Source organism: Patagioenas fasciata, chromosome Z (assembly GCF_037038585.1).
Source record: "Patagioenas fasciata isolate bPatFas1 chromosome Z, bPatFas1.hap1, whole genome shotgun sequence".
Taxonomy (NCBI): Eukaryota; Metazoa; Chordata; class Aves; order Columbiformes; family Columbidae; genus Patagioenas; species Patagioenas fasciata.
In genome coordinates, this window is record NC_092560.1 from 36,458,293 (window position 1) to 36,530,381 (window position 72,089).

Sequence of the window (72,089 nt, forward strand, 5' to 3'; positions counted from 1 at the left end):
ACTTTCTAGTATTAACTTTCTAGTTTTATATGGCTCTGTAACACTGAGATTAAGCCAGTGGTTTTAAATAAATCAAAAATTATTTGACCAAAGGAAACAAGCTTTGTTTTTAATGTTTTGTAAAGTTACTTAACAATTAATTTTTTTACTTCAGCAAAACCTTTACTCTGAATTGAAGTAGTAAGCTCCATCAGTATATGGGAATTTTCTTCTGCCAGGGAAAAAAATAAGCTGAAAACACCATGTTCTCAGCTGTATATAACCCAAGAATATCAATCTGGTGCAGAAGCCTGTAAATGAAAGTATTTCCACAATAGTGTTAGTACTGTCTTGGGTGTCCAATACCCAACTACACATAGATTTAATTGAAAAACATCTCAGTGTCACAACTGATGCTCAGTGGGTGGTCAACACATCAAAAAGATTCAGAATGCTCTGCAAAAGGTCAGTAAGACCCTACTACTTTATCTCCTCATGAATCACTAATGAACAGTAGTCTGAATAAACTAAAACTTTGCTACCTGCAACAAAGCTGACCAAAACCAGATTTTTGAACCGTTGAATGTGCCTGTGAATGGTGACCAAATTTTTCAAGGGTTAGTTTTGCTAAAATACTTTATCAAAATATTTTATCTAAATCTGCCCTACCCTGCACTGCTTTGCATCTGGGACTTGCCTTGTGATGCTTCTCATGAAGTAGGATCCTAATGCATACTCCTTTCACTTGTAGACATGGTACAATTAAGCTTTAATATTTATTTTGGGTTTATGTCTATTTCTTTGTATCTGAGTAGTTACGTATTTAATAAGCATTCTCAAACTTGTAATTATGCTTATTCGCTCCTCTTCATGTAAGCATGCAGTCCTTCAGTAGCTGTTCTTCTGCCTTCTGCAGTGGAAAAAACAGTGATGTACTTTAGTGCCATGAATTCTCTATTCCTCTTGAAGTGATGCTGTGTCCATTCAACCTGCTTGCGAATCTAGAAAATAAGAGTGTGGTGCAGGCTTTTTCTGATGGTCTGGTCAGTCCTGCACAATTCTTCTCATCCTTCTCTTCGCAGCCACACTCTGGCAGGAGGCACAAAAGCTTTCCTAAGCTGAGCTTGTTGAAGAGAGGCATACATGAAAAGAATGGAGAAATTTTATATGTAAGCCACAGCATAGCAAAAGGTGCATTTTTGAAGGATAGTAAAAGATGAAATTTATAAGTTATGGGATGAGTCAAAACCATGAGGCTGAGAGCCCTAAGAGCTATGTTTAAGCATTGAGACCCATCTCATGTTTCCCCCTTCTGGCCTCCATAGTGATTTTTTCATTGTGTGTACTTCACTAGGTCTGTTTGAATAAATTTTCTACTCTGAAAGCCGATTCAAGTGTACTTTCTCTTGTAGCAAAAGTCTGCTGCTTCATACATTTTCTTCTCCTTGTCTCTGAACTCCCAAGCAAATAAACAAAGAAAGAAAAAAAAACAACATATACCTATACCTATACCTATACCTATACCTATACCTATACCTATACCTATACCTATACCTATACCTATACATATACATATACATATACCTATACATATCAAATAAAAACCAATACAAGAAAGCAGAAAAACAAAACCAAACAAAACAAAAAACTGAAACCCAACAACAATCTGTAGTTTCAGAATTTCAGTTAGGTTGTATCTCAGATACTAGACACTTATCAAACTGTGATATAGCTGGTTTTGTCTGACCTAAGGTTTGTACAATTTAATCCTTCCTTTATTATTTACCACGTACTCAGCTAAAAACACAGGAGGAGTCAAACCCTTGTGTAGTCCTCTGAGTAGTGAGGTGATCTTTTCAATCCCGTTAGAATGGTCCTAAACCAGTTCATTTATAAATCTTCCCATGAAAGGTCACACTAAAAAATACAGGAATTCCTAGCATAGCCCATATGTCAGCTGCTTTCTGTAGCACAAGCTTGCTATACTAATTGACTAACCCTCTACAAAATTATTTTCCTTCCACTTTTCCTTTTTAAGGTGAGAGCTGTGTTTTCTCCAGTGAAAGCCATGCAGCCTGAGTTCGATGCTTTGGAAGATGGTTCTTATCTCTGGTCATTGCTTATTGGCTGACTTTTCATACACAGAATGAACCACCACTGCTGTACTCCCTTTCAAACACTCTTAGGCAGCTTCCTAGATAATGTAGTTCAAACAGCAGTCCTTATGTGGCCTGCCAACACAATTACAGCCGCACACGAAAAGCAAGCAGGAAGCATCTTGGCTAGTGTAAACTGACTTTCACAGCTGCTTTCAGCAGCTGAAAATCTATTCCAGGACACTGAAAAAATCCTGTTGTGCCTTTTAATAAACAGAAGGATCTTTTTCTTTTTTTTTTTTTTTTTTTTTTTCCCAATGAGTACTTAGGTATTCAGCTACACCCATGAACGAAATCCAAATAAATGACATAGTTTTGAGGCAATAAGCAGCTATGAAATGCATGATAGGCAGGGAGAATCAATGAGACATAAGCATAGAAAGACATATTTGCATGCCTGCTTTCTGGTTTTACATGAGTCATTTTGGAAAAACAAACAAACCAAAACAGAACCCAATGATTTCATTACTAATATAATAATATTAAATAATAATTAAAATTTTAAAAAACCTCAACACAATAGGGCTCAGAGTTTTCAGGTTCTACATGAGCTCCATGGACTCTTTCTGTGCATATACATACCTTCATAAAGAGAATGTGTGGGTTTTGTCTTTTTATTTTTTTCTGATTTGCCTGTAGGAAAGGTGTTCTGTCTTCTGATTTTCTACCTACTTCTCATTATCTAACTTGCCATTTACAATGCTTTCGACAACTAGTAAACCAACCTGGAGATAACAAAGAACAGGTAGCAAAAATAATATTTGTATTATCTTTGGATAATTTTTAGATAAGCTAGAGTAAAAAAAAAAAAAAAAGAACACAAGGCAAGGAATGTAAATAATATATCAAGTTTTTAAAAAGAAAATACTAAATACACATCTGCAGAAAAATCCATCCAACAGTTATTTAAAGGAAATTCTATTTGCAGCATACTGAAAAAGTTAGCATTTTTAAGGAGATAAAGTTAAAAGAAAGCAAGATAATTTCAAGCTACATGTGTTTTTTACTAAATATACATGAAACAAAGCTAGGTCATAGAATGTGCAGGAATATGCTAAATGGAAGTGTCAGTCTGAAGGACTAAATTTCTGCTCTATTTTCATCTCATGTAATTGGTGTGCTTTGCTTATCTTTTATCAGCTAGTTGGTTACTCTGGTGGAATTTTTTCTTCTTGTCATTCCTTTGTTACAGAAAATATCTAGCATATTTCTCTAGAATGGATAGCATTTGAAAGGCAAACCAGCTGAGCAATGACAGCTTTTCTTTTGTGCACAAAGGGGTAGCTGAAGTCTAGAATCTTTCTTCAAATTCTTTTTAGTGGGAATGTTGTTGGCCACCCCCTTGCAGTAAAGCAATAATGATAGCTGGTTCTGCGTTTCTACTACAATTGCAAGATTTTTCTTGTATCAAGCTTTATTTTAATTCTTTTTGTCGTGTCTTCATCATCATTATTAATGTTGTATCTCAAAAAAGTCAAATATTTTAGTAAGGAGAAAAACAGGTACAAGGACCAATTCTTTACAATAGAGACCACTGTACCCAAAATTTTCAGTCCTTAAAGAGAAAATCATGGGTTTCTATGTGGATGGATGCATTGCCTCCTCAAATATACCCAGGTGTTAGTCTCCACGAAGGGTTTCTCTGTAATTGGTGCTAAAAACTGAGTTGAGCTAGAAGAATATATGAGGATTTCTAAAGAAGTTGAAGCTAAATTACTGCTGTGAACTGAGTTTGTAACTCTGCTCAAACACTAGCCATCTCCATTTAAAGTGATGTTAAGAGGCATCCATTTTCCTTGTGATTTATCCTTTTCTGGAGGACCTCTAGCAGACTTCGCTGGATCATGTGACAATGTTTCAAAAGACAGTGCAACCCTAAAGAACCTTTACTGGTTTTACAGGTGTTTGCAAATGTTATTATGACGGCTGGTACTGATATTCACATAGATTAATTAGAGATGCACATGGAGAATACAGACATTTTTTTCTCCTTTACAGGACTAGCATGGGCTCAATATTGCACAGAAATGCTACAGGGTTGAGAAGACCTGACTAAAAGTTCTCTCTGCCCCTTTTCCCCTTGCAAGCAACACAGCAGGACTTTTGCACAGCATTTTAAAGCACTGGGAAAAATGAAATTTTTATAATAATAACCCTCCCCAGTTGTTGCTTGACAACTGAGGTAATACAATACAGTGCCTCAGCCATGGAGCAGGTGTGCTGCGGTCATACACTGGTGTTTGTTAATAGCCTTCCCTAAATGTTTTCTATATGAGAAAATTGTCATCTGTAAATGGTGTATTGAAAACTTTCACTTTATCACAATGAGTTACAAAGTAGATTACAACACTATTCAAAGTCCTCATGACCATCTTCAATATCTTTCTCTCTCAGAATTCACTGGCATCTGAAATGATATCAATGATATCACTCTCTTTTCTTGCCAAGGGGAGCAGTGCATTCCCATTTTGGTTGTTTTAACTCATTTGGATGCTCTTTTTTTGAGAGAAACTTAGAGAAACACATCACAAAGCTTGTTAATAAGGTTAACAGCTTAGGAGACAAGTTAAGATCAGAAAGTCTAATGGTGATTTCTAGATGAAAAAAATCTGTGATTCTAAAAAGCCCTTAATTGTAAAATCTTTGGAGGTACACTCAACCGTTCCATGTTCCAAACTTTTAGAAGTAAACTTTCAAATTACTATCATTTGTTTTTCCTATTCCTGTCGTTACCAGCAACCAGAAGAAAAGCTTAAAGAGAGAAAATGCTTTGGTGGAATAGCAGGCAATATTTTCTCCATAGCCCAGCTTGGTTGTAAAACACGATTCCAATAAAATCTGTGAAATGACCTATTTAGGAATTTGACTGCAGCATAGAAGTTAATTATGCATTTTAATTTGAATTGGCAATTTGGTCATATGAGTGAAATAATGTATCTTTTTCCCTTCTAATTCCTGTATATATAAAGTTCTGTCATTTGGAAGTCTAATTCTGCTGTGCTTTTCAAAATTTGAAGACCTTTGAGCCAGTGTTCACACTTCAGTGGGGTGAAGCACAGCATCAGCACTCACTGAACAAGAGTAATAATTGCAGTGAATCAGTTTAGGTTTTCTCCAAACATGTGATAGATCAAAGTACTTTACTGTATTTTTTTAACTGATGAGTAACTTTTGTTGGTTTAGTGTACACAGAAAAGTGCTTTCCAGTAATTTATTGAATTACCTTATTCTGCTTTGTAGCAATACTGTCTGAAAGAGTACAGTGGGAAAAAAAAAGAATGGTGTGTTTGCAAAACAAGATAACATATTTAAGATGCATGTCCTAAAAATATAGTGTTATTATGCTTGAAAAACTGATGAAACCACACATTAAATTTAGACTACTTACAGATGGACACTAGTTTTTTTTTCTGTGCATATTATGGACTTATTTAACATACTTTAACTTGAGGGACACAGGACTGCTCTTGAATTCAAAGTGAATTGCTCTCTCCACATTCCTCTGAATATCCTTTATACTGCTAATCCTGGTGTAAATTCTTATTTACATAACCAATATGATTTGAATATGTCTACATACCACTCACAGAGGAGAAAAAATAAATGAATTTAATACTATCAAAAATCTATGATATTTGGGGGGGGGGCTGTTTTGTTTTTGCCTTCTATAAGAATTTGGATGTCTGACTTGATGTTTATAAATCACTGTTAAGAAGTGATCAGGTTTGTTCCTATGGGACAAATAGCCAAAACCAAACCATAGAGTCACAGAGGTTTTCTGATGGGTTCTGTAAGTAGCCTTTAGTTCATGATAAATGTACGATGCATTTAAAATTTCAAATTTGAAAGACTAATTTTTGGTGAAATTGTAGATTTGATAAAAACAATAACTTCCATTTTGAAATGATTACATTGCTTTTAACACTGTTTTTCCTTTGGCATATCTATACATTAATACTCCCGCTAAATGAAGGGGCCTTAGTCTATGACACTTTGTGGTTCTCTCAGTTCCAGCTGACTTTGAGAAACACTGAAGCACTTTCCACTTGCTAAAAAGAATGCATACAGGAATACCCAGGAAACAAATCACAGTTAAAATAAATTTAATGTATAGAAGCCAAGAAATACAGAAGAATCAAACATGTATAGAAAATTCTGAGGGGGAGCATGGGAAATAGGGCATGAAATACTTCAGTTTTCTTATGCTTCTGCAAAAGATAAACCAGTAAGCAAACTTGTTCTTATGTCTGCAGAGATGTATTACAGCTGGAGCACCCATCATCAGAATGTTTGCATGCTGAACAGTTTTGTCTCTGTGCATGTGAAGCATCATTATGCAATGGAAGTGTTGAGGATGTGGGATATTAATTCAGTCATCCAGGGAGAAAAAAAGACATTAGAAATTCTAATAACTTACTAATTATTTTAATTTTGATTTTGAAAAAGAATAATAGAGACTCATAAACACTATGAAGACAAGGCTGAACTAAGCCTTGATCCTGCACAGGAAAAAAACACCACAAATATATAATAGAGACTGGAAGGAAGCAGAAATAGTCAGATATTTGTATTATGGTACTTGCCTAGGATATGGGCTACAGATCGTCTAGGGGCTTTGGATTGTAGTTTGAACTCAGCCCTTCACGTATAGAACATGCTTTAGTCACCAGGCATGCCATGCTAGAGATACCCTTCATCCAGTTGTAAATTTGAGCAACTGTATAAAGGGAGTGCAACAGGAATACAGAATTTGTATTCCCTCAAAAAAGAACTGGCATGAGCATTCTAGTTTGCTGTCAGTGACCACAGAGAACCCAAAATTCTAGTTTCTGCTCCTAATGAAGCTCCTGTTACTTTCCATAACTCTGGAAGAAAGATTATTTAGGACTCCCTGACCCAGCTTTCTGCCAAGGAAGAGTTTTTGTCACTGAGAACAAAGCCAGGTTGTCTCCTGCTTACATTCTCCCCCACTCCAGTTACACTTTATGTTTTTGTATTTCCCAGCAGTCCAGGAGGATTAAGACATGTTGCTAGAAAATAAGAGCATCTACTCAAGTACCCTCAGACTGGCAAGGATCCCAGTAATCTTCCCTACTTCTTGATGAGATGGTTTGAGCAGGTCAGATACAATCAATCTAGCTTGTATTTTCTTTGCAAGAAGATGTCTGAGGAGCAGAGCAAGAATAGGATGAACATACCACAGTATTTCGCACTAGTATTATAAAGGTTGAGATGGTCAGGGGAAGGCATAGATTCTGATTTGGGCTGAATTTATTTTACAGGATGTTCCAAAAAAGATGGACCAAATGTGTTACAATTATTAAAAAACATTAACGAACAATTTAATAAGTTATCAAGTTTTAGTAACCTTTTTATAAATGTGCTATGTTCCCTCCACCTGCTGTACGGGCAACATCAAAACTATAGTTGATAGTTCATGTTGCAGAGGTACAGTGATTTCAAATCAGGTCCATCTCTTTGAAACACCTTGTGTATGTTAGGTAAGACTTGAACTGGCTGAGGATCTGAGGACCAGGTTGCCTTCCACAGAAAAACAGATCTCAGTCAGCTCCCTGGTCACAGTGAAACATGTGGCACAGTCCACATGCTGAACTCTTACAGAAATTTCCTCTCCAAAATGGAGCTACTATTTTACTTTAAATGCTCACAAGGACAGGCAGTCTTACACATCAGGTGGCTGAAAGGTCCTTTTTAAGCTTAGGAAGTATAAAGACATTACACTAACCTAGTGACTCCATCTGCCTGTCCCAAAGAAAGACTGAAGACCTCTTAGAAAGAGGCAGATATGGTGACATAATAGATTCAGATTTTAGAGGAGTGGGATTTCAGCTCTTCTTACATCCACAACATTTCCTGGTGAATAACTGCAATAGCTGCATGTGCTGTGCTGTTCACCCTGAGCAGATCTGGTCACTTTTTGCCAACTGTGTTACATCCAGGGCCGAGATGCTGAGTAAATCTCAGTACAGAAGAGAATTGATTCTGGGCAGACATCCTTAACCAGTGTTTAAATAGCCAGAATGATAAGTAACATTTCTGACATCTCTACTTACCAGGCAGCCTACGACCACTTACCAGTATTGGTCACTTCCACCAGCTATACCACATATTTGCAACACTTGACAGTCCTGAAAATGGGAAGTAGTTGAACAGTTTGGCAACATATATACCTCAGAGATCAATTTACTTGGCAGGGTGAGAGTACTATGTCTTTATTATTTTACAGATAACCCCTTAGATAAAGAAACTACTCCAAAACCAACACCCCTCCACACACACCCCATCTTACATCCCCATCTGAACAAGGCACCAGGCAGGGACAGAGAAGCAGTCATTGGTGAGGTTTAAAGTAGCTGCTTTGGTCTTCTCGGAAGAAATCAATTGCAGGCTCATTTTTCACATGTAGTGATTTTTATCCTACTAATTTTTTCTCTAATATATGGCAATTTAACACCACTTAGAATGTTTTATATGTCATATCATTAATTCATTTTATTCTTTGTAGAAGCAAAACTAAAAAAATATATTCCTTCTGTATTCCCACTCAGAAAAATTACAATTAATTTTAAACACAGTACTAATTAGTGTACCATTACACATGGCCTCGTATTTTTCTAGGTTTTAGTGATGTACATTGTAGAAAATCTGTCTTTGTTGAATTACAGAATTTCTAATTGATTTAACTAAGTATATGCCAGATCACAGCTGTTCCTTCCTTCTTCAGTTACGTCAGTTAGGTGAAGAGTTGGAAAGTGGTGCCCTGTCTTCAAAACACTGAAGTTTGGGAAAGGGACCTAACTCAGGGCATATATTCCACAAATCAGACATCTTCATAACTGTACTGAAATGTAACTTTAACCATTCATCATGATAAAATAAACTTCACCATAGTAGTTTTCTGAGCTCTTTTGAATCTCTGCTGGGTCCACAATACATACTGAACTTTGAATATACTTGAAGAATTCAGATTTTGATCAAATGAACACCATGGAAGCTTTGGAAATGTACCTTTTTTTGTTTGGAGTGCGTCAAGCTCAGGCTCTAAACTCTGGGACGCTGCACCAGTGGGAGTTCGAACATCAGATATAACTCTTAGCAACTCATTAGCTTTGGGATGGCATTAGCACGTAGACTGGGGCCTGCTGGCACAAAATAGGTTTTAACAGTTTAGTAACACCTTGATGAGAGTTTTAAGGATGTCAGAGGCATTTGAAAAATAGCATGGAGGGGAAAGCAGGAACATTTGGCACTTAGTGACTGTAGCTCAGATGCTCTGCTGTGTTGAGATGCTGTCTAACATACCAAAGAAAGACATAACAGAAAAGTGAATTAAAGCTCTTCACTTTCAGGACATTGTGATTCCTTCCTGATCACTGGAACAGATTAGTGTGGTTTCTGGGTTGCTGCCATGGAACTAGCCAGAGACGAAGAACTATGATGTATAGCGCTCATCTCCATCCCCATAAATTTGAACTGTGGTCTCTGATGAGCTATGCCAGTTCTGTATTCACTAAGAGCTCCTTTAGGTGATGGACAGCCATTTTCAAATATAATCCTATTTCTTGCCACAGACCAACTGTAGCAAAGATGACAGCAACTGAGAAACTGGCTCCAAGTGTTTAAACATGAGTTAGAAATAGTTGTCCTTGCCATGGTCAAGGAAAAGACTGCGTTGGGAGACACTCAGTACCTGATCTACCTAGGCTACAGATGCTGCTACTGCTACAAGAATACTGTGGTACTCTACATAGCATCATAGAAGGAAGTGGCTTGAAAGAGATTGCAGAGTATATTGAGGGGAAATGAGCCAGTAGCCTGGAGGCCATTTACCTCTCTGGAGCTCTGGTGCTTACACCAGGGTATTAGTTATCTGACTGAACAACAGAAACATGAAAATGGTGATCTCCCTCACAAAAAATGTACATATACTTTTGTGAGAAAGCTTATCTCTATGTTCAGGACCAAAGTACATCACCATCAGTCTTGAATTCCACATTCTAAAGCATTTGACATGCAATGCTTGTTTTTCATAAGCAGTAGCCTTATAAGTAGCAACTGATGATCAAGTCTCAAAACTCTGCAATAACCTGGAATAGGAAGAGATCTACTGCAAAGTCATAGCGACAGGATTAAGTTTTAGTGATTTTCTTCCTCTAGAGTTTAACCTGAACTTCTTCCATCATTTCTAAGAAATAAATATAGACATAATGAAACATCATTAAATCACAGGAAATGTCAGTCCTTTACTCAAAGTATTATTTATTATTATTTATTGAAGATATTTGTTAATGCTTCTAGGACTTTTTTTTTTTTTTCCCCACCCCACCCCCCCCAATGAACTCTTTTGGCATTAGATTAGTTAAATTACTTTCCTTCAGCTTCTGGTCAGTAGTGGAAGCTGACTTTCCTCTGACTTTTGCTAATGGCACTGTGTGGTGATGATAACTAAGGGCAATTGAAGAAGCTGGTGTATTGTTAACTTATTTCTCACTATTTGAGCATCATAGCAGACCCATTACCCACTGGTAGTAAGAATTATGTCATTTTTCCATCCACTTTTCCTTGTTGTATTCAACTCTGCACAGCAGATGTGAGAACTGAAGCAACTGACTAGAAAGCCAATGTACGTTACAGAAGCAGATCTTGTACACTTGTCCTGATCTGCCTTATGTTCACATGCAGACACAGTTTTTAAGGTCAGAATTTTGGAGTTTGCTAGAGCAAGAAGTTTCCCTTTTGAGTAGATATGATCCTACTCATATCTAGCTAGCAGAGGGGGGACATGCTTCCACATAGAGTCCTTCCAGGGTACTGAACTCTTTTCCTTTTTAGGGATCTACTGTCTGTTTAGTCCTGTGATATGTTTGATCAGAACACAAATATGTGCAAATCAGGTATCTGAACAGAAGTTCTTTGTTAGAGTTATCTAAGGAGAGGAAGGTAAAAACACACCTTTAATTGTCTTAACTCTTGTGAATAGCCTGAGGAATTAGAGCACTACTGTTGTGATTCTCCTACCAAATCTACGAAATTAGGCATTGGGAGAATGGAATAAGGTGAAGAAAAAACTACCAAGAAGCCTTTATTGATCAATTTCAGCAACATTTTCTAGAATAACCATGGACCATGAACTGGGTATATTCCCTAAATTGACCTTCCACAGAGAAACAGTTCATCTCAAAATTTGTGAGAGGCTTTTGGGCCTTCTCTGATCTGAAATGGAGGTGTATCTTGGCTATTTTTTTTTTTTTTTTTTTAATGTAGCAGATGCCTACAGTTATGGTGAGTCTTGAGAAAAAAAAAATAAGTAGCAGTCACAGCTGGAAAAGATCTTCTCTGTAACTGAATTCATCCCATCAGACCTCCATTAAGACAGCAATGTAACTGGATAGCTTCTTGAAAACACTTTAGAAAAATGAAGTTGAGCACATAAGAGACAGTGTCACAATTTAGAGACAACAAACTATGAGGATCCTTTATTCAACTGTAATTTTAAACAAAGCATTTCTCTTTGGCTTTCCACCAGCTCACAAAGTATAGGAAAACCATTATCAGAAGTTTAATTATTTTAATAACAGAATTAATGCAAGGATAGCAAACACTTTTACAAGCCTCTTAATGTTCTACTTAAAGGTGCATGATAAGAGCACAATCTCTTCATAAGACAATCCCATTTACCTTCACATTCCTGAAGCACACTCAAATGTAACTCCTTTACATAAACTTCTTCCCTTTTTCTCTTGTTCAAGCATTTGTCAGAAGGAATTATTCCACACTAACACAAGCAATCATATTTTGGCAAAGTGCTGACACACTTTTGAGGAACGACTGCTCTCTTCTTGACTTACCAAAGGCAACAGGGTTCTTAAGAAATCTGGTATCACAGATATAGATCATTACAGTGTTAACACATGGAAATCTGACAGAAAAATACCACAGCATGGTATGGAATAAGCTTCCCAGATCAAAATAATATTTTTCCCTAAACTAGGAGATATATAGACAGAACAAGGAAAATAAACCAGTTTCTGGAGGGAAACATGGGCTCTTTCAGCAGCACTGTCTGACACAGTACATGCCACAGATCACATTGTGAAGGAGAATATATTCTGTCCTGTACATCCATCCCTTTCATCCTGTCAAACAATGATTACACCTACCTTAGGGCAACTAATTAATACAATTTGAGGTCCACAGGTGTGCAAAGGCATCTATAACTCACCCTATCACTGTCTTCCTTTTGACTCTGGATATCACTGGTCTCTGAACAAAGCCATCAGCCTCCCTGGCACATGATTAGCCACCATCAAACTACTTTCTGGCAGCCATGCCTCGAAGCATCCCTTTCAGGTAAATGCTCTGCATCAATACCTACTTGGTTCCCTTCTCCTCTCCAGCTGGTTTGTCACAGCAGTATTCAGCTCATCACACCGTAAGGCAAAATTAAACACTGAAGTGCAGACACTCCACCATAAACTCTTTTGCCAGGTAATTGAAATGAACATCAGCAGGACAGCCTGCTGGTGAGGACTAATTATCTCAAGTTGACTTAACAAGACTGGGTCAAGTGGCATAGCTTGGTGTAGTTAACTTGCAGCAATTAGTAAGTAGACCCACTCAACACAACATCACAACAATCACTTGGTCTTTATTTGGAGGGTAAGAAAACTTATGGGGACTACATATGACCACATATCAGGCTGTGAAAGTCAATGAAAAAAATTGCACATATGTAACAACTTTATCATGCAGCTTTGTTTACTTCAGCTGTACCTTGCCTCCTGTCCTATCTTAATCTATCCTATGAACTATTTCAATTAGCAACTCCAAACAGATAGCACCTTACACTTGCTCTCAGGAGTCTAACTCTCAGAACTCATCATGGAAGATTCCTATTTTAACATATTGAAGGTGCTGCTGCGAGATATCCTTCTTCCAGCCACAGACTGCATCCAAAGTAGCAGACGAAGTACATTGAGAGTCATGCAACTACTCGCTAGATCCATCTCTTTTGATCACTGCTCCATTCCAGTGAATTAAGATGCTGATTTCCACTGCCGCTTCTTGTTGCTCTCCACAGCCTATTGTTCTTCATGGCTGGTCTGAAAAAAACACTCTCCAGGCAGAAAGCTTTGACAAAGGATTTTGTCAGAGGTTGTGTTTGTTCTGCCCCCTGTGTATCTGCAGAGGCTGCTCTCTTTCTTCCAACTGTTTTTTTCCCCCAGTGCCCTGGCCATATGGCAGGAGAAAACTGCAGTGTATAAACAGTGTCAGGCACTTGCCAAAAAGAAGACATTCTCATTTTAAGGATGTCAGTCATGTTCCCAATGACAGAGAGAGGTGTGCTGTACACAGCATCCTCCCACAGATGCAAAGAGCACTGAGGTTGCATAAACCAAGGTGTGGAACTATTCATGGTGACAAAACAAACACAAGCTGGGTGATCAGCTCAACTAAACTCTGGCAGGCATTTGGGATGACCCATTTGCAGAATCACAGAATACAAGTAGTCTACCAGACAGTCAGTTGTGCATAAATTGTAAGATATTATGTAATAATAGAAGAGTATTCAAGCGCACTTCGTTCCCACATACCCTGCCTGCATTATAAATAGTTGCTAGATGTAAGTTATTTAATAACTGCAAGCAATAATCATGACTGCCTTCCCTACACTGTCCTATTTTCTACTTGAGAAAATATTTGCATTTGTTTGGTATTTTTTAAAAAACACTTGATTTTCTCTCCCCCCCCCTTTTTTTTTTTAATTTACATTGGAAAATGTCTTTTTGCTCATCCCTTTAAGAGTCTATTTTGCTTGAGTTTATTTGATAAGTTGATGAATACAAGTGCACACAGCTGTAGTTGAAGAGCATCTGAAATGTGTGTCTGTGTCAATGGATGAAAAGGAGGATGACTTTCAGAATACTTTCTGAAAAAGCAAAATTGTTGGAGCTGCCAAGGTTTTGACTATACAAGCTTTAATTTTCAACTCATAGCAGCAGACTAAACTGACAGGATGAGAGCACTTCTCAAGTTTGTTTTTAAGGACAGGGCAGAGAGAAGGGACCACACAGTTCAGATCAGGGCTAAATGACAGCTTTAAGAGTAAAATGCATGTCTGCCACCAAACTTTTAAAATAGTGGAATGTAAGTGCCTTTCAGATTATATAGAATAACAGATGGTCTTTTAAGGATGAGTTCATAATTAAAGCTGGAGAAGACTTCTGTTGTCACCTCCTATGCAAATTTCTTAATACTATTGTGGGTAGTCGAGTGTGAGCCACTCTTCTGTACGTACCCAGGATAAATTAGGAGGCACTCACTGAACTGCAGAGCCCTTAGATTTTCAAAGCTTGTTTCCTCAGCTGTAAAACTGAATTACAGAACATATCAGCCTACACAAAGCCTGTTTGCTCTTCTGTGGAGCCTTCCAGACAAGGTGTGATGACCGTGCGTGGCGTTGCATGCAACACTGAACTGCTACATTTTGCCTCAAAAAAACCCTCAGTTTGCACATAGAGTGGGCTGGATGTTACAACCTTCGGCAAATTGAGTAGTCATTTTTCATGTCAGATCATTCACTCCCTAGTCAAATCGAGGCATCTGCTTATTCATCTGCTTTCATGCTGCAGCTGGAAAACTCTTTGCTGAAGTCTCCCCCTGTTTCAGAGGGTGTCTTTCTCCCTGAAATGAGTATTGTCTTTAAAAGTGAGAATCCAGCTGCAAAACCAAATAATTTTAGACACACTCATCAGACTTTGCCCCTCACTATAGAAACTGGTGTCTTTCTGATCTTAATTTCCTTTTCCAGAAAGATTGCCAGTGGAACAATATACTCGCTAGTCTACTTCATGAGCTTTCTTATCTAAAGGCAACTTAAAAAGTTTGGCAATTTGAAAACATTCCAGCAACTGAGTAATTCTGAAAGTGAACCTTTCAATGATTTGCATATAGGATATGGCACTACATCAAGCACTTACTAAATAGACAAGTATAAGGAGCCCTAAAAATGTAGTTATTACTCTTTGTCCAGACCAAAAGTTATGGAAATTATCAATTTATTGTTGATCCTCATTGGCAACAGCAAAATGAATATGACTTAACATTGTTCAAATATTTGTTAAACCAATAGTCTAACACCCGATTGATAGAATTTCTACAGTACTTATTTCTCCCCATAAGTAAATGTCAGGTTAAAACTAAGTTTTTAATTATTCCCCAAATAGAAATTTGAACACCACCATTGCAATCCTAACCCAAACCCTTTTCCTTGTCATGATCCTGAGGAAAGGTCAAGTAAGCAGAATTGTGTAAAGTTCCTTCCAAGAATTCAAAGTGAATCCATCCTTGACCACAGAATCCACTATCATCTGAACAAGCACAGCTGAAGTTTTTAAAGGCAGTAGTAAATAAAGAGACAGATAAGTAGCTACAAAATAGAGATTGACTTTCCTGCTATGACTAGTATCTATAATGAAAATTAGTGTGTGTACTGTAACTAGTACAGATCAGCTTAACTGTTTCTACCTAATAATTTTGCTTAACTTGATAATACGAGTTTGATTTATTCTAGGGGGTTTCTCCCTGCCCTCCCATGGAACATCAGGATTTCTTGCAATTATTTAACAATTATTTAGATTATAGCATTTCCCAGTCAGTTGTTGTCCTGAAATTGTATACTCAAAAAGAAATTATATGAAAATGAGGCACCAAATGATCACATGATAAATATAATGATATGTCATTGTACCATAGTTCATGGTTTCTGGGTTTGAAATTTTGTTAATACTGATTAGGGTTTCTGTGTGATGTAAGTAAGTAGATTGTAGTTATAGAGACTTATATTTTAATTAAGACGTCTGGAAAGTTTTCCTGATCTTGCTAAAATTTAACTCCCTTGTACTTTTCTATAGATGCTAGTCAGGCTGCCCTTACCTTTCTTTCTGTCGTTGCTTATGTAATAATTCCAATCCTGCCTTACATTATCAGATACTAGCTCTCTGCCTTCTCTTTCCCATGAGATTTTCAACATAGCATAACTTTGGCATTGGACTCACGTGATTTCAGTCAATTAAACTGATTATGAAAGTACAGTCCAAATAGGTTTGTTTTAAAAATTCTTCTGTAAATCTTTAAACATGAATTCTGATAAAGACTTACAGATTACTGGAATCACCAGAAATGCAAACATTAAGCCTTCCCCTTGTAACCTACAAGGAAGCCTTGGCCTAAAGATATGTTTGTAAATCTCCAGATTAATTAAATATCATTTTTTGTCATGAAAATACATAAGCATTGTAAAAATGCTTAAGCAGGCAACAGCTTGTCAGGAGATTCACAGCCTGAGAAAATGTTACTAGAACCACTTAGGAATAAATGAGTGATTTTATCTGCACAATAAAAATTACGGAGCTTATTTTAACAGTTAACCATCATCTAATGGTATTCTTTAAATAAAAATCTTCTGATTTTCTTCAGTAATTTTGTATATATACCAATGTTTAAATAAGATAGTACTTTTAAATTATTTTTACATCAGCATATCTTTTGAGAAGTTTTGTTCTTCTGCTTTCTTGGAAATCACAAATGATTATTTAAATTCCTGTCAGTTTAAAGTCACTCAGACATTCACATCTCTCTTCAACATGACTGTGTTTTAAGCTTCCAATTCAGAGGCTTTTCTGTGAAGTTTCCTTTCTAAAATAATTCCCAAACTAGTTGATCAACAATCCATGGAAGCAGAGAAATGGTTTGATTCAGGGAAGCTAGAAATCAGCAACGTTTCTACACTATATGTTATGTTCCCATCCAGTGAGGAAACATCTGCCTTACATACACCTCCTATACAGCTGCTAGTGATGTATGTAAAGTCTGCTACCCAGCATAGGTTCCACCGAGAAAACTAGATGAACACAGGAAAGAAGGGCCTAGATTGTGATTAAAGTTATTGCAGGTAAATTTTATTTTGATATTAGAATATAACCAAATTTCATGAAATTTTGGATCAAGATTAAACTTTCTGCCTTAATAGCACTGAATAATTGTGATATGTAGATATTGTTAAAGAGTGATGCAGGAAGAAAATGTCTCTGACTGTTTTCTTTACCTAATAAAAATGGTTAGACCTTACATTTCTTATTTAACAATCTATACAGCACACAGAAACCTTGATGCCTTACATATTTTACTGAGAAGCCATTAATAAGATTATAAAAGATATAGTTCTACTTGCATAACATCTTAGTATCACTGTCTCTCACTACGCTTTTTCCAAAACAATTTATGCAAGTGCTATGAATTTCTTTAGAAATATTGCAGTACAGAATATTTTGCCTGAATGCAAGTTAGTCTGAAAGCTAATAACACTTTTCTAAATTACAAAGTTTTTACTAGGTATGAAATTGCATAATAAACAAGAATAAGAAAAAGAGGACATATTTTGTACTATATACAAAGCGGAGATTCTTTGAGAAATACCTGATACCTTGCTAGATGTTCAGCTGATTAATAGTAGATCCAGTTAGTAAAACAGATAAGAGCAGAGCAGATATACAGTCAGCTGATAGCACTGTTTGTTGGTGATTTGTTAATATTCACATATTGATTAATATTCACAAGAATATTAAAAAAGTCAAAGTTACTAGTTCCTAGACTTGGAGCTACAAAGCAGAATAATGACAGCAAGATACAAGTTCAAAACACATGACTATAGCCCTAGCCCAACAAGCAAGGGATATAAAGAGTTGTAGCTAGAGTGGCCAGCTTTGCAAAGAACATGCTGCTGTTCTAATTGTGTATGCCGGCACATGAAGACTATTGGGAAGGGTTATTCAACAGCCATGCAACTTCGTTCTAAATAAAATGTTAAATTAAGTTGAAGATTTCACTAAAAAAATCCCACAGGGTCTTAAGACATGAGAGTATGATACATGCAAGAAAGGTATTGGAATAATTATCTTAAAAATGGTCAAAATTGGACTCTTGTACATTGCAGTGCTAGTGAAAGCATGACATCTGTATTCTTGAATAGAGGAAAATGGAGGGGTGTAGCCTGTAGCTACAGAAGTGGAGAGATTTTTTGTATGACTTTATTTTTTTTTTCTTTTTCAAACAAGAAGCCAAGATTAACTAAAATGAACACTCATATTTAGTGCTAAGCAACACCAAATTAACATTGTCATACCCAATACTAAAGTGGTTACAAATATCAGAATTACAAGCTCATTTAATTCAAACAAATTTTTATCACATTTGACAAACCCTTCAGGTAAGCAGAGCATGATCCTGAATTTTCATATAAGACAAGCAGACAAGAACATAAACAAAAAGCCTGTGCATTTTCAAGGGATATCCAAGACACTGCTAGAGATGAGGCTTTTTGAAATTAACTGTAATTAACTTAAATTAACCCAGTATGTGTCAAACAGCATATGCCCACACTCTACCATTGGTGAGACTTTGTTTAAGGATATCAGAATGACAATTCCTCAGCTTGACATGGAAGAAATATATTTTTCAGTGTACATAAAAATCATCTGGAATCCGAAAAAGAAAAAAAAAAGAAAAACCACAATTATGTAAATAATTTTTTTCAAGCTTCAAATGAATAGAGACACTAAGAAATGCATATTTCCACAAATAAGCCAAGGCAAGCACAATAAATGATACTGCAACACTGTAAAAAAATAAGAAGAGGCAGAGGTTCTCGCTGGCAGAAGAAATTAATTGTCTCTTAACTTCCCTGAGACAGTCTTGATAAAACACAAGCAAACTGGAGATTATGCATATCAAGTATTTAATTTGTAGATGAAGTGTCTGTTAGGAAAAACCTCACAGACACATTTCAAAAAAATATAGGTGAAATTTTACTTCCTGTTGTTCCCATTTAAGATGTCTTAATGGAAAACAGTGGGAAAATAATAAAATACATCCTACCAAGCTGATATACTCAGTCCCTGATGCCTATTTAGTTATGTTAAAACACAGAACAGCACTAGTCACCACTGGCTTTTCAAAATCTACATTAGAAATTAACATCAGGGTAGTTAGGGAGTCACTGGTGTGTATAGACAAAGAAGATGAAATAATCTACTCAGAATACAAAGCTCCAAGAATTACCACTGCTTTGTGAAAAATAGACTGTGTCCATCAGTGGTAGTAAACAGCTGTCACTAACAGCAGAGACAGGGAGTAGTCAGACATAAATGGGCATCTACAACACCTAAGTGATATCTGCAGATCCCAACAGGCAGAGAATTAACCCTCATGGAGGCAATGACTACCTCAGGCTGTAATAGTGAAGTCCCAAGACATGCCACAGCTGAAAGCAACAGATTAAACAGAGCCAAACAATGTGCTAAGATCTAAAGAGCAATACATAAATAGCACTTCAGCCTTGCTCACTGGCTGTAAGTTTGAAATTTATTGTATACTTTTGATGTTGTTACATTTGGCTGGGAGGACAGAGATGAAGAACTGTGATTTTGAAGAGAAAGCAGCCTGAGCCAGATTGTTTTTTCATCTTTAACAACAAAAAACATTGATCAGCAAGACGGCTAATGAGCCAGACATGTTTTGGATTCCCAGATTTGGAGTGGTTTCTCACACTGAGACAACCTCTACATTGCAAAGATATGACTTTCCCAAAATTGTTTTCTCGTCCAGAAAAGCACACAAATGTCAGTGGTTTTGGTATCCCTACAGGGAAACTAGAATCTCTCCCGTCTCCTCAACTTCACTGCTTTCGAAGTTTAGAAAAAATTGGAAGGATGAGGGAAGAGAAAGAAGTGAAGGAAGGAATTCTTCCCTGTCTTGAGTGCAATGACAGTGCATCCCCACCCACGAAAAACACAAAATCAACATCATTATTTGAGTACAGACAGAACATACTGTACAAAACCCTGACAGGTTTTATGCAATGCATGTGCTATTCATGTCTTGATAGCTGGTTTCAGCTGAGAATGGAAATAGTCTATTATTAACCCACAACACAGTGGTGGGTTTCCTGGTTTTCTAACACAGTGTCACAAGACTTGTCTGATCTCATGAAACATCTGAGCCATTATTCTCATAACTCTGCTCTATCTGTATGTTCTTGGAGTAAGATTATTCTCCGCCTTTGTATGTTTCCCTCTCAGAGCTCTTTGGTAGTCTGAGAAAAACTTGTCTGCACCAGAATAAGTGAACACAACTGAAGTCAGACTTTATTGTGATAACAGATTTCTCTCTAATGCTGTTTTCTAAGGCGCTTTATAAGCTCTGCTATGGACAAAGTAACAAGGATGGGGAATAGGATACCAGAGCTTTCAGGGTTTTCTGCAGGAGAACTTCATCATTAATACATTTCCTGTTGATATAAAGGGGAAAAAAAAAAAAAAATCTGAACTGTGAGCTTTCCATGTCTCTTCAGTAGCATTCCATCCACCTGCATATGCTGTATTTCTGTCTTCAGTATTAGAAGAAAAAAGCCATATATTGTCCGAAGGATTTTCAAAAAAGAAGTTGTAAAGGAGGATTACTGCTTTACTCTGCTGCCTTGTCTTTTACATAGTGTTGTGATTCATTGTCATGTTTGAAACAGTTTCAAAATTATCATTAGGAAAAGAGGGATTGATTTAAATTGATTGATTAAGGTTGGATATTAGGGAAAAATTGTTCACTGAAAAGGTTATCAAGCACTGGGAAAAGCCACCCAGGGAAGTGTCTGAGTCATGTGTAAATGTGGCTCTTAGGGACGTGGGTTAGTGTTGGACTTGGCAGTGTTACGTTTACGGCTAGATTGATAATCTTAAAGGTCTTTTCCAATCTAAATAATTCTATAATTCTATGATACTGATGCCTTATTCCATGTTGGTTAACTCTTGACCTTTCAGAACTGTCCTGGTTTCAGCTGGGATGAAGTTTATTTTTTTCCCAGTAGCTGGTATAGCGCTCTGTTTTGGATTTAGAATGCAAATAATGTTGATAACACACTGATCACAGAATCACAGAATGGTTAGGGTTGGAAGGGACTTCTGGAGATCATCTAGTCCAGCCCACCTGCTAAAGCAAGTACACCTATGGTAGATTTTTAAATTGTCGCTAAGTAGTGCTTATACTAAATCAAGGACTTTTCAGCTTCCCACGACGTGCCAGTGGGGAGGTGCACAAGAAGCTGAGAGGAGGCACAGGCAGGACGGCTGACCCAAGCTGGGCAAAGGGGTCTTCCATTCCATATGATGTTATGTTGAGTATATAAACTGAGGACAGTTGGCTGTGGGGGAGAATGCTGCTCAGGACCTGGCCAGGCATTTGTCAATGGGTGGTGAACAATCGCATTGTACATAATTTTTTTCATATATTTTAAAATAATAATCAAAATTAATAGTTAATTTGTTATTATTATTATGATTATTATTATCGCATTCTGTCCTATTAGACTGTCTTTATCTTAACCCTTGAGGTTCACCTTTTTTTTCAAATTCTCTCTCCCATACACTGGGAAATGGAGGGTGAGCGGATAGCTGTATGTGATGTTTAGTTGCTGCCAGGTTAAACCACAACAAGAACGCATCCATAGTGATTCAAGATCTTCTACTGCCCTTTTCTTCTGGATAAATTCCCCTTCAAATCATTCCCACAGAGTAATATACTACAGGATCATGCATTTCAGATTTAGAACTCCAGGCTATTTGTGAGGTATGGTGAGGAAAAAAAAAATCTATTGTAGAGGAATAAGAAGTGGCATATTCAGGGGGCATCTCTTTGTACTTGAAGCACTAAATCTGATGTAGTCCTTTTGCTTTGCTTTCAGGCATGCTGTCTCAAATGCACAGGGAAACAAAGGGTAAATCCTCAATCCACGTGTGCTAGAAAATTCGTTTTAGCTCCCAAGGCTACTGAAGTTTCTTTTCTTCCTTCACAGCAAAGTCTGAAGGGAAAGAAGAGAAGACCAAGCAGGCATAACAGGGTGCAGAATGTGCCCACCTCTTCTATCCAGATTTTCTCTTTCCTAGGCTGATGTGCACCATGCTGTCTGTAGCTCACTTAGAAACTCCTCTGCTCACTGTCTTACACCTGTGACAGCTTGGTTTTCCACAGAACCAAACTCGGCTGCTTTTTGCATCCCCCATTGGAAATTTTGTGCCCAGTCAGGTGATTATATGCACATAAAAAATAAAAGGCCTGAAGCAGTAAAGCCATTTAGGTATTTTTTCATGGAATAGGTATAGCAAGTGTGCAGTAGAAAGTATTGTCCAACTGACATCAAAATCCACTCTTGAAGGGTTCCTTCTAGCACTTAAAAACCCATTTCATGTTCCACACCCAGTGTCACACCTTAATGTCCCTGACCAGGCCCACCTGGGGCACCCACCCCCTGCCATGGGTCCCATTTAGAAGCTCAAACTGGGACACCCAGGTCTTCTCTGAATGGATGTTGAACCTATGCCATGGGGTGCCCATCTTCAGCCCCATCTCTTGAAGAATGCTTCAGACCCACATCTCAGCCCCAACTGATTTTCCCTGTCACCCTGCTACGCCACAGATGCTGCAGACCCCAGCTCTGCCCCCTGCTCAGACCTATGGGGGTGGGCATGACCTGTGTGCATCAGCCTCTGTCTCACCCCCTTGTGGGGCAGCCCCTTGCTCTGTGCTCCCTGACACTTATTTTCCATGCCAGGGAGTGTAATTTCTGGTGGTGACTTGAGTACTAACTTCATGGAAACATTTTGATTTTGTAGCTACAACTGGCAATTCAGTATAATCATATGTCCAATGGCACTGACTAAACTGTTTTTTAATAAATAGATAACATAAGATGAGCCCCTGAAGGTGCTGCTTCATTGCTTCAAGCCTTCTATATATTTCCTAATACTACAGTAGTTATCAGTTTCTTCCTTAGTTGATTATGCTGTGATTCTTATTCCCATTTTAATATTTCTTTTAAAAAAAGTCTTCTTAATTAGGAATTTCTTAACACTGAAATATTTCTTTATGTCATTATAGTCATCAAGGGCTACCTTTAATAATTTTGCTCACTTGTCTCAAAACTTGAGAGGAAAGCCTTCAGCATTTTTCTCAGCAAAACATTTATTTAGGTCCAGTAAACACTTTGCATAGCCAACCCAATTAGAAAAAAAATAATGTTGGCAATACAAAATGGCTGCTTCCTCCCTGTGGATGCATAAAGCTATAGGTACTAAATGTACATTTGTGGTCAGTGACAACAGTGAAACTTCACTGTCAGGGGCTCAAATACTGGAAAACAAATGGAAAACAAATATTTATAAGGAAAACTGTGTGACATTCCAATACTGGATTCAGAATAATGATCATTAAATCATTAAATCCAGATAAATGTATTTGCAAACAACTTGCTGATCAAATGCTTGGATGGCTTTTAGTTTCAGTCTTTTCTAAGATTCCTAGTGATAAACAAGAAAGACATTTTATGTTTACACCTTTTTTGTATAAGCACTAGATTGTGTTATCCAGGGTTAAAAATGTTCACCTGCAATAGGTAAAGAAAGCCTATGCAGATCACAGGAGTTCCCAACTCTATTTTCCCTTAAGGTGAGCTACTCCAGGCACATGTGATCTAAATGTTCAATGAGAGGGCTAAGGGATGCAATAGCTGCCTTAGTAATCATCTGACTATCCTTTCACTTAGAGAGATAGCTTTCATAGTGTCAGTAGACAAAAGTTTCTGAGGAGTACAGTATAATTAGTTGGTTTGAATTTCCTGGCTTCACAGACTCATTCATTTTTAAAATGTATGAAATACGAAACAAAACTGAAGAGGTCTATGACCAAGAAGTCATAGTGTACTTTGAGAACCTCCTAGTAGATGATTACTGTTGGAGGTGAGGATGATGACCATACTATTTCACACAAGAGCTCTTGATTATGGGCAAAGGGAAAGGAAAAACAAACAAACAAACAAACAAGGGAATGTCTGTTCATTATAATAGTCTTCTCTTAACTATTCTATTCCTTTTCCAAGCCTGATATGTGGATACATGGCAGTTCAGGACTCAGAACCAGTATCTTTTCACCAGGAGGAGTTCCCTAATGCCAGGAAAAGTTTCTGCTAGGAATTTTCAGCCCGTTTACTGTTCTTCATGTGCTTATACTTATTTTTGCATGATTTACAATAATTTCTGTTCTACAAATCTCTATGTCTGGACAGGTACTGACTTGCTGACTTCACCTATCTGGGACACTGACATGTATGAACGTTGTTGGTTTTCTCCACAACCTAGTGGTTCAGATTATATATTCTGACACATAGTGATTTTATGCAACAAACTAAAAAATCGACTCATCAATATTAAAACATGCAAATCGTATCTTGTCAATAAAACATTATCATTTGACTTTACAATGCATATCCAACCCTGCTTTCTAGAAGATTATTTAGACAATATCTTGTTTTCTCATGAACTATGCAAATCCTAACCTGTCTTTTTTCCAAGTAGAAGACTACAGCTTTCTATTTCCATGCCTAAATCAGCTTTTCCATTTTTATGATTAAGTTCATTTTTCATATGAATGACTTTGATGGAAAAGCATCACTATGCTGCCATTTTCCAAATAAGTATAGAATAAGTGTTTATTGTATGTTTGTATCCATATTTCCTAAGCAGAGAGATAGTGCAGAATTTTTTTAAAAGCAAAGGAAAAAACATCCTTTTATATACTTTTCTTCTGGAGACAGACCCATCATATGTTGAACTGTATAATATTATAACAAAGAGTCATGAGGAGATGGAGCCTCACCTGAAGAAGTGAAGCTACTCGTTACTCTGATGTCTGAAACAAAGCAACTCCAAGGAAAAACAACTTTGAAAAGTCTGAGTTGTCGTTGTTTTCTGGTGGTTCTTTTTATTTCTGTTTGTTCTTGCTGCAGTTGTTTTGTTTTGTTTTAACAATTTCTGCAGTGAATTCTGTAGTTTTATCTTGAAAATATCTTCTTTTTGAAGCATGTGTATCAATGATGAAGTTAACTATCTTGCTTATCATTTCTTGTATTTTGTGTTCACTGTTAATGGAATAATCAAACTGAAGAGTTAGTGGAGACAGGCAGGAAAAAAAAAGAATAAATGGAAAAAATATTCTGTATCTGTAGATACCTAAAATGCTGGATCATGTGTATTCCAAGCCACCTAAAATCAGACCTGCAGGCTAACATGACCCAAATAACTCCATCTGGGGATATGCTGTCACACTAGGTGTGTAAGTGTCTGTGCTCTGCCAGCTCTTGGAAGGTGGAAGGTGTTAGGTGTTGAAGAATTAGGTAGTCTGATATAGTCGAGGTTGCTGCAGCTCCATGCCCCAAGGTCTGACAAGGTGTAACTCTGAGCACTTATTTGCAGTAGGCACACAGCCCAAGCGTACTTCTACAACACATACGTAAATATATACACAGACAGCCGAAAGATCAACATATACAGACACTTTCAGTGTTCAAACAAAGCCAGCCTCACTGGCTTGCAGCCTTCCCTTCGCCGGCTGTCAGGGTCAGGAGGATGGTCCATTAGTGGAAAACGAATAGATACACAGTATGGATCCCTCCAGCACCTGCCCTCAGGCTTTCTATTTAGTCAGTGGCTTCCACTGGATCCCTAGTGTCTCCAGCTGCTGGCCTCTGAGCACATGACACCCCAAGGCTGCAATCCCATTCCTGCTGCTGGTACAGAGCCCCCTTGCACACACACAGACGCACATGCTGATGATCCCTCCAGTAACTGGCCTCAGACACTCATTGGACCTAGCAGATGGCTTGCAGACAGCCGATTCTCGAGTTGACTCATGCATGATGAAACACACACACAAATGGAGTTCTCAGTCAACTCCCAGATCCCACATTATAGCCTATAGCTGCCTTGGGCCCCTTGGTTCCTCCACTAGCCAACTCATGAACCTCTGCTGTCTACCTGGTTTTCTATTTGCCCTGTTCACTGTCAAGATTATCTTGGTTTATGCTAGTGAGAAAGCATTGATATAGTAGCAATAACTACACAGTATGCACATGACCAAGACTCTCTGGTTGCTGGCACCCCATGCACACAGGCCCCTTTGATTCATGGCCCAAATCCACTGGTTGACACACCTCCACAAACAGAAAAGAGAATATTTCCCTTTACCCAGGAAAACAGTCAGAAATTGATTTTAATGAGAAGACCGAGCAAGCTACACTGACCAGGCACAGGGCATGGCCAGACATACATTCTGACCAGCAACCTCTTTACATGCAACCAACCCTTATCCCTCTATTTTTCCACACTTGTTCCTCCCAAAACCACATTGATCCTTCTGTTTCCTGCCTATGATCTTACTCTAAGCATCTCCTAATAAGTTTTCTATAATCCCCAAATGCTGTTCCTTGCATCCCAGAGCAAGTCTTGTACCACAGTAGGTAGGACACCTCTCAGACTGAGAGGTGACGGGGTGACTTTGTGGTGCCATGCCCAGGCAGTGGGCCTGACACTTTCTTGGGGCAGTGGCTCAGCTCTCTCATGAAGCTGTTGGGTCGCACTGTCTGCCAGGGGCATGCTGGGCTCCTCCCTCTGGCTGGAGGTAGCATTTAATCACATAACCTATCAGTAGTCTAAACAGCTCATTACTATACGAAGTTGTGCTAAAATTCAATCAGACAACACCTCTCTGAAATGCTGTCATCTAGTCCTTATTAGCTAGCAAACAAATAGTAAATAGTAAACAGCTGTTGATGAACTTATTTACTACTGAACCCACTTGTAGTTAAGTTGGAACTCTGCTTATTAGCAACTACTAAAGAATATACTAGGAGGAACATGTCATTTAATCAGTCTGTGAACTCAGATTGTGTAAGAAGCTATTAGTTGCTTTAAGGGAAATTAAAGATATGCACCAAGCTAGAGTCATCATTGAAGCTAAATTAAAAATTCATACAGTTTAAAACATGTTTCTTCAAAGAAAATGAACTGCCCTCTGCATTGACTGAAGACAGAAGTTAAATAGGGCTGCATGCTGAAGTTAGCATACATTCCAACCCAAAATTTAGCAGTGTGAATCTTATCCTGAGTCCAAATCCCTCCAACAGATGGAGGAACTTGCTAAAATGTTGACTTTTCCACTTCAGTGGTGGGGAAAAAAAGGCCTTAAGACTCCAGTTTTTAAGAAGTAGTGTTATCTTTTCTTTAAAAAGTTACAAAGGTGAAGCCGCCTATTGCCTCCACTTACGTGAGTTATGATTATATACTGGCAGCAAATACTTCTGAAAAAGTCCCTTGTGCTTGAAAGGAATGCTTGAAGGAACCTTTTTTTTTTTTTTTTTTGTAGGTTATATATTTAACTTTTTATATATTACCTGTAACTTTCTCTTAACATTTAGAGGGAAAAAAACTACTACTAATAAGGAAGGTAGCTGGTTCTTTTCAGTAGCAGAAACTTGGTTTGTCAATGAACATGAGTTTTTTGAAGACAGAAGACATTAATTTAAAAATAATGTACAATTAATTAAATTAAGTTTATTATTTTAATATATTTGAATAACCAGCTTTACAAATATCAGTTAGGTATACAGTTTACTGTTTTTCTTTTACTGTGCCAGCATACATATTTTACTTAATGACTTATGTAACTTACAGGCAAATATCCAGACAACTGTAGCAAAAAATTTTTTTCAATGTAATTATTATGATATTATAATTTATATTACTATAAATACATATCACCTTCTCCTGACCAACTTGCTCACAGAGATAATCTCAGCTTCTTCAGATTTTAAAGTGTCATTTGCATGGTAAATATGCATGTAACCTTACAGTATATATTTCAACAAATAGTTGCTTTTAGAAGATTTGGTGTTTCACCTTCTACAAGAGAGGGAGAAAAGATGGAAAACATATTTCAGGTTTATGGTTACAGCATACCTGTATGTGAATTATTTCACATACCTTCAATGAAAAAGCAACGTTCTTCTTTTTCCCCACCACATCATCATCTTCTTTATTAGCAGAAACATAATGATTTTTAGAAAAGTAAAACTCTAAGCCATGAAACGGCTTTTGGAAAGTATAGCATAAAAACCAAACTGTCTCAGGTATTGCTATCAGATTTAAACTTCAGCAAACATATATCCATGCGTTCTCCATACAGAGGTAGTGATAGTTAATATTCTTTCCAGAAGGCTAGAGTTTTAATCTAATTAGATTATGGTTTGGTAACTATGTAATGGCTCTAAAATATATAGACATGTTCTTCCAAATAATAATATGGTCCCACAAGCTGTGCATGCTACTAACACTGTTAAACTGGCAGAGCAAAAAGTATGTTTTTACGTGGAATACAGAAAAAAACCACCTTCTGATGTGTTCTTGTGAAACACGCAATCTAAACTCATTTTTATTTCCCCTGCATCTCTTAAATTTTTTGTTTTGAGAAATGCTGAATAAGCAGTCTAACAGGAAAATTAGCACTTCCGAAGCCTGAAACTTATACAGTTATCCATTAGCAACCATAATAGGTAGAAAGTGGTCAAAACCAACAGTAATAAAAATGTTTGAAAGTGAAAGCAAAATATTACAATTGACCACCTATGAAAAGAAGTTTGAGATTTGTGTTTTTCAGGTTCCACACAGTTTCATTTGTACTTGTCATTGTTATGAGCTCTGTAGGCTGGGAGATGAAGAAAGACCCATCTCACAAGTGAGCTCGTAGAAGCTTACTTGACAGCTGCATGTGAGAAGAGCTGGTGGTCCTCAAGACTTTGAAATAATAATTCTGAATATCAACTCAAGATGGATTTTTTTTTTTTTTAATCTGCTCACAGACATTCTGTCAACAGAAAAAAAAAAGCAAAGTACATCCGATGAGTTGATCACCAAGCTGTCTTAATCTGCATAATACTAGTGTCGTCATTAGCAGCCCACAGCAACATCCTTTCCCTGGGACAGGATAGCCCTTACTTGTAAGGATATTACATTTTGATGCAGCAGCCTAAGGGAGAACTTTTACCTAGCTGAATATCCTGAGGAGCCCAGAAGCACTGCAGTGATCTCTCAGCTTGTGTGTGTTGTGTCCTTTGAAGTTAACCTATTTATACACCCCCATTCTTAAAAGCTGGCACAAGAAAATACCACTTGTAGCAGGCTGGAGTGATATGCCAGCTATAAAAGTAATCTATTTCCCTCTGACTATATTGCTAGCAGGATCTGCCACAAGCTGCTTCATTAAGGTGTCCAAGAACCTTTGCTGTGGATGTGATAACCGAATCAGAAAGGAAACTGTTCCCTAATGCATCTTCAAAGGTACATTCCCAATCTTTGCAACAAATGTCAAGATTTTTTCCACTGAGAACAGTGCACATAGCTCCATTCAGCTGCAGGCACATTGTGCTGAGGCACCAATATGAGATATTTAAACAACAGCACTCAAACTTTACAGTCCTTGGTGGGAACAGTGCCTTGGTCCATTCTGCCTACAATATTACCAAAATTAGATCTGACTTTGAATTCTCAGATTCAGATTTGCCTTTGCTAGAAGGACCCTCAAAACCTTATGTCACATGCTCTTCAGGTCTTCATTCACTTAATCTCACTGTCCTTGGTTCTGCACTTTATTATATCCCTTGTCAGAGTCTCAGAATTTTCAGGGAATGTGGTCTCAAAAAAAAAAAAAAAAAAAAAAGCTACAGATGTGTGTGTATTTATGTATGAAAGAGAGAGGCAGAAGAATACTTGAAACCTCCTGGAAGCAAGAACAAAGTTACAAGACTTAGAATTTTCTAGTAGTTGCAAAGAGTGTCTATTAATCTGTTGACTGCAAGTTAAATCACAAAAATAGGAATGAAGAGCACCCTAAAGGCACAGAAACCAGAAAACCAAGTAAATACAGTGGATTTTTTTTTTTTTTTATAAATACTACTTATTCTGTGCTTGAATGTAAGGGATTGTCTCTAGAAGGACAAAACTAACAGTTATTTACATTTAGATTTTAATTAATTATATTCACACTGCATCAGAATCCAAAATCTTCACATAAAGTTACATGATGAGCCTTCCGATATGTTTGGGTTTGTTCCTGTTGTGGGGCAGATGAGCACAGAGCCCAGAGGCACTAAAAGCAGACAGTTGTTTGAAAATCCACTTCTTACACCACACAGTTTAGATACAATGTAATCCTCAAAAAACGGATCCAGTTCTAGAATATAATGCCGTCAAACTCTTTCACAAATGGGCCTCATCTTAAATCCTGGCCACATTGTTGCTCAGTCTTTCTCTCTGTTTTGAAATAGTATCTGTCCTTTTGGGGCTGACACTAACATTTTCCATAGGTTTGGTACTCACAACCATCATGTGTATTACTTATCTTTGCATCACACATGTAAAACTCAGCATTTACGTTCCTTTGAGAGGTCCAACAACAGTTACATATTTTGTTTGCAAATCCTATCATTTACTAACAGCTGAAATACAATCAGCCCAGCAATAATAGCCTAAAAATTCTCAGGAGAAAATGAAAATTCTTTTGATTTTTCAATAAAAGTTCTGACTGAATGTATCTGCTACCTTTATTAAAGACAGTGTTATTGTGGACGTGAACATAGAAGAGAGAAGAAGCTGTCATAAAACACAGGAAAGCACTTAGCTGGGTCCTTTTGTTATCCACAGAGGGGCAATCGAGAAGATGGTGAGTCAAGAGTAGAAAGAGGAGAGGGTCAGCATGGAGATGGACACCAGCAGCAGAGCAATCCTTCAGCGTGTGCCTCCACTCCCTGACAGCATACAGAGCTTTTTTTTTAAACAGCACTTACTGCAGAATCTCTTCTCCACACTACACATAAACTGTACATTTCATCCAAGCCAATCAGGACAACTGTTATTTTTCTCCATGAATAGAGTCCTTATTCAAAAGTCTTTCTGGATTAATTCACCTAGTTTTGGAAACCTTATTCTGCCTGCCAAATACCACTTTCATAAGGTCCCTTTATAAGTCTTGGCTAAAATTATGTAATAATGAGTGTAGATCCAGCAGTTAAACAGACTAATTTTTACAATGAGGTCAGTAAGAGCGGGAGGACGATGACGTATGGTTTTGTGGCTGCAATCCAGTTCAAACAGTCAGCAGAGCAAAGTAAATAGTTCTAGTCTGGCTTTGGTCTGCTCTTCCTACCTGCACTTGCTGAAAGACTCATTGACATACAGTATATGAAATTGTAGTGCCCAGTGTGCATTATTAACATGTTCTGCAGTCACCAGCAGTTATGAGTTTATAAAATAATAATCTGTTTCTTTAGAAACAAACTGCTTATTTTTGTCACAAGATGTATTCATGATTTGTTTCCACTGTGCAGGTTTCATATACACACTGTCTTAACCAATTAAAAGCTAGAAGTATAGTCTCTAAATATTACAAGACACAACTATGCAGAAAAAAATCCCACATACACACATATTTTCCTCTTACTTGGTGTTCAGGCTCCCAAATACAGTTACATAGCTATATTGTACTCCAACTTCCTCAAGAGAGAAAAAGAGCTTGAGGAAAGAAAGCTAATCCTCCTGCTGAGTTTCACTGAGTTTCATATATGCTTACTCCCCCAGTCACATCACTCAGTTCATGATCCTTAAGATAACTTGAGTAAGCTGCTATTTTGAAGCTGTTTTCCTGAAAACAACAAATATACAGTTTCGTATTAAAACTTCAAATCTCATCTTTTAAGTACTTAGCAAATAGAGAATTGCCATTTGAGCAATTCCTTCAGTTCAGAACTTTCTTTTTCTCTCCACAATGATGCTGACTGGCATGTTCCAGCAACATGGCACTGTGGAAGAAAAAGGATTTCAGCACAAGGGGATCTAAATTTCTGGAACAGACAGCAATGGTGAGAGACCAATTTGTTGCATCCTAAAAAAAAAAAAAGATTAGAAGAGTCAGTTTCCTGCTGAAATATTTCTTGGAAAACTCCAGTAAAGATGACAACACAACTTTATAGGAACTATCGTGCACTGGAATGAACATAATCCAGAAATACAGAATCACAGGATCATAGAATGTGCTGAGTTGGAAGGGGCTCACAAGGATCATCGAGTCCAACTCCTACCCCTGCACAGGACAACCCCACAGTTCACACCATGTGTCTGAGGGTATTGTCCAGTCTCTTCTTGAACACTGTCAGGGTTGGGGCTGTGACACCTCCCTGGGAGCCTGTTCCAGTGCTCCACCACCCTCTGGGGGAAGAACCTTTTCCTAATGTCCAACCTAAACCTTCCCTGGCACATCTTCCTGCCATTCCCTCAGGTCCTGTCATTGATCACTGAAGAGAAGAGATCAGCACCTGCCCCTGCTTCTCCCCTTGTGAAGAAGCCGTAGTCACCGTGAGGTCTCCCCTCAGTCTCCTCCAGACTGAACAAACCAAGTGACTTTAGCTGCTCCTCATATGGCTTTCCCTCCAAACCCTTCACCAACTTCATAGCCCTATTCTGGACACTCTCCAGTAGCTTTATATCTTTTTTATCTTGTGTTGCCCAGAACTGCACACAGTGCTCCATGTGAGGCTGCACCAGTGCAGAGCAGAGCGGCACAATCAGCCCCCTCGCCTGGCTGGCAATGCTGTGCTGGATGTACCCAGCTCTTGCAGTAGTCTTTACCAAAAGGAAGGACTTTTTGTTTTTTTTTTTCTCTGAGGTCTTCTTCCACTCATGCCACTCTATATTTCTGATGCAGCTTTCCCACCATAACACAGGAAGTGCAAAATTGCGGAGGTAGGAGAGAATTTAGGTACCCCCGTAAGTCTGCTGCACATTCTGATTTTGCAAAGAAGAGTATCAACTCTAGGCTACTCTCTGCCTACTCCACACATTCTGATTTATTCCTGCCATGGTAGGACTACTCATTTCACAGACTACATGGGCAGTTGTTCATTTTGGTGTGGGAAGGTATGGAAAGCGGTCAAACGCCATTTTAAAGTGTAGCAGCTTATTTTCACAAGGGGGAAAAAAGACCCAACAAATAGAGATTTTAAATAAATAAACATTGTAGGGGTTGTTTGAAATTATTTTTGACATGTAAGTACTGTGGTACTTCCCGCTGAATTCAGTGGCGTTGGCTGGAAGTTGACTTCTGCTGCCTATGTATTTACATGATTAATGTCTCACAATTAATTAAGTGGACCTCGAGGGGCCACTGAAACTTTCTGCAATGAAGGTGACCTGGCTATTGGAGAAATGTCAAGTTCAGATATTTGCAATGCAACTCAATGTATCAATAACTGTATTACAGATCAGGTTATGCAAGAACAATTGTCTCAAAGGATCTTTGTTACAAAAGAGAAAAGCTCTTCAATATCTCTCAGTAAATCATTCCCTATACAGCACAACTGTAACTTTACTATATAACAGTAGACTTGTGGTGCTAAGTTTCACTCCCCATTGCAACAGGTTAAACACTGAATAATTTCTCTGCAAAAGGTGACCAGTGTCTTGGCTTCTGTGGTGTATCTGACAGTTAGACTAAATTATATTTATGTATTGTGAAGCAGGGATCACAGATGCCCTACCAGCTTGCTTCTTAGTCACAAACAAGAAAATATTCATCATGAAACCAGTCTCTAGCTACAGACAAGTTTATATTGTATGCAATTTCATAAAGACTTTGCAATGAACTATCAACTTTTTTAAGACTGCTGTATTCATTGAGGGAACTGCCCTTTGTTTCACCAAACACCAGTTTTGTCCTTGTACGTATTAACTGCAAATGCAGCTAATGACCTCGGTTTTTGCTACATGAATGAAGTTGAGCCATTATGTGATACTCTATCTGACCAGACAGGAGAAAGCAAGGAGAGAACACAGTTATTTATTGATAGCTTACATTTAACCTTAAGGTCTTCGAGATGCTGTCTTTTTATTTGCAATTTTGTGCATTACCTAGTATCACAGGACTTGGTCCAACCCAAGATTCTTAAGTATGGGGTTTTTTTAATATTATATAGATTATTTTTTCCCAGTATTTTTTACCACTTGCTTCCAATGCCTCACTGAATAGGAAGCTGTAAATATAGCAATAATTTCCCCCCCTTCCCCCACCCCACCCCATGGTATTTGTAGATGTTAGAAAGTTGAAACTGCAGCTTTGATCCTTCTGACCAGTCCCCTCAAACATAGTACACGTACACAAGTGGTATGCAGACATGTGCAGTGAACATCATAAATTCACAATGCACTGACCAGCATGTGCATGAAAATCTTGAGAACACGGTTAGTGTATGCACTTGTTCAGCACTTTGCTTGACACTTGTATCTCCTAATATATTTATTTGCATGTATTTGGCACATGAAATCTGACCTTTTGCTGTGTTAAAAACATTTTACATTTTGTTCTAATTGTTGACATTTCATAAGATTTTGTTTGAGGAAGATTACTGCAGTTCCAGATAGATATAAAGGTGCCAAATCCAGCACGCTTGAATAAGAGTTCTTTCATAGGGTGCATAAAGGACCACTCAGAGCGGAAAAATTCAAGAAATTTTACCTAGGAAGTAATCAAAGCTCTGCCTGTTATTGGAAAGATAACAGAGGAACAGAGGCAAATTATGTCTGTAACCACAATAACCAGCAAATTGTTATTTAATCATCAAAGTAGATTTAATTCCAGACACCTGAAAAAACCAACAACAAAAACAAACAAAAACAAAACCCGCAAACAAACAACAAAACCACACCAACAAACAAAAACCAGAAATCTGGAACAAGTGAATTCATGAAGTATTTTGAAACTTTAAGCAAGTCTGGGGCCTTGCACAGTATATAGAACATCCTTATGTAAACCACTCTCATTAATTTTACCTCATATTTGGGATCAAATATACCAAATGAGGCATATCTAGGTAGTACACTGAACTAGAGTTAAAGTTACCTTCTGTTGGTCACTCCTGTGTCACTTGAATAGCTTTTCAGGATCCATAAAATGCTTGGCCACAAAGCTTCCTGTGTTGTGAAATAAGTGCCAAGATTGGGAGTATTGCAATACAAAGATATGGATTAAATTCATTACACAGTGGTTACTCTAATCAGACTGATCATCACAATGAGTTATGAACAATACAGCATTGATTCTGACAAACCCAGCAGCAAAATTCTTATTATACAAGGGTAGAACAAGTCCTTTTAGACATTTCAACTTTGAAGTAGGTCAATCAGAAGTTGAATGATTGAAAAATTGAGAAACTACAATAGACCTGCAGCCATGTGACACTAGGAAAGACAGCTGTCTTCCTTCTTTACATGGGAAAATACATTTAAATCTAATTTATACAAACAAATATCCTATCAGCATGCAGGGACAAACATCACCACTGAGTTTATATGGCTCTTGGAATATAATTTTTGTTACACAGTGCTGTCAGTTTCTTGAATACAAAGATATCTAAAAGCAGAAGTCACAGCACATAATCCCATCAGTTCAACAGACAAGAATAAAAGACAGACTGTGCCAGACATCCCACAGAGTAAAGTCTGATAAACTCTAAGTTATCCAGTCTGATAAACTTTTAAAATATTTCACAATGGCTTTTTAGGTTAGAAGCCTCTTTCATTTGCAGTATTAGGCTGAAAAAATTACTAAGAAGAAAACTGGATGAGACCTCCTACAAACAGATAAGAGCAGCCTTGTGTCCACAAGCCCTGGGGATTTTCAACCGTCCTGATGTTTACTGGAGAAAGAAAATAAGCAAAATAATCCAGTGGGTTCATGGAGGACATCAGTGACAACTTCCTGTCACAACTAGTAGAGAAACCAACATAAGAATTACATCATTACTCAAAACTAAAGGGCTGTCTCATTTGCAATGTGGAGGTTGAAGGCAGCCCTGGTTTCAATGACTGTGAGATGGTGGAGTTCAGGACCCAGACAGGAGGCAGTGAGCAATTCAAAAATCAAGATCACAATCCTGGACTGCAGGAGAACATATTTTGGCTCTTCAAATATGTGCTTGCAAGAGTGCTACAGGATGAAACCCTGGAGGGAAGAGAGACCCAAGAACACTGGTTAATACTCAAGGATCATCTCCTCTAAGATCAGGAGCAGTCCATCGCAATGAACAGATGGTCAAACAAAAATGTCAGGAGGCCTGTGTGGATGAACAAGAAGCTTCTGGCCAAACTCAGTCACAAAAAGAATGCATTAAGGGTGAAAGTGGAGGCAGGTAATCTGGGAGTAATACAGTGACAGTGTCTGAGCATGCAGGGATGAGATTACAAATATTGCAGGTGCTATGGCCAAAATGACACTCAATGCTCCTGAAGACTGGCAGCAGTAACAACTCATAGTTGTGGACAGGCTACTTTAAACCATTTCAGCCTTGCTTACAATACTGCTTTCATAGACTAGCTAATATTATGAGCTGTGCTTCCTGTTTCTTATTATTCTTTAAGGGTGTGATACAGGATGTCAAAGCCAGCCTTACCACTGTCCATCTGTGTGCTCTGAAGAAATACAATACAAGACTCCATCTTTCTGTGCCATCAAACTGACACACAGGAACAGTCAATTCACCTAGAGGAGGCAGGTTGAAAATTTCACTGTAAGTAATAATGACTTATTCAGATTGGTCTAGCCTTCTCAAATTGCAATATAATTTTCGAAATTTTAACCAGGAGAAAAATACAATAGTGATCTATGCTATGGTGTTCCATAGAACTGGACTACAATAGGACAGCCATCTACACACTGCTGTCTTTTCCCTTATCCTGTTATCTAAGTTGAGAAAAAAACCTAAAATTTCCTATAAGGAGATCAGATGCAGTGCATTATATAATACAAAGAACATACAGCCCAAATAACAGTTCTTGATATGAATTAAAATGAGACATGACAGTACTGAGGTATTTGGTGTTAAAAGTGTTTCAGTTTCCAGGATGAAGAGTTAGGTTCCTAACAACAAGAATACCTACTATCAAGAAAATAACTAGATCTTTTGGGAAGGAGACTGTGCTTAGTGTTCCAAGTCCACTCTCTGATAAGCATATTTTTTAATGTTTACACAATATTCTCATATGTCTTCTAATTATCACTTCTTCCTCTTGTCTGTGCATCAATATGAAGTGAAAAGGGTATGTTAATGCAGGAAGACAAACACTTTTGAAGCTATCCTTCTGACATTCATTTAGCAAAGGCCTTTTGGTTTTGCTTTTAAGGGACAGAATTTTTGAAGGGAAGGGATTTTTTTACCTCTCTTTTCTTTAGATAAGCATGCAAAATACAGTAAGCGAGTCCTCTTTTAGAAGCCTCAAACATTGGTTTTGTGCATTTTCAGTTGCAGAAATGGCCAAGAATACTTAAAAGAGCTAATGCTATTATTATAGCTACTGCTGAGCAGAAATGGAAGGAGTACAAATGGAGACACACAGAGGGGAAGTAGGATTTTTAGGCTACGTTAAGAATTGTGTTGCCATTCTAGTGCAACAGAGAATGTTTAAATTGGGCCTCTGTTTAGAATAGGGCTAAGGAGATGAAGGAAAACTGTAGGAACAACCTTTGAACTTCAGTTCTTAAATTCCTCAAAATTTAAATTCAAATTCAGCATTTGGAATAAGCTCACTATGGAGTTTGTTACAAGGTACAGAAAAATTGATGGAAATTGTGATCATGACCTAGAATTTGAATAGTGAATTTTGCTTGGACTTGTTGAATTAAATCTATCATGCCCATTTTCTCCCTGTGCTATTAACAAAAGAACATTTGGTGTCATATAACCTGTCTTTCATTCTTATTCAGGAAATATTTCAATGCCTTGAAAGTTTTTGGTCTGCATGTATTCATACTGTTCAGTGCATTAGCCATTTGCATGATTCACCTGTAGGAACCTGAGCTTTTGTTTTGTTTTGTTTTGTTTTGTTTGGTGGGGGTTTTATGGTTTGTTTTTGGTTTTGTTTTGTTTGTTTGTTTGGTTGGTTGGTTTTTTTTTTTCATCTCTAGTGACAGACACACAGCACAATTAAATAGAATATTTGTGATCTGTTATTGCAGGACATGGATACTCTCATTACACACTACTTAAATCTTTCTCTTTTTTATACTTTCCCATTATTACTGACCAGACATACCAGCTGTAGGCAAATGCTGTTTCACCTGTTCATAAGTTGTTATACTGCAAGCGTTCTGGCTGGTATATTTCATGAGGATAACATTCTGAGCATTATTGTATTGTGAAACTTTATAAAGAGGAAATTCCATCTTTGCTATGGTCACAAAAGGTTTTTTTAGAATTTTAACAACAGAGACAATTATATTTTACAATAATGTTTTCTACATATTGGTGGTGTATGTTTTGATAGAGGCATTGACTAAACATAACTAAATTAAGATATATGTTTCCAGAAAATAAGTCATTCAGGAGTAGCTTTGTAAAATTTGAATATCATATTAAAGAGAAGTTCTGGACTTTGTGGACAGCATGTGTATCAGGACTGGATATAATTCAGGAATGGACCTCACCACTTTCATTTTTCATTCTCTTACTTAGATGTACCTTTTGAGATGCTTAACTATAACTAATAACAAGCTCATAGTACAAGATATTAAATAAATTTTCTTTTCCAAAACATGTATGTCTGCAAAACTGACTTCCATTTCTGATTTCTGGGTGTACAGCCTCAATTATGCTATATGGTGTATTGTTTGAATTCGACTGGGCTACCCAATAAATATAGATCCTCCTTTAAAATAACCTGGGTTTAGTCATTACTTCACTATTTCTCTGTAAGCTACACATCTGACCAAGTCAAACCAACAACTTTACTTTGGGATGAGAAATACCTAGAATAAACTTTTAATGCGAGATTTGCAAAACAAGTTCCATCTTTAAAAATTTTTCAGTAAAAAGTTCTAAATAATTATAGACATTATAAACACCACAAATGAACCCTGGATGCTTTGAAACAGAAAGAAAGGCTGATCCTCATAGCATAAATTACTTACTGGAAGTATATGATACTCAGTAAGCTCAATGTAACTGCATGACTAGTACTAAACCCAACTATATGCTCACCAGCTGTCACTAATACAGCATTTGAAGGCATGTGCTCCTAACCAAGAAGTGCACAGTGCTAATTTGAAACAGCTGGCAAAATCTCTTTCCTTCCATTCCTTTTGAACTATAGCACTTCACTGGTAAATGTTTTGCTGAACATTTTGTGGAGGTCACAGTGTGAATCCTTATAATTAGAATGATTTTGTGACACTGCTGACAACACCATACCTGCACTTTGTCAAACTGATCCCATTCATCTCTGAACTAAATGGATTAAATGAAGGGGTTAAATTCAAGTGCGAGTCTTAAGTTATTCACCTGTCCTGAAGTGCACAACTACTTGTTCTAGTAAAAAGACAGAACTTTAGTTCCATGGCCCCATTAATTTTACTACAGCAAATTATATATTGTACCTCATAGAGATGGTTCCTTCAGATGTCACTGATGTCTATACTGGAGTAACTTTTCACTGAGCGTTCATTTCCAGAAGTAAATTAATCCAGAAAATAGTCCTTTTTGACTGTAATAGAAGAAAAGCAGTCTTACAGTGCAGGCTGTAGCCTAAATTATTCAGGTATAGAAGAGAATAAAATTAATTTTGCTTGTTTTTTCAGAAGAATTATTTCGAAGGAATGACTGACTTCTGTATTTCTGACTAACTGATACAATAGCCACCAAGTGATGTAGCAATCCACAATGGCCAATCAATATTTTTTGCTGCATCTTTTCAATAACATTCAGAGATCTCATTTAGTAGGTCACAGATTACTAAAAATGGACCTCAAACTTTTCACCGCTGATCTTGCTGTTAAAGCTTGGAAGAACTCTGCACCTACAGATAATTACAATTTCATCCACAATCCTTTTCTACTCACATCCTATATCTCAATATACAAAAAATCCTTAGGAAAATATATGAGACTATTTCCTAGGCATGTAGAACAACTAGAATTTAAGTATAACTCAGTACAGGTCATATCTATCATGTTGAATTCAAGACTGCAAAAGTGTTTAGTCTTTCTTATGATCAATTCAGGTGAATTCCTCTGAAACTTTAAAGATTATGAATTCACATTTCAGTATATATGTAAATGAAAGGCTTATGAAACAACAAGGCAAGCTAAGACCTGAATGATACCAGTCCTGATTAATTTCCATCCGTTCTGGATCTGTCTGCCTCCATCAACGTTTGTTACAGTATTTATGGGGTGGTTTTGTTTGTTTGTTTTTGAATTTTTTCTTTTTAATATATTAGACCTTATAATATAGTGGTGAAGCATCTTCTAAGGTACAGAGTATCATCACATTTCATTTCTTACTCCTCTATGAAGAAACATTTTAATATCTTATAAAATATTGGGACATTTTATTCTATTCTTAATTGAATTTAAGTAGAAGTATTTGAGATAAGTGATGGCACTTTTGTAGAGCTGCAGACATGATGGCTTGGGTCCAGCTTCCATTAAAATAAATGGAAACAATTCAATTGATTTAATGGGTCTCGGACTTGATCCAAGGTGCACTTTGACGTAATTGGACTATTCCTGGGATTAAGTGCAGTATCTACTTGAGTACTCATAGGCAGTGAGTGTTTGGAAGATCTACCCCTAAGAAGCGAGTACATGAGAGACAAGAAGAGCCACTCTCACAGTATGACTAGTTTAAAGTCACAAGAAATAAGAACTTCGAAATTTTTGAAAAAGAAAGAATATTTTTGTGTTAATGTAGTGAAATAACACATCTGGAATTTACCTTTCACATTTCTGTGAAATATCAGTATAAATCTGTACTTTTCCCCAATGTTATTAGAAGATAAACTCCCAAGGGACTGAAAAAACAGATGCAGAATTGGGTCTTATAAATCTGGTCTTGTGGCTACCTATAGTAATTCCTTGGTATAGCTATTTAATGATACAAAATAATCACTATATACTTTCTTCTACTCCTGTGACATCTGTTTCTGTCTTTATCGTCTGTGATAAGATCATAAATACAGATAAAATACTGAAAATATGGCTTAATATAATCTCCATCATAACGTGTTAGACTATGTTTCTACAAAACTGTGACACAATGCCTTTCCTGATTCCCTATCCCCCGCAAATTTGGAATGTCTTCAAAGTGATTCATTATGAACCATCTCCATTTGCTCTTTAAACAAAATATTTATAAAGAGTTTGGCAATCTCTATGTTAATTTCCAGTATACATCAATTTTTTTCCTTTAGAAAAAACAGTGTTCTGCCCTCAAAGCTTAAATTTGTTTCACACACACACACAAATATTAAAGAAGGTTGAAAGGTGTTTCATAGTTTCTAAGATAATCAGAGTTTTCTGATGTTTTTCTATCCCACATCTTAACCAGTGCTCTGAAGGTGCTGCATTTTCTCCCCTGGCACAACAAGAAAACCCAGTTTCCAGGTACAGTTGTGGAGAACTAGTACTGAACAGTGATGCAATTGCATTTCCAAATAGCAAGTCTGCCTGAGCCACACTGCAATAAAACCTCACCTGGCTGAAAGCACCACTGGCTGCTAGACTGGGGAAGAAATATGCCTGCTGGCAGACAACTCTGTTCCACAGTATTTCACCCTCATACAGCCCAAATCTCTCTAGAAAGTCACCACTTAAAACCCTATTCCGTGAAGAGCTTTGACAACATGTCTGTACTAGGCTGGCATGTACAAATCTACTGCGTGAGACACAGGGTGTCCTGTTTGCTCCAGATATATACAGCCAATTGTCAATGCAAGTTAAACACAGGTACAGCTGTTAAAGAATTGCAACAAAACAACATAATTCAGCAGTAAAAGTGTGAGGAAAAAAATAAGTGTTGCAGAATGAGAAATTACATCTGTTTGAACTGCACAGAAATTCAGTTCAGTGCAAAATTACTCTTAACCTCTGGTTTACAGTTTGCTAATTTTTCCTGTCTTCCCTTTTCCACCTCTTTCTTCTAGATACTCTCTTCACTTTAGTCCTTTTAATTCTTTTCAATTTGAAAGACTCTTCTAGTTCCTTCTCACTAATGCTACCTTATATATCAAGGAATTTTCCACACAGAGTTTGTAGCTCTTCATTTGTTTCTCCTTGTATATTCTGTTTCTTTGTTTTTGGAAGAACTATGATAAGTATATCACTGGAGAGGCAAATTAAGTTGTTATTATTAAGTAACTCAGCTCTGCACATCCTCAAACCAAAGTAGGTATGTGCAGGGGAAACTGCATATGTTACCTACACTGCCAGTGATCCCTGAAGACCCTCCACAATTTATTACACAGACTGACTAAATAGTAATTGGCATGCTATGGATACATCTCCTCCCATAGATGCAAATTCAGAAGGAAAAGTTTTCTGAGTAAAATCAAATATATGATATAATGTAATAAGAGTTTTCCATCCCTTTTCAGAATGTTCAGTGTTTCTTACAGGTCATATACTAGAGAATTAACTGCTGTCCAGCTCTCCTTCAACAAATATGCCAGTATTACATGTATTTCAAAGCATTTACATTTGTTATTTTTTCCAAATTTGATGCATTGGATTGACTTCATCCAAAAAACCCTCTAGTTTAACAGTATTAAAAATATAGTAAATGGACTACTTCATTTCACTTTAAGATTTTTCCAACTGTACTCCAAGGTCTAGCAATTAATAGACTTTAAGGATAATCACAATAACTGGAGTTAGGTGCCAAAGATTACATCAATAAGAGACAGCATACATAAAATTTAAGAGCTGCAAATTACAGTGACCTATGACTAGAACTGGTATAATTTGAATTGCATTATAGCTGACCTGTACTTTGCTAATGTCATGCAAGCATTGACATATGGACAAGCAGGTAGAGCAACATGACAAGGATTAAGTGTAGAACAAAATCATTGGGCTGCTTAATACATAGCTTTTAATGCACCACAGTTATACGTATAACAAGCTGAGTGGTAATACTATTCTCTTTATATGCCTTTCTGTTGCTAGAGAATACAATCTTCCATTAAATAGCTATATAACAATGACCCATCATTTAAGTTTTCTAACCATAATTGCGTGTTGACCTTACATATACTAGGAAGGCTTGTGTTCAAAAAACCCTTGAACAATGTCACTATATGTCTCCTGGAACTTTGCTTCCATTCCTATTTTTATAGCCATAGAAATAACTACATAATTTCATTGAAATTTTAACATTGGAAATGTATAAAAACCAAGAATGTCTTCTCATCTTTAGAAGTGTCGTGTGAAAAGTGAATACTATAGCTGTGGTCATATATAGCCAAAAAGTCTAGTAAGACCACCAGACTTGGCCCCCTGTATATGTTAGGCCAGTAAATCTACCCAAACCGAGTACAGTTCAAGAAGGACAGGGAACTGCTGGAGAGGGTCCAGCGTAGGGCAACAAAGATGATTAAGGGAGTGGAGCATCTCCCTTATGAAGAAAGGCTGAGGGAGCTGGGGCTCTTTAGTTTGGAGAAGAGGAGACTGAGGGGTGACCTTATTAATGTTTATAAATATATAAAGGGTGAGTGCCATGAGGATGGAGTCAGGCTCTTCTCAGTGGCAAACAATGATAGGACAAGGGGCAATGGGATCAAGCTGGAACACAAGAGGTTCCACTTAAATTTGAGAAAGAACTTCTTCTCAGTGAGGGTGACAGAGCACTGGAACAGGCTGCCCAGGGAGGTTGTGGAGTCTCCTTCCCTGGAGACATTCAAAGCCCGCCTGGACACATTCCTGTGCGACCTCACCTAGGCGTTCCTGCTCCAGCAGGGGGATTGGACTAGATGATCTTTTGAGGTCCCTTCCAATCCCAAACATGCTGTGATACTGTGATACTGTGATACTTTAATTGTGCTATAGCACTGCAGTGCTTTAGAGACTTAAAAATGTGAGCTGAAGGGAAATAACAGCAGGTACCAAGTGTCACCAATGCACAGCTGTCAAGAAACCAACTGGCAGTGTCCGTCTCCACAAGTTCAGCAGGTGATCTTCACTCATCACTGCAAAGAGAATGAAACTCCTCATGATTTCTGTCACTCCATTGGAGGGAAAGTATTTTCAGAACTTCAATATGTTCACCAGCTTTACCTGAACAAGACACACCAGACAGGCAGTTAAGAAAGCAAAGTACCTGCACTGTCACTAGCTGCTGCTTCTAGTTCTGTAGCAGATACATCATAAATATGGTATAAGAAACAGTGTGAGGAAACAGCCTACAGAATTTACCTGAGCATAAACATTTGGAAACAACAGCACAGGCAGCTTCTGCAGTACTAGAGCAAGGTTACTGTTTCTTTTTAGAGACCGAAAGCCTCATTACAGACCTGTGCAGCACTTGAGAAGGGAGTGATCTTGAAGATATGCAGGTTCATCACAAAGACCACAAGAGGTCACAGTGATTATTTAATCCTACCATTTCCCCACTATTTCCTTGGGAAGATAGAGTAAACTGGCTCTTAGAATGATAAATCAAAAGACTCCAAGGAATTGCAAGGTCAATTCAAGTATCTTTTCTTCTAATTAAGCTGATTTAAGTTCTCTGTTGAATTTGACTAACTTCCAGCATTTTGAGGCATCATATGAAAGTGGACAGAAATAGCCCTCGCAAGTCTTTTCCATACCCAAGCACATTTGATTGTAATAAACATTTGTACCAGCTTGTAATAAAATTCTGTAATCTGACATAGTATCTCCACATATCATCAGCATCTACTAATTGCTGTTACTTAAGCTCTGATCTTTCAAATAGTTATGACTATTATGATAGTGTTGTAATTTTAGAAATATCAGGTTTATTTAATTAAATGCCACTACCCATATGACTGATTTCAGAATTGACATGTCAGCAACAGAAAACCAATATGGCAAAACAGTGTTAAGAAAAATTGATGATCTCTAATTCTATCTTAGATCAATTCTGCTTTAACAAACAAGATTTTCCCTCCACATTCCGTGGAGCTTATACAGCTAAGTTTAAAGAGAAGATCACTTTATTTTCTGAAGTGTTATGTTAGCAATGTTCTTTCCTCACGAATATTTTTGTGATGGACATTAAAACTTGAGCAAAAGCAGAGAAAATTGATGATAGGTGAACATTTACCTCAATTAGCTTGCAAAGACACAGAACTTGTTCCTCAAAAAGGCTAATAAAATTGCAAAATACAAGTTTATAAGAATAATGCTTTCAATTGCAACAGTTGGACTGCCTGATTAGCATCTCATTTGATCCTGAAATAAAAAAAAAAAAAAGTACAATAATTTATTTCATTTTTAAGAACTGAAAAAAAGGTAAATAAAATCTTTCAAGATGATTAATCACTCAAACTCTCAGAACAAAAAAAGTCTCATTATCAAATAAAACTGGAGGGTCTACCACTAAGAAAACAATACTTTTCTAAGAAGAATAATTTTTTTAAAAATCAGAAAATAATGTAGGCCATTAAACTTAATGGTGTATTTTGAGGGAAAGGAGCTCACATTCATCCCCCAAAATGGAGATCAATGGGAATGAATATTCAGGATCTAATTCTTATAGACCACTGTCAGGCAAAATCGACAAAAACTGTGAAATATACAACTTTATTCTTTTCTTCTGAATAGTGTGACTTTTAAAGAAAGAAGCAATATCAGCATCACAAAACAAACACAGTATCTAGTCTGAGTTAGTACAGTCTGCAGTCAACAATGAATGCAACAGATTTTTTTCATGTTTATTTATTTAGTTGGTTGGGGGTTTTGTTGTTTTGTTTTGTTTAAAATCGGTAATTTTATGGTATTCACAACACAAAGGCTTTGTAAGAGCAGCTCCCCATTAAAAGCTGCTACACTGGTTCAGAGATTTGATAGCATGATGTGATGTTCTGCTTTCACTTCACCTGTTACCTTATTATTTGGATCTGCCCAGCTCTATTTAATAATGGTAATAGTTTTATTACTGTTCTCCTGCAGTTAAAGAGATTAAGCATTCACACCAAGTCTCTCATCTATTTCAAGAAAGAACATTCAATTTGTCAGTTTACACATCCATTTTTCCTTCCCTAACCAAGAGTGTCCATCAGTCATACAGTTTATTAGAAACAGTAAAATCTACCTTAAGTTTGTAAAATTAAAGTGGTGCTGCAAAACAGAGGTCAAACATATACTTTCTTCCTTTCTCTCTTTTTTTTTTTTTTTAACCTTTTTACAATGGAAGGATTTTCTTAGCATTTTAGTCTTGAGGTAAGAACACTTAAACCACTGAAACACAAGGAGGACAACCATGCCAAATCTTAGGCAATTCTACTACCTTAAGGGGAGCTCTGACCTTGAAAACATATTTTATTCCTTGGAGAGAAGTCGATCTACAGTTTTGTCAGAAAGTCGACAGGAGGGCCACAAAGATGATCAGATGGCTGGAGCACCTCTCCTATGAAGACAAGCTGAGAGTTGGGCTTGCTCATCTTGGAGAAGAAAAGGCTCTGGGAGACGTTATAGCAGTTTTCCAGTACCTAAAGGGAACCTACAAGAAAGCTGGAGTGGGACTCACTACAACGGTGTGTAGTGATAGGAAGAGGGCTAATGACTTTAAACTGAAATAGGGTAGACTTAGGTTAGGTATTAGAAAGAAATTCTTCATTGTGGTGAGACATTGGAACATGTCACCCAGAGAAGTTGTGGATGCCTCATCCTTGGAAGTGTTCAAGGCCAGGTTGATGGGGCTTTGGGCCACCTGCTCTAGTGGAAGGTGTCCCTGCCCCTGTCAGGGAGGCTAGAACTAGATGCCCTTTAAGGTGCCTTCCAGCTCAAACCATTCTATGATAAGATTGTGTGATTTTGTCCTGAAAAGAGTCTGAGTGAACATGTACTCTAACAAGGCTATTACATTTCATAAGGTAGTAGTTTAATCAAATAGTGATGAAGTCAGATGAGAAAAGAAATCTGTAAACACAAGGACCAGATTGCTCATTTAACACAAAGGAATACTTCGATCACCAAGTCATAATCTAGCAGTGTGTATTAATTGTCTTACCTGACCACTGCTTATAAAAGCTCTTCCAATGATCAAGGCAAGCAGGCATCTTCTCCTCCTTTTCTAACTCTTCAAATAAGAAGAAATAACAAAGAGAAAGTCAAGCAGACTCTCATTTTGTGGCTGGCAAGGGAACAACAACAAGTTTCTAACACTTTTTTTCCCTAGGGAGGTTACGAGGAGCAGGTTCTTTCATTTCTTGCAGTTGCAAGCAAGAAATATCACAGGTGGCTGCTTTCTTGTACATATGCTGTAGGCTCTGCCTGTTTGTATTCGCTAGAATGAGTGACACACCTGAGCTTCCTCATGTGCATACCCAGGGAGTGAGTGCCATGAGCCTGAAGAAATCGTACACCTGGCTAGAAAAAAAAAGTACAATATCTACTGCGTTGAGATGAGATCCTATGGGGCTCTGTTTCAACATCTGGGTTTATATTTCTGTAACTGGTGTGATATTCCAGCTGACTTAAAAATCTAAATTTATTTTACTAGGCTATCAAGCTACCAGAACAGATGAATTGGAAACAATTTTCACTTGTTTAGCTAATTCAGAAAATATCATAAAGGGTAGTACTGTAGGATGAAAATTTATACACGCAGGAAAACTGAGAAAAACTCACCACTATTGGGATTCCAGGTGTCTCAAGGTAATTTGGAAAACACCCTGCAATGCTATTTTGAAGAGACATAAAGATTTCACTGGCGGCCATTTACACTTTTCACCTTAACACAAGACACTATAAAGAAACAGCAGATTGGCAGGCTCAAGTTAACTGGAAACAAAACTAAATCAGAAACTCAAACTATTTTTTTTTATTTAACCTTGGAAAAGGAAAACGCAAAGATGTGTTCTCCATACAGGCTCTGTAGCTTTGAATAAAGGATGAGACACAGCGTGCCTTTGCTTCATTTGATCTTTGCTTTGCAGTGAAGATTAGAATTTTAATATTGTAGTAGTCACCTGCTGGAGTGGAGGGGAAGAAACGTTCTTTAACACAGACTGACCTAATTCCTAGGACATGTTTGATAAAACATACTGAATGAACAATTTAGCTGCCTTGGAAAGACATGCATCAACACAAGGAAAAAGCTGTTGAAAATTCTGGGGTGAAAATTCTGGTAAGGTACTTCTGGTTTTCTGCAAGCAAGATGAAATCCCAAGGCTACAGGAGGAAGTCTCTTAGCCTGTCCTGCTGCAGACTTACTTGGAGGTTTCCAGTTCTGCCAGAGTGTTTAGGTGAGCTGCATTACCCTTTCAGATATAAGCCATATAGACTGCCTCATATCATTTCTATCCCATGCTGGGAACCTCTTGAGGACCAAGCCTGTACTGTAGTTGATTAAGAGTCCTGTTCTTTCAAAACTAGAAATAAAAGCTAGCTTCAGATGCAAGTAAATAGCCACATTATCCCAAGAGTCAGTTTGACAATATCAAAACAATTTTTTTGACTTTATATTATTTGCCCCTACCAGGCAAAACACAATTCTAATGTCAGCACTTGCTCGATATCTGAGACAATTCAGGATGAGAAAATCGGGCAGTACTATCTCAACAGGTTTAGATTTTACAAGCCATGTATTAGACCTCTTTACATAATTGAAGAACAAGAGTTGTGTCAGTGCTATTGCTGGCATAGCTATAAGGACACTCCTCTGGCCCATGAATCACAGGCAGGAATTATTCTCTACATCAGACCAAATCTGTATGGATGGATCAGAAAAAATCTGTCCAAATTACACCTAGGCAATTCTTTTGACCTACTTATTCCAGGCTCTGGTTATCCAATGAGACTACTCAAATGTCTGGCCAGCAGTTGGCAAACACAATACAGTTGCTATACTTAACTGAGATGCAGCCAGAGAACACTGGAAGTATATTCTTACATTCTGACAGAGTTCAGCCTTTCACCACCCTATCCTCAGCCTGTTCTCAAAGCATTGGTTTGTGTGCCCCAAAGTAGTAGGGAGCACAAGTTAATGAGAAACATTCTTTTCATACTGTGCTAAACAACATTAAAAAAGCATGTCTCAGGATGTAGTGGTCTTTTCTACATATCCAAATATCTGACCATGTTTGCACATCACCTGAATAGATGGTAGAGGTATGTATCTACTGTGTCCTATAGAGTCCTGTAGATTTCAGTAGCAGCTACAAGATGCAGGAAAAAAAGCAATTTGAGGAAAGGGTACGTTAGCTGTATTTAAAACCTCACATTACAAAATAGGATGTTTTGAGTGATTACAGAATGAATTACACAACTGCAAAACTGTGTAGACATTTTTCTAACACATGAAAATTACAATTATGTAGACTTTTTAGACGACAGCTGGGAACCCTGTAGCTAATTTTTTCTCCTGTGGCAATACAGACAACCTTGGCTCCTGTCAAAATGGTATTCTATTTCTATTAGTTTTCATATTTTGTTGTTCCATAGCCTTCTGATGAGTATGTTCTTCTGAGTAGCTACCATAGGAATAGATAACATACCACTATTTCTCGCATCTGGATAAAAGGTGGTATACCAGATTCCCTGAGCTAGGAAGGCAAAGCTAAAAGATCTTTGCCATGTAATTCTGCCCTCTTTAGAGACAACCTCCAACACCCTGTTCCCCTGTTTTCACACCCTAAATCATCTGACTTCTGAGCAGTTTGGTTCCTGGCAGCCACAGATACGTTGGTGGTACCTGCTGTGTCTGACGACTTCTTTCTGACTTTTTCAATAAATCAATATCAAACCTGAAAGCACAACAAAGTGTGCTCTCTTTGGGCGTCCTATCAGTCTGAACAGTACATTTGTGAAACAAGTAAAGCTCTTCAACGTTAGGTTTGGGATGATGACATACAGGATGTCATTAATCAATGAATTTTCCTGCAGGGACGTGATTTGTCAGAATGTCCATTTTCATGAAAATAGCTCCAGGGTTTAAAAATGAAACTAATTTCATTGTGAAAACAAGATTACTCCTGACATTTTGTCTCTCTTTCCAATAATGTAATATTCATATTTCAGATGTGCACCACTATTTTAATAGAATTGATGGAATTCTGCCGAGGAAGTGGGGGTAGAGGTATGCAGTTAAGCTATCCAAAGACCCATTTCTATATCTACAGTCCTGCAGTATGGATCAGTGAGGGCAAAATCTTTTATCATTAGTGCTTTTAAGAAGTCTTTGCCATCACACAAATAGTTTGCCAAAGACACGCTCCTTCTAGGAGATTCTCAGTTATGAGCATACTATGAAGAAAATCCTGAGCATTTAAGACAGCCTCACCAGGTCAACAGTTACTAATATTCAAATCTGCTTTCACAGAATCAGGAGGAAACACATGCAAACTGAGGGAAATTCCCTTCTGAAAGGAACAGAGGGCCCAATATGCAGGGTTGACCCTCATCTTAGGGAAGTCTGTAGTCTACCTGGAGCCCGGATCAAGGATATTGCTAGAGAGCTCCCCAGACTGGTGCACCCGACAGACTACTACCCGCTGCTGGTCTTCCAGACAGATGGGGAGGAAGTTGCTTCCCGTAGTCTGAGGGGAATGAAGAATGACTTCAAGGTCTTGGGAAGGATGGTGAAAGATTCAGGGGCTCAAGTGATCTTCTCTTCACTCCTTCCCTCTTCAAGTGACGATGTGGGGTGGAATGGGAAAATTCAGTCTCTAAATGGTTGGCTCCAAGACTGGTGCTACAGGCAGGGCTTTGGTTTTTTTGATAATGGCTGGTTTTATAAGACTCCAGTCCGGACAGTGTTATGCAGGAAAGGCTTATCTCGCAGAGGCAAAAGGATGCTGGGGCAGGAATTAGCTGGGCTCATTTGGAGAGCTTTAAACTAGCCTCGAAGGGGGATGGGGTTGTAGTTGGGCTTGCCCCAGAGGGGCAGCATTCTAAAACAGATGAGGACCGGGTGGCCTCCTGTGCCCCTAGGGAGAAATTGGTGTGCTCTGCTCGCTCCCTGAAATGCCTGTACACCAATGCGCGCAGCATGGGGAATAAGCAGGAGGAGTTAGAATCCTATGTTCGGTTGGGAGATTATGATCTGGTGGCAATTACAGAAACGTGGTGGGACAGTTCACATGACTGGAATGTGGTCATGGATGGCTATGCCCTTTTCAGGAAAGACAGGCCAGCCAGGCGTGGTGGTGGAGTTGCTCTCTATGTGAGAGAGCAACTGCAATGTACTAAATTCTGCCCAGGAGCGGATGAGGAACGAGTTGAGAGTATATGGGTCAGGATCAAGGGACAGGCTGGTAGGGGTGATACTGTTGTAGGTGTCTATTACAGGCCACCAGATCAGACTGAGGAAGTTGATGAGGCCTTCTATGCGCAGCTGAGAGTGGCCTCACAGTCACAGGCCCTGGTTGTTGTGGGTGATTTTAACTTCCCTGATGTTTGCTGGAAGGACCATTCAGCCAGCCAGCCACAGTCCAGGAGGTTCCTCCAGTGCATTGATGATAACTTCCTCATGCAGATGGTGGAGGAGCCGACCAGGAGAGGTGCACTGCTGGATCTCATCCTCACTAACAAAGAGGGTCTGGTTGAAGCAGTAAAGGTTGAGGGCTGCCTGGGTTGCAGTGACCACGAGATGGTGGAGTTCAGCATCTCGTGTGGCAGGAACAGAATAGCAAGTAGAATTGCAACCCTGGACTTTGGCAGGGCTAATTTCGGCCTTTTCAAGCAACTGCTGAGGGAAACCCCATGGGCAAGACTGCTTGAAGGAAAAGGGGCCCAAGAGAGCTGGATTGCATTCAGAGATTGCTTCTTCCATGCTCAGGATCAGAGCATCCCCACACGTAGGAAGTCGAGGAAGGGAGCCAGAAGGCCTGCGTGGTTGAATAGGGATCTGTTGGGTATGCTCAAGCAGAAGAGGCGAGTTTACAGGTCATGGAAGCAGGGACTGGCCACTTGGGAGGAATATAAGGCTGCTGTTAGAGGATGCAGGAAGGCAGCTAGGGTAGCCAAGGCCTCCTTAGAATTACAGCTGGCGAGAGGGGTCAAGGACAGCAAGAAGAACTTTTTCAAATACATAGCAGATAAAACTAATACCAGAGGCAATGTAGGCCCACTGATGAATGAGGTGGGTGCCCTGGTGGCAGAAGACACAGAGAAGGCAGAATTGCTGAATGCCGCCTTTGTCTCTGTCTACTCCGCTGGAGGATGTCCTGGGGAACCCTGTACCCCTCAGACCCCGGATGAAGCCAGGTTAATGGAGGAGTTTGCTTTAGTCGATGAGGACTGGGTTAGGGAACAATTAAGTAGTCTGGACGTCCATAAATCCATGGGTCCAGATGGGATGCATCCGCGGGTGCTGAGGGAGCTGGCTGAAGTCATTGCTAGACCACTATCCATCATTTTTGCCAAGTCTTGGGAAACGGGAGAGGTGCCCGAGGATTGGAGGAAAGCAAATGTCACTCCAGTCTTTAAAAAGGGCAAGAAGGAGGACCCGGGTAATTATAGACCGGTCAGCCTCACCTCTGTCCCTGGGAAAGTAATGGAACAGCTTATCCTTGGTGCCATCTCAAGGCACATCAGGGATAAGAGGGTCATTAGGGGCAGTCAGCATGGCTTTACCAAGGGTAAGTCATGCTTGACCAATCTCATAGCCTTTTATGAGAATGTAACAAGGTGGATGGATGATGGCAGAGCGGTGGATGTGGTCTACCTTGACTTCAGTAAAGCCTTTGACACAGTCCCTCACAGCATCCTCACAGCTAAATTGAGGAGGTGTGGTCTCGACAATAGAGTAGTGAGGTGGGTTGCAAACTGGCTTAAAGAGAGAAGCCAGAGAGTGGTGGTCAATGGTGCGGAGTCCAGTTGGAGGCCAGTATCTAGTGGAGTGCCTCAGGGGTCAGTACTGGGGCCAATATTATTCAATATATTCATTAATGATTTAGACGAGGGAATTGAGTGTACTATCAGCAAGTTTGCTGATGACACTAAGCTGGGAGGAGTGGCTGACACGCCAGAAGGCTGTGCCGCCATCCAGCGGGACCTGGACAGGCTGGAGAGTTGGGTGGGGGATAATCTGATGGAATTTAACAAGGGAAAGTGTAGAGTCCTGCATCTGGGCAGGAACAATCCCAAGTTCCAGTATAGGTTGGGGCATGACCTATTAGAGAGCAGTGTAGGGGAAAGGGACCTGGGGGTCCTGGTGGACAACAGGATGACCATGAGCCAGCACTGTGCCCTTGTGGCCAGGAAGGCTAATGGCATCCTTGGGTGTATTACAAGGGGGGTGGTCAGTAGATCGAGAGAGGTCCTCCTTCCCCTCTACTCCGCCCTGGTGAGACCCCATCTGGAATATTGTGTCCAGTTCTGGGCCCCTCAGTTCAAGAAGGACAGGGAACTGCTGGAGAGGGTCCAGCGTAGGGCAACAAAGATGATTAAGGGAGTGGAGCATCTCCCTTATGAAGAAAGGCTGAGGGAGCTGGGGCTCTTTAGTTTGGAGAAGAGGAGACTGAGGGGTGACCTTATTAATGTTTATAAATATATAAAGGGTGAGTGCCACGAGGATGGAGTCAGGCTCTTCTCAGTGGCAAACAATGATAGGACAAGGGGCAATGGGATCAAGCTGGAACACAAGAGGTTCCACTTAAATTTGAGAAAGAACTTCTTCTCAGTGAGGGTAACAGAGCACTGGAACAGGCTACCCAGGGAGGTTGTGGAGTCTCCTTCCCTGGAGACATTCAAAGCCCGCCTGGACACATTCCTGTGCGACCTCACCTAGGCGTTCCTGCTCCAGCAGGGGGATTGGACTAGATGATCTTTTGAGGTCCCTTCCAATCCCAAACATACTGTGATACTGTGTGATACTGTGATACTGTGAGGGAAAGGCATTAAGCAGCGGTTTGCGTTGTCTGGCAACCTCTATCTCAGACTCATTCCAGTGTGTACACGTATAGAGAGAAGGCATGAACTTCTTCATGGGCCCCAAATTTCCTTGCAAGTTGCCACTAAGACCTGTGCAACTGAAATGAAAATGAGGAACTCCTGCATCTTTATACAAAGGACTACTGTTTTTCCATAGGAAACTTTCTTAGCTTCTCTTTTTTATCCTCTGACTGAGAAGGGAGACAGCTTTTCCTTCTTGGCTGCCTGCAGTGTTAGTCTGAAGCACAAGAGAACAGCAGTGAGATCATGTCTACACAGAAACTTTTAATCAAACTAAAATTTGGTCAAAAACAATGCGTGTACTCTGCAACAGTCCTCCTATTTCAAAGCTGCATTTGAAAAATACTTTTTTTTATTTCTTCCATTCTGCAAAATCAACAGTTAAAAAATTGTGTGGGTTATGAGGTTAACTTACACCTTCAACAGACACTTTGAGTGCAACAGGCCAGCTTAGGAGAAAAAACACATATATTTATTTAGTGTGTGCATTTTTGAATTCCAAAAATCAGAGGTCATTAGGAAAATTTAAAATTTTGTTGTTTTGACTGTAGCATTTGAGACCTGGTCCTGGATACAAAAGGCAGAATTGTTTTCAGATCCTTTTTTGCTTTAACCCCACCATGAACATTGTTTTATTGCAGACGTTTGTTGATTTTGTTTCATCTCCTAACACATGTGATCTATAGAGATCTCTTTGCATGGCCTGGTGTGCTGATGGTGACCAGCCAGTACAGGCTTTCATCAAGATGCTCCCTCAAACCCCAGCTCAGCCAGACCCGTCCAGCTTTGTTTATCACTGGAAGTTTTCTGTGTCACTTTTGCTTCTTCTTTCACATTTGGTTAAATAATTTTTTTCTTTATATGTTAAAACTGTAGAAGAACAATTCCAATGTCGAGGGCCAGGCCCTGAGCTTGGGTCAGGTTCCTCTTAGTCATTACAATAGCAATTAAGCCCATGCTAAAAGGCTTTATTCAGAACAGATTAGGTCCAAATCTTGAGGACAATGGAATAACTGCCCTCTTGTGCTGGTGAAAAAAGAACAAAATTTGCTTTCAAGTCAAGTGGGAAAATTATCTCCAGTGAGTTTTTGCCTTGGTCCAGAGGTTTTGGTTCTTGAGGTCTCATGTGAGGGAGAACACTTTTGTTGTTTATTCCTTGCGAAAGGTCAAAAGTGTAATGAGTCCAGCCAGGCTGAAAAATAAAGCCTAATATGCAGCAACGACTGAAATATCAAACAGCTATAAACTGTAGGCATTATGAAGTGATAAATTCAGTGCTGCTTAAGGTCTTTTGTTATCTGTCACTTGCATGAGCATGTGAGTAATTTTGATTCTCTGTTCATTAATGCCATAGCACTCTCCTTGTCAGGCCCATATGAAATGAGTGCAAAGGAGGGATTTATTCTGAGCAATGACTTACCATATCATGTCACTTGGCTTTTTCTCCGCTGTGCTTGCAATACAATTTCTCAGGTAGCCAGAAAGAAAATAGTAGTGTTTCAGACATATGAGAGAAGATAAGGACTATGCTGTAATTAGGTGAGAAGCTTGTGAACTTAACTCATTCAGGAATGACTGACTATACTTTAGTCAATGCAGCTGCAACTCTTTAATTAGTTCTATAAAGCAAAGGATTTTCATAGCCCCAAGCCCTATCACAGCTGGCTCTGAGCTCATGCTTGGGAAACTTATCTTCCCCGCATGGACAAGGTCCATACAGAAGGTTGTTTCCTTGAAGTATCACTTATGAGGAGCCCTAGCTCTCTTCTACTAGCTCTTGGGAGATGCTTCCTTCTGAGTCGCTATCCAGTTTTTCAAGAGACTACTTGTGGCAACATCACCACAACCAGAACATCATCTCCCTACCTTCTGCCTGCCTGTCAATGTGGTGGAAATAATCTTCCCACACGACACTGCTGTCTACAAAAAAGAAAACTTCCTTTCCAGCCCCCAGAATATATCCTTCCCTTTACAGCATATCAGGGAGGGAAGATAAACGCAGTCCATTGAGACATATAGGGGAACACAGGTTGGAGGCACAGAGCTTATATCCTCCTTTCAACCACACACAGTATGCTGGGGGCTAATGGTTACCACAAGCTTGTCCATACAAATGCAATCTTTCCAACCAATTCCTGGAGAAGAAAGACCACAAAAGAAGCAAACATGTCTTTCCTCGACAGTCTAAAAACACCTTCTCATCTTATTACCAAGGATTCAGGGATCTTACTGTAACCAAAATGAAAAAGAATATTTCGTGCCTGAAAAACAGGTGCTTTTTTTTTTTTTCTCAGACTCTTTCCTGCTATATCTAGTGATAAGGTTCAGAAAACTACAGATAAACAGGAAACCTACTGCTTTCCTCCCCCTCACTCATAGATATGAAATAGGTGAGCTTTCTTCTGCCCTAATTTACCACATGCCACTGCCTACTCAAGTTCTGGATTTGTGGGTTCTGTTCTTATGTGTTATCCTCTCCTGCAAAAATCCTGAATGTTGCCAAGACGGGGGTCACAGAGGCACCCCAAAAGTCAATTTAGCAGGCAACAAGTTCCAAAATAGACTTTATTTTAGCCAGAAAAATATAGCAAATAAACTGGCTAGAATCAGGGCATGTACAAATTATTTAACACTCTGACAAAAATAGAACACAGATTTGGATACTAGTTGAGGAGATCACTGAGGTACAACCACTTAAGAATAATGAGGATCCACAGCATGCATGCATACACTCACAAGAAACAAAACTAGAGGTCTTTCACTGAAGGGTACTCAGAAGAAATAATCACTTGCCTGAGTTAGGCAAAGGGCTCACTCAAGGAGCAACCGCTCACCCGAAGAGGAGACGAGGCACATTCAATCCCCGTAAGTCTCCTTAGGGGGTGTCCAAATCTAAAGGGAGAGCTCCAGTTCACAGATCCACTGCTCTGACAAAACCACTCAAAGAGGGTCTTGGCAGGAACCCCATTTTATAGCTTGGTCAAATCTGGCTGTGGTCATTATGATATAGTCCAAAAGCTTCCCAGCTTCTCTGGGCACCCTGTTTGTTGAGGACTTCATCTGCTGACCGAGGGTCCCACCCCTCCTGCACCTCCAGCCATGTGATTTGTCACTCTATTAGGGCAATAACTACTCAACAATTTATCGTGGTGATTTATTTCTTTTAATCTTAGCTTCCTTGCCAATCAGAGTTTGCACTGTGTCTATTGGTCATTTTAAAAAATAAAGCTGCATTGTCACGATTCAGTTTTTACAGTACTTAGAAAGACGGTTCCTAGCAAACTTAGTGAAATCAGAGAGCTCTATGTGATACAAAAATAAAGCAACTTCTGAATACTGAATTCTGGCTAGATGAGAAAGCAAGTGTAATGAAAGTAAAACTGAAGGCTTTGTCACTTATATTAGGTACGATTATCTCACTAAATCTCTATTTTTTTTTTTTTATTTTATTTTTGGTCAAATTCAGAAAGAGCAGTAAAGCACTTATTGGATGTTTCAAACTACAATCATTATCATACAGGGCTCAAAAATACATCCAAGAGTAAAATGATTCTCTCCTCTCCTACAGCATATTAATTAAATTAATGCATTGAATGAATACATAGCAGATGCTTAAGCCATTTGTACAGTTTCAGGAGCAATACATTTTAGACAGACCATTTTAAAAAGAAATCCAACATTCCAAAATCCATCTTCTGTCAGTATATCATGTCCTCTGTGTTGCAGTATAGACTTCTCACTTTGAACTTGCACTAGCATCTGCAAATTTCTTCCAAATTCTAGCAGTGGATTTATTTGTTATTCTATTAATAATGATTGCTTAAAAGGTTACTTCGTAACAAAATGTGTTACATCATTTTTACCTGCCACTGGTGAAGATACCAGACAGGAGACTTGGCGCTTCATCAGGTGACAGGAATAAATGGTTAAGTTAAGCAGATGTAACTTGGAAGTCAGAAGAAGTATTTCTGTAGAGAAAACCTTTTTTTTTTTTTTTTTTTTTTATATGGGATTGCAATTATAATGGTAGTTGATTTTATATTTGCTTTTCTCTGTCAGGGCATAGGACTCAAAAACTGAAGGAGATTCAGATGAGTGATTGCTGTATTTTCTCATAATGTTGATAATGACACTGACAGGAGTTAAAAATCATTCACATAATGAAGAAATTGACCTTATACAAATTTATATCTTGCCTCCAAAGGAAGAATGCACTCAGCCTCCAAACAGATTTATATCTGTACATGACTGAATAATCTGCCCTGAAGAAAGGGCTTTGGAGACATGAAAAGAGTAAAGGGCTACTAAGACAATAAGGAATATAAAAGCAACTGAGAAGACAGCGAAACAACAACAGAGAAACAGAGCTTGGAAAAGTGGTAGAAATATTGATAAAGTGAGGAGAAAAATTGTGATGTGGCTTTGGGAATTAGGAGAGAGACACTGGGAAGTTAGCAGATATGAAAGCCAGGATTAAAATCAGGATATGGAAGGAAACAGAAAGTGGTGATGAAGTGCATGAAAAGGAAAACAGAAAAAGCGAGGAAATCATACCCAATATATAAGCTGTAAAGAATCATATCCTAGAGAGGTACTACTTATTCCAGAGCAAGTACTTCACCATTTTGTAGAATTATTTTACTTACTCATCAAAAGACCATGGGCTGCAGGTAGACGAATAAAAGGAGACTTTAAAAGCAATCTAATATTGAAGTTTGAAAATACATTACTGACTCACATAAAATGCACCTGAAACACAATGCATGCACAGTTCCTTGGAAACTTGAATCAGAGCAAATCTTTCTACTTGTTATTATATTATTATCTTTATTGCTATATAAAGATTATGTTAGATTGAAACCCAGAAACTCCATTGAGTATTTAGGTCTCATAGAGTTTCTCTCTGGAGCTGGTCTGTGTTTCATAAACCTCAGAATCATCACCCCTAAAAATGGTGTGAAGAGACAATTTTTTCTTATATTTCTTCCACTTTTCAAAGGAGAATTGGATGAGCCAGTTACGAATTTCTATACAGTCTGCTGTCCAACATTTTTTCCCCAAAATGAAGCTAAAAGCTATATTCATAAGCCTTCCAACAAACAGGTAGAAACTGGTCAGAAGTTTTCCTGTAGGACACTGGCTGAATTGCTTCAACTGGATTTATCTTTTCATTGATGTCCATCCATCCATTTGGTGATTTGTTCACTGATGATTCTTTCGTAACTGTTTATGTTTCCTTAACATTTATTTATTATGAAAGGAAAAGAAGCAGTCATTCCTTCCAAGTGCACTGTCTTGCCATGAGACTATAAAAAGTGTATGAGAAAATCCAAACCATATGTAGAGCTTTCATAAGTAACTCAAAAGAGATTCTATTAACCTCAAAAACTAGCAGTTGCCTAAAGAAGGTCATAAGCTAATTACTTACCTTATTGTGCACTGCAGAAATTACAAACACTACAGAAGAAAGGATACTAGATAATCACTTTAATATTCCATGATAAGATCACAAGAGGGTAATAAAGAACATTCAGCTGCTGTTAGTAAATGCAGGAATTTTATGGAGTCTTTTAAGGGAATGAAGAAAAAATTGCTCTTGATGACAAACACATAGATTATTTTAAGTAACCAAACTGCTACTGAATACGAAACCAAACAAACACACCAATACACACCAAACACACCAATAAAGCCCTTACATTTAGATTGTCCAGATCAGAAATGGTGGAAAAAATTTAGGGGTGGTGCCTCAAAATTTTGGGCACCAAAACTCAAACACCCTAAAACTTGTTCTTGCTTTAGATATGGGTGTCAATCCCACTTAAAATATAGGAAATAGAGCCTTAAAATTGTTCATCATCTTTGAAATATGTGGTCTATTTAAAATTAAATATGTGTCTAAATATGGTTTAAAGCATTTTCAGAAAAAAAAATATTTGTAATGGCATAGAAGGTGAGTTTCTGCACTGATGTGAAGAAAAACTACACAGGTAAATGGTTGTTCCTAAACTAATACCTATAGCTTCTGATCACAAGGAATTTTAATATGTTGGGTAGCTTAATTATAGTGAAATGGAGAAGACCCTTGTTTCTCTTTCACAGTAGGGCTGAGTGTTATCTCATAAAACTACAGCTGAAAAAAATGAAACAAAACAAAACAAAAAATTAACATTTATTATCTCCAAGATTCAGTTCACATTTGAGTCACTTACAGAGATTGTGATAGTGAGCAGTATGTGCGAGATGCAGAAAAGTGATCTGGATCCAGAATGAATCATTTTTTCACTTCCCAGTAGTAGACCAAACCCAGACCCAGACCCAGACCAAAGCACATTAGCTTCAGTTTCTTGAGGCTGTTGGCAATTGCACTAAGAATGTGTCTGACTGTAGATCCTTAAACCCATGGACCAGACATAAAGAAAATAACTTCTGCTTGTAAAGGAGAAAATGTCATGGTGAGGAAAACCTCTGAATACAAATGTGTGGCTGAGAAAACAGCATCTTATCTCCATTCCATAGAACTCTCTAACTGTTCCATACTTATTTATAAATTCCAGAAATAGGCAGTCCCAGTGCAAAGGCTGAATACTATCTGCTTATAGAAGAAAAGACACTTTTTCATTTCTAGGGCAGCAACCCAAATTCATCACAGGACCTCTAAAATTTTTACACTATTTGTTCTGCACAAAATTAGGAAAAAGTCTTGGGGGAAAAGTTTATACCTTGAGAAGCACTACTAAAGCTATTACTTCCATGATAATTTCAGATAGCCTAAGGAATACTTAAATCACATGAAGAATCACTACTTTACTTTTTTTTGTTGTGCTGTCTTTCAGTCGTTGATACATCAGCTCCAAGCTTAAGAGCTGAAAAAAAAAAAAAAAAGAAAAAACAAAACAAAACATACTTTTTAGAAATTACTAAAACTGTAGGATCAGAGATGTATTAAGAACAGCATATCTGGGACATAGAAGTATATAACTTTGTATGGTAATATTATGTATAATTATATGCTGTGCTAACAACCTTAAACGGTGTGAATTATCTTGTTACTATACAGAAAAAAATCATTTAATTAGCTTACAGATCACTCACTAATTTGGGCTGATTAAGCTGCTGAGTGCAAAGCAATTAGTAAAAACATTCCATAAACTACTTGTTTTCCACAGCCAACACAAAAATTGGTGTTAATCATTCTTTCAAATATAGCTGCATTTATGATACATAAATTCTAGTCTTTAACAGAATGTACTACATTATCATATATACTCATATCTTGCACACTAGAAGCCAAAAGACCTGTCTAGAGATTTATGATAGCTAATGTTCATATTTTCCTTCAATTATAATTCTGTAATTTATGACACCTGTCTTAATAGAGAAAACTTTAAGAGAGATCAAATACTTGCTTTATTTCAGAAGTAACCAACAGTTCCACTTTTATTCTTCATTAATTTCCTGTGCCTAATGCAAGAAATACCAGAGTAAGGTCCAGTGAAAACATCTGTGTATATTAAGGATTTGTTTCTTATGGGGGCTGTTCACCCCAAAACTATAGTTAAGACAAATTATTACACTAGAGGGAAAGTGGAATGGAAGAATTGTTTTAGCTGATTTTTAACCTAAGACTGATTTACAAATGCTAGTAACAAAGCAATCCTACACCATGCTAATTTAAAGTTTCATCAGCATTCAACCAAGAGCCATATTCTGTTTTTTAAGTTTGGCATTTAATGTTAGTTCATATAATCCAGAAGTTTTCAATGGCATGTTTTATTCAGAACTTAGCACTAACCAGTCTAACTAAATACTCTGCTGCTAGAATTTCTTGAGAAATATAGTCTCAATTCACATATCTCGTAAATGAGAATGTAGATTAATGGTAAACCAATGAGGTAAGCACTGAGGCTCTAGAGTAATGTAAAATGTGTGTAAATAACTGGATAGATACACATAAATAGTTGATATGAAGCTAAATGTTCGTTCTAAACCTGCTAGTTGAATCCCAGATTCCAACCTCTTTTAAGCCTTCCCTCCTGCAAAAAGTTGCAATTACAAAAAACTTTGCTCACTACATTTCATTCCAGACTTTCTTTGCAAGATGTGTGACAAATATATTTAATTTAATGAGATCAGATTATATAAATTGCTACAGTTCCTATCACTAACTTTAAAGAGAACAAGAGAATTTACACAAGTCAAGAATCCAGTATTTCCATTGAGCCGTAAGACTATCTCAAGTGCTTTATTTCACCATATCTCTGAAATGTGTCTTCAGGCATGTACAATATATATTCCCAAATTCTAAATTTTCTTGTCTTGTAAAGTAAATTTCAACACCTGTCTAAAATATTTCATTGAATAATACAAACAGGTAGCAAATTTTGGGATTGTCATTAAAGTCCTTATTCATATTTCTGAAAAATTTTGCATGTCAGAAGTAGAAAGTTAGTTTAAATAGGTACTCATATGTTCAAAATTATTATTCATTATTCAAGGAAAAAGGTAATTACGGACTGCTGCTCCAAGCAGAGATTCTGGGTCAGCACCTCTGGTGTTAGTCAATCATGTTGTTTAATTTTCATTGTGTTTACCTTTCTCTTAGTGCTGTCCGTTTGCTGAAACATTACAGCAAAGTATGATACTAAGAAAACATGAAGGTTTTATCTGTGTTATTTCCCTTTTTCTTTTGTATTCTTTAACTTTAGCTATAACATAGTTAAAGCGCGATTGTTTCCCCCAGTTTGACAGTTGATATCACCACTCAGTTGCAAAGCTTACTGAATCAATGTTCTGTCTCCAGGACAGCATCATTTAATCTCCCACAGATTAGTTTTTTCCCAGTCCTGCAAACTCAGAAGGTTGTTACAAGGTCTGTGAAAACAAAGCACCATTAAATAGAAGATGGAAGTTTACAGTTCTATAATGCCAGCGGGATGATTTAGCAACATCTAGTGACCTAAGCTTGGGAATGAAAAGGAAGCTCATTTGAAAGAGAGAGCAGAGCTATGTATACACAAACACACATTTACTTGGATGTCCGTTTTCTCCACTAACTTGCACCAGGGCACACTATAGAATTGCCCATTGTGGAGAAGATAAGTGCTTACTAAAAGTATTGCACATATCTTTTAAACCCCACATTTGCTGCATTAAACATATCTTCAACTTTACACACTGTCTCTGTTTTAGGAGGGAACTTACCTTTTAATTTATAGAACTCAGCCTGGTCTTGAATATTTCCAGGGATGGAGCATGTACCACCTCTCTGGGCTACCTGTTCTAGTATTTTACAACTTGCATTGTAAAAAATTTCTCCCTCATGTCATGTTTTGTTAATAGTAGACATTCTTAAAAGACAAGTCTGGATTTCTGATATTGTTTTCTACAATATTTGAGAATTTACCTAAAATGCTTTATATGGCAGGCAAGAAACACACACTTGTGTCATCCATGTTGTTCATCAATCCTAGTTTTGATCAGTGTAAGTCCATACTTGCTGGACTGACTGACTAATATACAGTTGTGTTTTCATGTATTTAGTGACACAATACCTAGTCATGCATGTGGAATAGAATACACTGGAAAACAGGGTGAAAGGTCTAAGGTAATTTGTTGAAGATATTGTGAGGTTTGTAGTTGCTTCCATTGCATTCATAATGATTTTTTATTAGTTTACCTTTTAAAAAAAGCAGTTCCATCCATAAAAATATAACAATTGCTTCCAAGCTGGTCATTATCTAAGAAAAAAAAAAATCTAGATCCAGAAAGCTCTGAAACTGTCTACTAATTTATTTATAGTAATGAAAGGCAAATAAATGTTAAGAATTAAGAAGAAAAGACCAGAAAACAAGAGAGTTATACAGTCCAGTTACATCTGCGTCTTAAATTCTGCATGCAAATTTGATTTAATGTCAAAAGGATACATTAGAAGCAAAAAGATACAAAAGGAATTAACCAGAATTATGGTTGTGGAAAAATTACCTCATGAAGTGAAATTAAATAGACGAAGACTTCTTATCCTGAAGAAGACATAGTTGAGTAAGATTATGACAGAGGTGTATGAATTCCTGAAGGAGAGAAGAAAGAATGATTAAAGTTATTTTTCAGAAAGTATATGGTTATTATGTGAAACTCACTGCTGCAAGCCTCTTCAAATATCAGAATATAAATAGGGTAATCATCAGTTAGACAAGTGAATGCTAGAAAAACACAGAAGTATTAAATTGATTGAATGCCACTATAACTCCCAGTTCAGGAAATGGTGAAATAGATATTGCTGGAAACTAGAATTTTGCTCTGGAAATACTGCATTGGCTCTTATTTTACCATTTTTTTCCTCTGTGATCAGTGAGAGGCAGAGAGTTCATGCACTAATGTTCCTGTGTGTTGACCTCGTCTAGTCTTTCTCAATTTGGCTACGGTAGTGACCCCACACACAGATTCTTCTGATAAATCTGCTCCTCACTTTGAGCAGAAAGTTAGATTGCAGTAGGAAAAATGTGATCTGACAAAGGCATCTAAAGAGGATGATAACTGAAAAAGATACCTGAAAATGTACGTCTCACAGCAAATTTGGTCGCATTTGAACCATTAGGAGATAGTTTTTTGGTGATTTTGTTTGTTTGTGTGTTTTGTTTTTGGTAGGATTTCAGGACAAAATAACAAACTTGCCTTTATTTGAAGAGTAATGTGAATTCAACATGCTCGGCTAGAATTAGAGAAATTATTGTTATTGTTGCTGAGTAACACTGTACAAAATCCTGACTGCTATGCCCTGCATTTACAATAAAAATACAGGATCATCTCACTCAGTGTGAGAACAAAACACAGAAACAGTCTTGAGTTCCAAATAAAGCAATATTGTCTATATTCCTGGTAACCAATTTCAAAAATGACTTAAAAATGAAATATTATTGTTTCATGGCTGGTTGCCCAAAATTCAAGAAAAATAAAAATTAAATTTGCAATTGAGGTACCTAATGTCTTCATAAGCAGTTAAACCTTTTATGGGGTCCAACTGGAACCTCAGGTGCTACTCACAACATTCACAAGGACGATAGGTACTACTGCAGTCGTGCAGAAGACGCACAGAAGTGGTGTCAGTACCTGTCTCATAAGGACAGGAAGTTATAAATTTGGCAGCAGAGGGAAGAGATTTCAGAACAAAACACTGAAATACAATCAAGGAAAAGTTTAAAAAAAAAAAAAAAAATCAGCTGCTGATTGCATACCTAAAATTACAGATGGGTTCTTACCTCATTCAGAAAAGCATCATATTAGTAAGGTCAGAGAGCTAGCCTACAAAAACATTTAGCTTGGAGACTGAAGGATTTTATTTTACCTCCTTGTAGAAACCAGCACTTAAAATAAGTTCCTTTCATGAAGAATCTTTCTCATCTTATTGTTATCCAAAAGTCTAGAGAGAAGAAAACATGAAGACTCTTCTAAGGTTTGTTTCACTCCATAGAGGAGTTTTTCAGTGACAAATGACCTGTCCAATGAGATTGGTATAGAGATTGTTTTTGCACTGATTACTTCAACCCTCTGAGAGTCTAAACTTCTTATTAACAAACTGACTTCATCCTAGAAATTAATAAGAGGTTGTAAAGTATTTAGATAATTACAGCTATTTGAGCTCTCTGACTCACAGGAACATCAGGTAACAAACTGTCACTTCTTAAATTATGCCATTACATAAGGGCAGATAGACTAGGTAATGGGCAATGTGCAGGAACTGTTGCACTTTCTTTTATTCTGATGTCGTTTGAGAATCACAATGAAATGCACAATTTTAGAGGCGTTACTTCTATGAAAACAGTAGGTACCATTGGAAGTGAAAATAAAATTTTAAAAGACTGGCCAGCAGAAACAAGGAAAACAAACACAAATTCACAAAGAATGGACACGAAGGAATTAAACTGTAAGGCAGGTCTGTCTGCCTTGTCTTTACCTATGAAAAACTCTAGTCTGTAGTTCTGTGGGGTTCCCCAGCTCTACCCTGCCCAGACTTCCTGAGTTGCCTCCGATTCATCTTGATCATCACTCCTTTGTGCAACATTACTTGAAATCAACTAGAAATCTACAGTCCCTAATTCTAAAACATCTAGGTATCTCTGCAAAGCTCCAGCTGCAATTCGGGGCCTTATAAAACGCTACTCTTTCCAGCAAAAAGAACATTTAGAAAAAGCTCAGAGCAGAGCAATGATATTTATTGTGATGATCACTAATATCCAGTAACTGCAGTGTTTTCCATCTCGTTTAATTCCTTTTTCAATATGTCTTTCCATTCAATATCCTCTTGTTTGAATTCAGAGGTAATATAACTGAATTAGCTTCAGCATCACAGAGGGAGCATGAACAAACTCAAATTAGAAAGAAAGGCAGTTACAGAAATAGATAAATCTCATAGACTTTGGCAATATCTGTGCCCGAGTGACAAAGCACTATTTAACAGTATATTTTAGAACTAAAGTTCTGGACTATTTTTACAGCAACTAGGATCTGGGTCCATAAATCTCATATTCTACTGTTTTCTACTGTTACTTCTTTATTTTTTTTCTTTTATTTATTTATTTTTTAATTGCTGCTAAAAATATAGCATTAAAAAGTCGTTTGAACATTAGAGAAGCAAATGACTGAATGCTTTAACAACATGCTGATTATTACTGTGCTGCATTTGGGAGCTGTCAATAAGAGACTGATATCTTTTGAAAGTTGTCTCATTTTATTACAGCTTTAGGCTTCACGGATTTTTGAGGATTGTGCTTGTCAAGCACTTGCCACCCGTGAAGCATTGTGCACTGAAAACAGATTATAATTAGTTGGGTATCAGAGGTGAGTTTTTCAGTAGACTTTTAAACAGGCATATTGATCCCACTTCTTATGTCAAAGATGAAGAAGTATAATTTCTAGAGACCTTGACTTTTGAGATGTTTTGAGCACATAAGGATAACAAAAAAATCCTTATTGAAATTCACACGAAGGAGAGGAGTCATGGTGTCACTGGTGCAGCAGTCTCTGCCTTTACAAATGTTGCTGTTTAAGAGGGAAAGAGAAGGAAGAAGCATTGTTGATTACTTAAGGCTGGTTTTGGATGATACTCTTAAAGTCATGTTAGTAAGTCCCTGAATTCTTCAGCAGTGTGATTTCTAAAGGCACTTGGCCAAGAAAATTGCCTTGATTACTATGCTCTCCTCATTCTGAAAATCCTCCCAAGAGCTTAGTGAATGTTTTGATGAATTACTTTAGTCTTCTCCTTGAAGCTTTTGCAGTCCCCCTCACCCCAGTCATTGAGTTGTGCAGGTGCAGCAGCTACCCCGTGCGACCTGACTCCTGTCACATCTGCAAATGGCTGTTGGCAGACAGAGGAGAAGATCCTCAACCAATGGGGACCAGCAGGACTATATTTGACCACGGATCAGATTCAACTAGGCTATAAATGTAGCACTGCTAGAGATCCCATTTGAGTTGATCCTCCTTGGAGTGGTGGGTTTGCAGTCCAGGACTCTCCCCGTGGGTTGGGAAAACCACCCAAGGAAACTCCTTGAGGCTGAAAGCCCTTGCCTTACTGATGAGTGAGTGTACAATCTGGGTTAATCTTGAGATTCCTTATCTTGTTAAGATAGGTGGTTGCATGTATTAACCATCTAAAAGCTTAGGAGCTCCTTAGAGACTCATATAGTAACATATTCCATTTGACATATTGAATCTGTAATTAGTTAATGTTAATGGAAATAAAATGTGGTTTACAAATAAATATTGTTTGAAGGCATTACATGACTTAATTCCATCTATTAGCATTCCGTGACAACCACCCACTCTAAAGGTGCTGATACTATGCATAATTTGGTGGCCTAACTGATTAGTTTCTGTGCTGTACTTCTCTGCCTAAATTCTTCATAGTCTCTCAGGCATTTATAATTGGGGATTTCACAATTTATTAAAAAAAAATGCTGTGACAGTTTAGATCCTACCATTTGGGATAAATATCTTAGTGATGTCATCCAGGCAAGTGAGACAGGATGTTAAGGGCAAAGCCCAGCTGAAAAACCCATGGACTCCATGGGTACTGACATCCAGTAGATAAAACATGTATCAGTTCTCCTGTCCTAACTTGCCTAGGTCAGAGGCTGTCCAACCCAACCACTGGAATAGAATGATCTTCAGTATTTCATAATATCCTGGCTTTCTAGATGTGGTTTGGTTTCCAAGATAGCAATCCAAGTTCTTAAGACTTCCTATGATGTGAAAAGTAAAATTATATGACAAGAAAGCAGTCATAAGGCTGAAGGGACTTTCAGCAACTTACTAACGTCAGATTCATTAAGGGTTTTGGCTGGTAACCTTAATTCTCAGCATTTTCTATTATTTAGACTTTTTGGTAGGTGAGCACATAAATGATGATATCAAGTTGGAACAAGTAAGTCATTTCCTGCACTGTATTCAACTTGACTCAGGATTTTACATTTGCTAAACATCTGCTGATAATCTTGAGGAAATCTGGTGTGTCTTGCAATTTACCCAAGAAGTGTTAGGACTGATATTCTTTTTTCGATTTTTTTGTTTCATCTGAACATGTGAAATAAGCTGTAAAGGATGTAGTCGAATTGCCTTGAAGTGCTTCAGGACCATACTGGGTTTATGGATTATAGTTGTGAAGATGTAAAGAATGTGAGCTGATCAAGTTTTCTGAACATACTGACACTTTGGAATCCTCTTAGGACTATATTGTCTGAGGCTAAGAATGAGCAGTAGCTGTTCAAATGGATAGCTTGATGGTAAGCTGAAATGAAAATAGAAAGTTCATTAGTGTAATCTGTTTTGTTTTTCCTCAAATATGACCAGACAAAGATTTAGACATCTAGGATGCAGGTATTTTTTTTTTCTTGCAAAAATAAAAGCAAGAAGAATTTAATGGCCAAGATGACAGTTTAAGTGGAACAAATGGAAGGTGGTCAGTGGTTACTGCATTTTCTGATCTTTGGACCAGAGACTGACATTTCACAATAAACAGTAAAGGTTTTCACAGATCTATAGGTACAGCCCTAATGCATAGTAACTTATCTGCATGTTAATTTGGATTAGAGAGTAATTCAAATAGGTGGGGTTTGTTCAGGGTTTGGTTTGGCTTGTTTTTTTTTTTTTTTTTTGAAAGTGTTTTTTCAAGACCTTGGCAGAGCAAACAAGACCAACTGGGTTGCTATCACTTTCTATGGGATTTGTTCTCTACAAGGAACTCGAGAATGATTTATCATTTCAAACCCTCACTTTGACTTCTTTTAGTGTTCAAATTTCACACAAAAATAAGAGATCCAAAAATTTGCTTTTCAGACTAAATTCTGAATTCATCTAAATCTATGGCACCATAGAACGTTCTGCATAAGCCTCTACATTCTGCTTCAGCACATTAAATATGGATATTCTGAGAATCTAGAAGTTTAGAACAGCTCTTGTCCAGCACTTCAATTTACCAGTGTCATTATGTGTGTGCTCCAGATGTAGAAATGATGGCAACCTCTGTAGCCTGTGCTTTTCACCATATATTATCTTTTCGTGTGTTGGTATTTGTTTAGTTATTGACAGTTTGCTTACATTTGAACATTTGTTTATTGCAATTTTTAAATACAACATAGGAAAGAATGTTTTATATGTGTGCATAGGAGATGAAATAATTATTTTGGATGCATGATACTTAGTTTAAAAAAGACATATCCAAAAAGATTTTAATATATGGGTTCATAACCAAATGCAGGATAAACCCTTATTCTGATCCCAAACAGGCCTAATCTGTTGACAAGCTCAGAGTTAATACTTGGTATTTTACATAAATTAGTGATTAGGCAATAAGAGTATTTATGAACCACTCATTGTTTCAGTATTATTCCATTCTTCATCATATGTGTTGTAGTGGTTTTAAATTTTTAAAACCACATTGAGATAGATGAATAGATAGATTCCTATTGAAATGTAAATCTGAAATTTAAATAAGCTCATAAAGACTCTAAAGACAATCTATTTTAGGAATAAATTTAATACATAAGTCAAGAAACACCAAATGTAATTACTATTTGTGAAATGGTTGGGCAAACATAACATAAATCAAAAGCTAACCAACCATAGCTGTTATCATTATCTCAAAGTGAATTGCAATCATTTGGAGATTGGATGTTTTTATGATTAATATAATTTGTACTGCCTGTTTTTCCTAAGTACTTTCTCTGAAAAAAATGACCACAGCAATGACCTCTCCTAGCAATTTGATGAGCAAGAAGAGGTTCTCATGCAAATTGCTACCACATGTAGAAAATTATGATGTCTCCTGTCTTGAGGCATATGGTTGTCTGACTATTTGAAATAATAATAAGGGTTGTCTTCTGCTTCTTACACAGTATAAGCAGTTCCTTGATTGCTCTATAAATGCTAGCTAATTAAATGCCAGACTCTCTTCTGAGTGAGTACTACTGATGTGCAGTATGTTACAGATGCTTGTCTGTAGCAAATCTGCTCAGAAAACAGTGTAGTGATGCAAACCAAATCTCACTTCTGATGTGCACAGAAAAAATATCGAGTACATCCTCATTAGGGTACGCCCTTCAGATAGCGTAGCTGATGTATCATTCAGGACTTACCGAACCTCAGAAAAATAAATATAATATCCCAATAAAGAACAGATTGTTTTAGTTAATCTGGTGAATATAGGTTATCTCTTCTTACCTACAGACGATAATTATGCAAACAAATGAAAAAAATCTTCTCCATTCTGTTAGAAGCACAGTGATTTTGAAAATAACAGTGAAAGAAACTGTAAGAACCAGAGTTTTTCAGGTGAAGAACGTGGTTGGTTCAGGAGAATCTAAGAGCATTTTCCTATGCATCAGTATTTCCTGCTGTTTCAAAGAGGAAAGACCTATATAGAGCATACTGTAATGTTAATCGTTGACTTTATGATGTTTGGAGAGGAAACTAAAATATCTCTTTGACATCATATTTGGGGAGCACTGCCCCGCTGAAATATGTATTAATACCTAGATGAACTTCCCAGCTCAACATTTGAAGGAAAAGAAAGTTCTGCACAAATGTAAGAGAGGCAGATTAAAACAGAAACCATGACAGTACCACCAAAAGCAAATTCAGTATTTTGAGAATCACTTCACTCCTTTGTATGCCACAGTAGTGCAGCCATGCAGAATGGAAATGCAAGGGGTCCATTCCAAACAGAGATAACAGTTTAAGTTGCAGTCTGTCCAAAAGTGATCATACTTTTACACTGAAATGTCTGACTTTTGGGGATTTAATTGAAATACCAATAATATTCATGTTATGGGAATTTTTGAGTGAATTCATGTAGCCAGTAAAGCTGAAATAAAATTAAACATTAATTCCAACTGAACCACTAGGCTGCTTAACCTGAGATGAAACTTTCATAAACTTAAAGAAATTAATTATTTTAACACATTGGTTACAAATTTGGGGCTAATTATTCCAATTGGTGTAAATTTTCCATTGACTGTTGTTGAATAAAAGAGACAGCGCCAGAGAAAGGATAAGACTGAAGCTTTTTATGGAGTACAGAGTTGACTATTTTGGAAGCAGCAAGCTGTTAATTTGGCGTAGTTACATGTGGAACTGCACCTCATGAGAATATGCAATGTTCACATATCAGTGGCACAAAATTTTTTTATACTAAGACTTAAGTATTTTTATTAAAACTAATTTTTAATTCAGTCTTACTTTAAACCACTGCTTTCCTTTTTGTTTTTTCTTTTGCTCTTGACAATGATTTTATGAAAGTAACTGTACACACCACTAAAATTAACAGAAAGGTCAACACACTATTCATAAATTATTGCAGACTAATAATTGCATCATTACACATACATTAAGAATTCCACCACAGAATCAGTTTATCCCATAAGAGAATGGAGTAAGATTCTTGTCTTTTTTTTTTAATGTTGGGACTAATAACTCCAAAGCCATTAGTATCTATAAAATATTAACGGTCAAATTCTCCACTGTTTTATATCACCATTTGGCAAATTATTT